Here is a 66625-nt window from a genome sequence, read left to right as displayed (position 1 = left end):
TTTCTCAAAAGGCATAGAGCATCCTATGTTAATTAAGGTTTTGAAGAGAACTAAATGATTTATTGAAATTAATTTAGTATTTTAATACATTAAATAAGCATTATTTTTAAACATCACAATTGGCGATTTTTGGATTTGGATCTGGATCACTAGTAGAGGACCCAAACCTATTGGGCGTCATCTCTAGAGGACAATTTTAGACTTGGTTGACCAGCTGGTCAAGGTTTGACCAACTGGGTGGCATATTTAAAAGTTTTTGCATGGCTCTTGAAAAGAAGGCCATGATTGGCCCTTGTTCTTTTCAAGAACTCATAATGAAGCATAGCGCTTTATCATGAGGGGCATTTTTCCCATAAAAGGAACATGGGGCTGGCGCCCCATGGTATTTTTGAAAGGTTTTTGAACTAATTCAAATGCTAGAAACCGATTGGCTAGCCTTAGGGGAAGCCCATGTAAATTCTACAAGTTTTAAAGCCTTTTTCAAATCCTTTTCAATGGCATATTTGTAAACCTTTTTAAAAGTTTCAAAAGCTCAACATGCATTGGGTGTGGGCTGACTATGGGGGGGCGTGGAGCACCCCAGCCCTCCATCTTGCCCTATTAAATCTTAGCCGTCCATTTTATTAAACCTACCTATTTAAAGATTTAAGAGAGAGAAAGAGGTCATTGCCTTGGGCGATTTTGGTGGAGCCTCTCTCTCCTCTTCCCTTCTCCTTCCAAAAATGTGAGTGAGTGTGAGAGAGTTACAGACTTGGTGTGGGTGAGTACCTAGCTGGAGCTTCTCAACCGTAGCTACCATTTCCTCCTTTTTCCAAAGCCTCGGAGGTGAGATTTCTAACCTCCTTATTGCACGATTTTCTTGTTTTGATTAAACGAAATATATATTCCTTCTTTCCATCGTAAAGCAATAAAACCAAACTCCATTTTGTGCATTTTATGAAATTCATGGAGATTTCAGTGGATTAGATGGTGGTTATGCATCTTTGAATTCGATAATGCCTATTTTTGCATAAATCGTGTTTGGATTGGGTTTTTCGCTGCATGCATCTTTCTCGTTGTTTTGGTTACATGCATTTCTATCTTTTTTTGATGCATGCATCTTTTCCTTTCTCAAAGGATGTGATATGGGGCATTCGACCCCTTTCATGAAATTGAACCATCTTGCATCCATGGCATGCAAGTGGTGTTTCGGTGGATTAGTCGTTTTTACTATTTGCATGGTGGTCTTTCTTCTTTCAACGCATCTTGCTCGTGTACTCGTGGGACTTCTTGTTTCCCTTGAGTCTTGTTGGGCTTTTCGCCCTTTTCCCTCCTTGGGTTCGTAGGTGGGGTGGTCTGCTCGTTTGCAGCCACCACTAGTGGTGGTGGATGGGCAGCAGGGCTGTCATCTCTCGTGGTGGTGCTAGGGAGCCGGTTCGGGCTCGCCCTAGCCGAACACACTGTTGTCCTCCTCCTCTCTCTTTCGGGTTTCAGCCTGAACCGAACTGGGTTCAGGCTGGGAGTCGGTTTCCCCAGGCCTGAGCACATGCTCAGACCAGTGGGGAAGGCTTCGGGTCGAGCCCTTGGCACGCAGAGTGCTGAAACAACACTCGGGTGACCTGGGTGCGCTGGCGCCTATGCGCCTAGCGCTGGCGCCATTAGGCGCTGGCCCCTTCTCGGCTGGTGCGGGCTGTGGCACCCTGCACCTCCCCTTGCTGGTGCTAACAGCACACCTGCTGGTCTGGACACTCTTGTCCAGACCATGCTATCGCTTCCAGCATTGGACTCGGGCCTGCAGCAGGCCCGAGTCATGCCGCATGCACCTGAACCGAATTTGGTTCAGGTGTTGTGCTTGATTGGCGTGGAGCAACTCTGGACCAGACTTGCTGTGGGGCCCTGGCTCTTTTTGGCATGGGTACAAGACTGTACCAGACCTGTGCACGACACTAGCTCCACCTGAACCAACCTGGTTCAGGTGGTGATTCGTGGACTCGAGATGGGGCAAGTCTGGACCAAATTTCCAGACTTGCTGCCAACGATTCCGGACCCCTTGGTCCAGCTGCCTAGGTCTGAACCGTTGTCCAGACCAACGTGCCTTTTTGGTCACCGCAGGGAAGCAACAACATATATGTATATGTTCGGAGTTTCGGCAACACCTTGGCTGCATTATCGAGTTGAGTGGGTGTCACGGTTTTTGGGCCAAGGCATGGCCTGGGTTGCAGCCTGTTTGCTGGGCTGCTGCGGCTCTTTGGGACAGCAAGTAGTCGTGACCTACCTGTGTCATTTCATGAGCTCTTAGCGTACTTTAGTCGCCTTAGATTGGCAGCACATTGCATTGCACGACATAGTTGCCAAATTTTTTCTTTCCACAAACAACTCTTTGTGTCGCCTCTATGGCAGTGAAATGTATATAGTTGAAATGTAATTATCATATGCGCAATGGCATACTAAGTGCACTGTAGTTAGCACTTTACGTAATTTGGTGGTTCGCAATTGTAAAGCAATTAGAGATATGCATATGTAGTTATGTATTCGCAATGTAATTGTAAGAACCATCAATTTGGGTAGTTTTGACTCACCTTCGTTGTGGGCATGGTCGCTCCGACATAAAACACAATATAGTCGCAAATGAATGCCTTGTTATTTGCCTTCAAGTAAAATATGGTTGTTACATATCTACGAGACACAAGGCATACGACATCAGATGAATGTAGTTACCTAGTCGTGCTTGTTATATTTGATTGCACGAGATCGATATATATAAATGCATGGGAATTAGCATTCTACGTGTCTTGAGGTTCGCAAGTATGTATGGTAACTTAACGCTTGTGTATGACACCTTATCGAATGTTTTTAAGTAAAATAAGGGTCTTTGCGGAATCAAGGAATTAGTGGCACTTGTAAGATGAAATAATACAATTGTAGTGTTTCCTTTGTCACGCGTTACGGGCACCCTGGTACTTCACAATTGATTTAAACATATCATAATGTGTTACGTAACATAGAGTATGAAAAAGTACGTGCATTGTCACTCACCCTAGCACATAAGTTGTTGCATAAATGAAAATACTCACATGCTCTTGTTTGTGATATTTGAGTGTATTTTCTCTAAGTACGTAGGGATTTCTCGAGACTCATGTTTGAGGTTACGATCTTTTGAGGCTTATGCAACTCCCTGACCTGTCAAAGATTTGTCCCATACTTTGTTCGGATGGGCGTCACCCCTTCTCGTTTCCAGTTTAGGCCTGCTGCAGCCTTGTGCAGTTGTTGGGCTACAGCTGGGATGCAGACAATAGGTCTGCATCCCTCTCCTTTTGTCGCGGGCCGAGCCCAGTCCAGACCTCTATATGCAGTTGAGCCGGTCCAGCATGGATCTAAACCGATTCGGTCCAGACCTGGACCTCTTCTTATTGTTGTGACCATCATTAGTGGGTTTTCCATGGGCCAAACCCACTTGGTCCAGGGGATTCGATCCCAGCAGTATGCGGTTAGCGGGGCAGTACAACTTGTTGTACATCCCCTTCTTCTTCTTCAGTTTGATCCTTGCAGCAAACGGGTTGTTGTCATCTTGTCGTGGGTGCTACCGCAGTTTGGCAGCACAACCCAAACCGGGTCTGCGTGTGTGCGCTTGGTGCCTTCTACACCATGTGGTTGGTAAGGTTGCCGACCCTTTTGTAGGGATTGTTCCAACACAGCTGTTGGATATTCCTCCCTTTCATCGCGCTTTCCACTTCGATAGAGAGCTCCAGACTACAGCCTATGGGAATGCATTAGTGCCTACAACACAGGTCCCAATGGTCCAGCAGCCTAGGTCTGTACCCTTGTCCAAACCAGCGGGCTACGTGGACTCGCATGGCAGCAACACCTTTCTGGTGTTTTGGAGGTTTCGTTCCCGAGTTGTGCGGCTAGAGCACTTTGGCTGCATTCTAGTTGGGTGACACTGCGGGTTTTGGGCCAAAGCTTGGCCTTAGTTGCAACCATATTAGGTTGATGCTGCTGCAGTTTGGGGCAACAAGCGTTCGAGCCCTCGCCTTTGTGGTTTCACAGTCTTTTGCACGAGATAGGTAGTTGACTAGCCGCACTTCCCAATTGCACGACACAGTTGCCACTTTACCTTTTTGCAAACAACTGTCTTTGTCGCCACCATGGTAGCGAAAATAAATAGCTAAATATGTTTTTGTCACGCGTGCAATGACATGCCGAATGCATTGGAGTTTAGCACTCTATGCACTTTGGGGATTCGCAAATATGTAAAGCGAAGTAAAGCTTGACATGATACGACTTAATGTAAACCAAGGAGAAACCGTGTGTTTATGGGTTCTTGTGCGAATTCAAGTTTATTTAAATGCTTTGGTTCGATGATTCGAACACTTTGTCTCCACCTAAGTGTTCACGACACTTGGTGCTTGGCACATCTTTCCGATGTTTTGCCCCTCGTTGTATAGTTATGGGATTCACGAAAATTCATGAGGTAGCACGTTACCATGACGGTGTAAGTCCTTGGCGAGTTATTTTCGGGCTGTAGACCCACTTTGCGAGATGAGCTCGCTTATGTAAAAGATACATGTTTTGTATGCTTGTGCACGCCACTTGATTTGTTCGAGAGCTGCCTTACCGTGGCCAAATGTTTCTAATTGTCTCATCGTGAGGCACGTTGCTCTGCAATGTTAAATTAGCTTGTTCGTGTACTTGTCGTATACTGCACATGCATGATTGCTCGCACTTGTGCTTTACTCGCTTAGTTCCTATTATTGCATTAAATTATGATGCATGCTTACACTTGAGTATTTAGTACGCACTCGTTACTGTTTCCCCTTGCATGTGAATATGCAAAGTGCCATTGTTAATGGTTTTGAGACAATTGCTTAAATAAATGGAAAAATTGATGAAATGTCATATGCATGAACTGCTTGCATACTTAAATGTCTCTCAGAAATAATATATGCAATGCCTCTAATGTTTATACTTGTGCAAAAGATAGAAACATGTGATACTCTTACACTTTGCACATGGCACATCCTAACACTGACAATGAGTAGTGCGTACCTTGAGGAGGTACATTGTTGAGGCATTGGTAAGCGCACTAGGTGCACTTACTTCGAGAATGAAAAGACTGAAAATATAACACCATAGGGTATAAATGTAAATGACTTGTTGTGGGCTCAGTTGAAGTCCTCGGGCAGTGGCCCTTATGTGGTGAATGGACTCTTGTATGACATACCCTAAAACAGAAATAAATAATATGGTGTTATGACTGCTTTCACGAGCAGTGTGCTCTGTTGGCCGCGTGAGGCTGAGCACGTGAATGGGCAGGCCAAGTCCTCGTTTTGCGTACCCCGCAGGGACCACGAGACAAATTCCTCGTTGTGAGGTATGAATGAACATGAGCCTAAGAAAGATAAACTTGCTTCGCCCCATTCACAAAATGGTTCACCTCGGGAGAGGGTGGATGGTACAACTCTGAGTGACTTGTCATACTACGACACGTGTTTTGACAGGAGTTGTAGCGTCCTTTGGCCTCCAGTCGCTCAAAGTCAGGGAGGTCGAGGTTACCTTTTTAGGACTTCACTACTGCAGTAGTATGGATTGCAATCCTTGCCTATGCGAGTGTTTTCTCCCAGCTCTGTGTTGCTCGCATGAGGTTGACTCGGTCTGTAGCTTACCCGGTTACCACACTAGAACTTGAATAACAGATGTTGGGTGCATGTCTCACAGAATACGAGGTTTCTTCGCCTACCCGAAGGAGTAATAAGAAGAACTTAAAGACTAACCAATCAGCTGACTTACTGTAGTTGCTACTTTACTTGTTCTGTAGTCTGTGCTTCAGTTACTGTACTTGTTTAGTTGTTACCTCAGTTGCCTTTGTCGTTCCGTTGTTACTTTGGCTACTTTGTTGTTTAGTACTTGTTACAGTCTGTTACTACTTTGAATGCCTGCTTTACAGTTACTTCAGTTGTTACTATAGTTGCTTGCTGCTTAGTACTTGTTACAGTTCAGTTAGTGTTTTAGTTACTTGCTTTATTGTTACTTTAGTTACTTGCCTGTTCTCAGCACTTGTTACAGCCTGTTACTGCTTTGAGTACTTACCTTTCAGTTACACATGTTATGAAATGTGTTTAATTATGTTCTGTGATGCATACCTCTATATAAATATAATGAATTGTGCATATTGACTGTTTGGTTGATTTCTCACCAGCTCGAACGAGTACTGACCCCATTTTATGAGGATACAGGTGTTGCTTAGGCGTGCGATGGAGCTCGATATGTTGCAGCAGACTCTGAACCCACACTTTTGGCACTTGTTGGATCTTGGCAATCGTTGATTCGTTTTAAGGGAAATGAATTGTACATCTTTGTAAATGTATTTGAATAAAAGTTGTTTCCTTACTGTTGTTTCTTGATGCACTCACCTGTGGTGGCCGCACAGACTTGCGACTTTGTGGTTTTACGTACACAGTGTTTTCCGTTGTTCTCTGGTTAAACCTTTTCAAAAAAAAAATTCACAGACAAAATATCTTTTGCCTGTGTAACAGGGGGTAAATGGTCCACATATATCCCTATGGACTATTTCCAATATCTCACTACTACGTTTAACACCCTCTTTATATATATTTGTTTGCTTAGCTTTTATGCAATCAACACACAGGTCATTGTCAGTAAAATCTAGGGATTTTAAAATCCCTTCATTTAGGAGTCTCTTTATTCTCTTTTTAGAGATATGACCCAACCTTCGATGCCAAATCATATAGAACTTATCGTTAATCATGTTATGTTTATTCTCAACCAACGTGTATTCAGAATTCAAAGACTCTTAAGTTTGGATCTTCACGTTTAATTTATACAAACCATCATAAACAAAAGCAGAACCAATTTCAATTAAATTTCTGTATATGAATAACTTGGAGTTTTCAATTTTAAAATAATTTCTAAATTTATTGAACTTTGAAATTGAAATCAAACTTCTACTATATGATAGAACATAAAAAGCATCATGAATCCAAATCTATGTCGGTATTTAAAGTGATCCTGCAGGTCCCAACACGCTTCACATGCGAACACATCTTATTCCCCGAATAGTTGCTGTTCTCATGCATTGTTGGTTCCCTTTTGTTCAGGAACGGCTACAAATAGTTGGCAATATGAACAATAGCACCAGAATCAATTCACCAGCTATTTTCAGAAATATATAATAAATTACATTCATGAGAAACAAATGACAAATTACCTTTTTTTTTAACCATTTCTTGTACTTTATGCAATCTACCTTCCTATGTCCCTTGTTCTTGCAAAAGAAACATTTCATGAGAGTAGAATCGGGTTGCTTGCTCTGAGATGACTTTTCTCCTGACATTTTTCTTAAATGCATTTTTCTTTGGTCCTACCTTAGATTCATGAGAAGCCATATGTGCACTTTGCACCTTCTCTCCTTTCAATATCTCTTATTCTTCAACACACTTAGACATAAGTTCATTAAACGTTCATTCATCATTATGTGTGTTGCAAGAGATCTTAAAATGACCATATTTCATAGGTAGGGATGCCAAAATTAAATGCACTAGGAATGAGTCAGAAATGGCCAGCTTCATGTCATTCAGCTAGGACGCTATGTTCCTTATTTCCAAAATATGCTGGCGAATATTACCCCCTCCAAAATACTTTATAGATATGAGTTTTGACATTAGGGTACTGACCCTGACCTTATTCAAACTGACAAATTATGCTTCAATGACACTCAAGAATTCCTTCACTGTCCTGCATTGCAGGATAGCACTACGAATATTCTTAACCACCTTAGATTGCAAAAAAAATAGGCTAAGTCAGTTCGAGTGCTCCCACTTCTCAAAATCACTCTTTTGTTCAACAGTGGTTTGATCTGTCAGGGCAGTAGGCTCATCCTTTCTTAAGGTCAAATCCAAATCCATATACCCTAATGTGAAAAGGATAATTTATTTTCAATCACTAAAATTAGATCCATCAAGAAAATGAATAGTATTTGAGCCATCTAAAATCACAGAACCAGAAACTGTATGGCAAAAGACATGTATCAAAGGAAGCATATACGAGACAAACCTGATGAAAAAAGCAATAAATAAAAGGCCTTTGATATGCTTATTTCTGGGTGAGTGTAGAGGGTCATCAGAGTCCTACTTTGATAAGAATTTTGACACGTGTAATCATTATGTTTACCTACCATATTTGGTAAAACTTAAGGCTCATGAGAAGCTAGACCATCAACACATAGCACCTTTGGGTACACATGCGCGATGTATCTCAACGCACTTGCCTTATTTTACCCGACATAAATTCTAAATATGATGAAACTCTCTTTGGGTCGCTTCATCATTTTATGAATTTAAGTATAACATCAATATTGAATAAAATTGTATGATATAGCGAAATTGACAACATACATGCATCTAGTTACTTTGGTAACATGATTTCACTAAGTTATCTAACTATCCTTGATTCTAATATCAGTCATGCATAATCACAAATAAAATGCATGAAAAATAACAAAAAACAGGCTCAAATGGGTAAAACCTGAGGTTCTCAAAATGGAACCGGTCTAAAAATACCTCGAACTGGTCTGAAACGATCCCTAACTGGTCATCAAATGGTCTGAACTGATGCCAAATATAAACAAAAGTTTATAAAACCCTATAACCGTATGCTAAAATCCATGTATCTTCATATATTTATGAAAACAGGGTCTTAGCTTCTCGAAACTGATGAAAAACTGGAAAGAACCAGTCAAAAATGACTCTAAACCGATCTCATAAAGGGCCGTATCGGTTCCTGATCCAGTTCAGGCCAAATAGTATCTGGATCTTGCAGAAGCATGGGTCCGACCCAGTTCAAACAGGATCTGGGTCTGACCCGATCTACATGGATTAGACTCAGACCCAGAATCATTATGAGTCCAGGTCTGATCCAATAGAAACAACAGACCCGATCCACCCAAAATGAGTTTGAATCGGGCCTGTCACCGGGTCAATATACCAGACCCAATCCAGTTTCATCGATAAATCGAAAACCTGAGGGTTTCTGTTTACTGAAACTGAGAAACTGAAACAGTTTCTCAGCCTTCATTGCCCCACGGTGACCCACGTCGTCGTACGACGACCGACGCTGGTGCTTAGCCAACGACGGTCACCTATCTTCAACGATGCAACTCCGGTGATAACCCCAGCACCGGCAAATCCCCTGGCTAAAAGAGCAGAGAAAAGGGGGTTTTTAAACCCTGGATGCCTTATGTCGCCGAACGAATGTCAGCAATCCGACAAATCCTCCCTTTCCTGGCGACGTCTCCAGCAATGCTCCAAGGGACGATTTCGGCGACACCCCGATGAAGGTAAACTCTTGTTTTTTTTTTATCTGATCTACCACCGGGGATGTTCGGCGCCTTATGATGACCATCGCCGCCTACCGATAAGTGTCGCCCCACGATATTATATGGTGCTGGATTCCAATAGTGCTTCTAACGAGCCCTTGTATCCTAATCCAACCAAGGTGCAACTTTTGCCTATATATATATATATATATATATATATATATATATATATATATATATATATATATATATATATAGAGAGAGAGAGAGAGAGAGAGTAGCAATATTATCATAATCGGTATCGGCCCTTAATCGTTGGGCTGCCTATTCAGTTGTATCAGCCCGATACCAATATTCAGCTGAATCATTCTGTATCAGCCCAAAAATAATAAAAAAATCATTATGTGACACCTGTTAAAACCATTAAATTAATATTTAAAAAATAATTTTTGGTATTTTTTTACATTTATTAAGAATTCACAGAATCGGCCCTGTATCAAAATTCTGTTGATACGATATACAGGCCGATACACACCGATACTGATAACATTGAGTAATAGTAAGTAGGAGTCTGGAGTTCCACAATCAGAGAAGATTGGCCTCGATCCAGGTTCACTAGCTTCTTGGGTCTTTCAACATAAAAAAAAAAAAACTGACCTAAAAAACAGCCTCCACCCAAAACAGTCACTTTCGTAGCTCTATGCATGATTATTCCGAATGCTAAGAAAAAACAGCTAAAAACGAAATAAATAATATTTTATTCAAGGTGAGTACAATATCCTTCTTAAAAAAGGCTTCTCTCCATTCAATGTGATCAGTACAAGAGTCTCTCTCTCTCATATTCAATTATCATTAAGCTTTTTTACAAAATTGTTGAATATCATGCAAGCTTCTTTTACAAAATGGCTTCACACCACGTGAAGCAAACAATATAGATGGCCCTCCTTGGCCACCGTGCAAGACAACAAACCAAAAGAGGTTAAAAGCACTCGCTATTTAATATAACACAAGGGAACTAATTAAAAGCCGTCCCTCCCCCCTGCCTATCCAATCCAAGCAAAAAATAAACTTGAAAAAGATGGCATCTTTAATAACATGGCCAACATCAACATCGTGCTGGAGTTCGTTGTTTAGAACTGATAAGGATAATCACAATAAGAGTTCAGATAATTAGGATAATCAGAGTTCACATTAAACCAAGAATTCGGATAACCAGAGTTCACATCAAATGGCCAGTTCGAATAATCAAAGTTTATGTCAAATGAAGAGTTCGGATAATCAAAGTTCACGTCAAATGAAGAGTTCCGATAATCAGAGTTCACCTCAAATGGATAATAAGAATCCAAGTCAAATGGAGGATCACAACGAGAGTCTGAGTCAAATGAAGGTTATCAAGTCTTGCAAAGAGTCCAATGAATGAAGGGTGATAAAGGTTCACCATAATATGGATATATCAAGAGGAGTCCATGATAATATGGAAAATAGAAAGAATTCAGATACGTTACTTTTTTATAAAAAATTATATAAAGGCTCTCAATGGAACTTACTCTATCATCACATTGAGCAGAGACTTTGCATCCCCAAAGGCTTATTCGGGGATTGGTGGTTTGAGCATGATTGTAGTAAATGATTCATAACCAACTCCAAGCCCATTCAATAAGCAGAACACCTCGGTGTCATTATCAATAGGTTGACCTATAACCGCAAGCTCATCACATATATTTTTGAAGCTTTTAATATAATCGACTATTGGTATTTTATTCTTTCGATAAAGTTATAATTTTTGAACGAGTAGGAATTCTCATTTTTTAGATACATGGGTGAAAGAGGTTATCAGGGCATTTCATATCTCTCGAAAAGTTTGTAGGCCAACAACATTTTCAAAAACTTCTTCAACAAGAGTACCAGTAATCCATCATTACAACAGACAATCTGATTTTCTCTATGCCATGTATTCATGATTCATACCAGTAATCCAGCAAGAATTGAGGAGGCATGGGGTATTCTCCGTCAAGAAAGTCTGTCAGGTCTTAGCTTTCAACATAACCCAGAAATTGAGTTTGCTATAATATAAAGTTGTTATGGTTAAGTTTGATTGTCACGAAATTAGGGACATTTAGGTTGAAAAGATATATGTATTTCACCAAGAAGGTCGACTCAATTGAAATGGTAACCATAATAAAGAGAAAAGAAAGAAAGAAGACAAAGAAAATCCTTCACCAAGCAACGAGATCTAATACCATGAAAACAAAAAGAACATATAGAACACGATTTAATTACGTGGCTCGGTGTTTATGAACACCTACATCCACGGTGCAAAGATGTTTCAAATCTCAATCTTCTCCATGGTTGGTTCACCGTTACTTTTCAAGTACGAACCTCAAATCATTCACTTCTTAAGATCTTTCGTAAACATTTTCATAGAAAATCACGTTCTTATAATTACCAAACCCACTACATTCCAGGACCACATCATGGTGTATCATTCCATCTCCCAACAAAAAGAGTAGATCATGAACTTAGCCTCATTTTAACATGCCCCAAACAAGTAATGGGTATATATATATATATATATATATATATATATATATATATATAGAGAGAGAGAGAGAGAGAGAGAGAGAGAGAGAGAGAGGTCAGTGCTAAATGGGTTTGTATGCTCTTCCAATATTTTTTTCGCAGTTTCGTCCCTATAAATGTGTTGGGCATCGTCAATTTATGAGGAACCCACACCTGTATGTGTATATACGAGAATTGAACATATTAGGCCCCATTTCTCATTCTGCCCTATAGGTTTTAAGTGTTTTCTGATAGATCTTAATCGTTAGATGTGTTTAGCATGCTCGATTTAGTGAGAATCGATTCTTGGATCATGTTTTTTCGACTAAAAAACATATTTTATGAGCCAAAAAAAATTGGTACCTTCATATCCATTGATTTTTCGTTAGGTCTCATTAAGCCCCTTCAAAAATCACAGCTTTAAGTAATTTTTCTCAAGTCTAACACCTTAAATATAATCTATAGGTTTTGTTTAGTGAAAACCGGCGAGAGAGAGAGAGAGAGAGAGAGAGAGAGAGAGAGAGAGAGAGGGTGGGGGGTGGGGTCAAGCATAATCACCCCCCACCACCAACTTGAAGATGAACATTCTTGATTTACTTCAAATGGTTCCATGGCCATCAACAACCATGCAGAAACTTTTTATAAATAGATCAAACTCATAGCCCATGCACACTTTGATTTTATAACATGTTCGTGACTTGGGGTTTCCAAGACAAACGAGACCAAGACGGACAACCTAACCATCTGTCGTCACTATAAAACTGGGGATTTTACTCTAAAAAAGTTAAATCAATATATAAAAATAAAAAAGCGCAAATATTAGAAAATATCATTTTTGAAGAATTATTATTCTCTTCCTTTTTTGAATGGGTTAATAATTAATTACCTTCATTAGTTGCTTAATTAATTTAGGGTTGGAGCACTAGGGACTTGGACTCCAAACCTTCCAGGCCTTGACCTCGCCGTCCAGGCTCCCACTATAGACCAAGACCGACTCAGAGGTAGGTCTGGTCACAGCCACCGCCAACGACTTGATGGGCCGCAGGTGACCCTCAAGCACAGCGATCGAGCTGTACCGGTTATCAGATCCCCTTTGCCAGATCCGGACTGTTTGATCTGCTGAGCCGCTTACCAAGAGCCCGGATGCGAATGCAAGGCACAGGACGGCCTGCTTGTGCCCGCGGAGCGCACCGCACACGGCCATGTGCCGAGAGCTCTCCTCCCTCTCCCAGACCAAGATGGACCGGTCACATGCACCCGAGTAGAGGACTGATCCGTCCAAGCTCAGTGCGAGTGCGTTGACCGCTGACTTGTGCCTTTCGAGGGTCGCGACCAAGGAGTGCTTCTTCTCGCCGTCCGTCCTCGCCCAGACCTTGATCCGGGTATCGGCCGATCCGGTATAGACCGTACCGTCGACCGAGACTGCGAGGGCATTGACCGCATCGTCGTGGGCTCGGACCGATTCTAGGCAGCGGAAGTCCGAGACACGCCAGATCTTGAGCGTCCGGTCCCACGAGACGGAGTAGAGGAGGCCGCCACGCACAGCGATGGCCGAGACGGTGTCGACGTGGTTGATCCAGAGGCTGGTGTGGTGGCGCCGGACCTGGACGTGGTTGCTTGGGAGGAGGAACCGGAGAGCCCGGTCAGAGACGGTCGGGAGAGAGGCGACTCGGCGGAGGCGGTCCGGTCCGGAGGGATCCCAGACCCGGATCTTCCCGTCCTGGTGGGCGGTGAAGATCCTTTTGGCGGAGAAGGCGATGGATTTCACAGTGCCACCGGCGGAGGGTGTGGCGAGGATTTCGGATTCCGTCAGATCTCCGGTGTTGGGAAAGCGGAGGAGGGCAGCAGAGGCCGTGCCGGCGAATAGGGAGGAGGCGGAGGCCGCGAGGGTGTGGAAGGCGCCGTAGGGGCTCTTCGTGGAGGAGGCTGCGCAGGTGATGACGCCGGAGAGGAGGTCTGGCGTGGGCTTGTGGAGGGAGGGAACGGAGGGGAGGCTGGATTGGGAGGAGAGGTGGCTTCCGGCGTCGAAGAGAGGTGTGGCTGTGGCCGAGTTGTCGTCGGAAGGGAGGAAACTCGTCTGAAAAAACAAGTTTTCCGGCATCGGGTTCGCCGGAGTTGTGGAGGAGCAACAGAGCCATCGAAGGACCGCCATCGAGTGAGGAGAATGCGGGAAAGGAGAAGGAGAAGGATAAGGTGGGGGGAGTGGAGAATTTAAATAGACGGACTTCATTTCGACACGTGGAAAGTGATCAATGGATCCTCAAATGAGGACGATTTTGGATTCAGTTGGTCCGAGGTTTACCAGAAGGTCCCGGCTCCGCTCGGCTCGAATCCAAGCCGGCTTCGGGGTTCAAGCGGTGAATTGCCTATTGCCGTACCGCATCATTCTCCTGAAGAGGTCCGAATCGGATGATGAATCGGTTTTTGGTTAGGCATTGAAGACGAAAATCAAATGGGCCCGGACCCGAGGGACTTAAACGGGTCGGATTCAGTTCAGGTGTAGGCTACTGGATCTTACAAAATCGGAAATGCCCTATCCGTATTTGCGAGTAGGATTTCAAATAATTGGGAAGAAAATGCTCACGGGCTACAGATTCTAGTGTGAATCCCAGATCTAAATCCGAGTGTTAGTTTCATCTGAAAGGTACAAACTTGGATCCAAAAAGGTCTTGGAGAGGTAAAACACACTAGAACTCGTGTTGGATCCACCTTCACAACTTGGATCCGGCAAGGTCTTGGAGAGGTGAGGCATGCTAGAAGTCGTGTTGGAAATTGAGAACAGGGCTTCGAGTTGGATGAGTGAATTGGAGTCAGATCTAATCTGGATCCATCAAACAAAATATCAAACTATTAAAAAAACATGTTCGTTTTTTCGCCCAGATGTTCCGACTTAATACAATTCATTTCTACCCACCGGATGGATCTGGGCCACACATGCTGATGCAATATGGTTACGTTTTGGATCTACAGAGCCTACATTATACTAGGTTCCAATGATTCCTGATCTGGATCCAACCCAGATCCGATGAACTTTTGGGCTCAGGCACGTAAATTTGAGGTGAAAAGGGATTTTAGGAGACATGGACGGGCGTGGTTTGTCTCTAGACTTGTGCCAAGTAGGGGTGGTCATCGGGCTGGACCGACCCATTTACAGCCTGACCAAGTAGGCCCGACCCAGAGATGGCCTGGCCCATTTAATAATGGACTGAGTTTGGGCCCTTTTCGTAACGGGCTCGGGTTTGAAGATAAGCCCATGATCCAGCCCATTGGCCTAATGGGCCAATGTTCAACGGATCCAATCTAGCCCAAACCCATTTGTAAGTTATTTTTTAATGAAATTCATAAATTAATTTTTATAATAACAAAAGTGATGAATTAAATAAAAAATTAATACACTCAGCTAATTATCTTTATATTTCTCATAAAATCAACACAATTAATTAGGTAAATAATAATAGTTAACAACTTATCTAACTTTGTTTGGTAATTAGGTTGTGTTTAGCTCTATATGAATTCATTGTGTGAACAAGTGCTACTCGGTTCTCATTTAATGCGTAAAAACAAATTAGTTACTAAGCAGGACATTTGATACAAGAGATTGGGAATTTATTTGTTCTCTCTCTCACTCTCATGTGATATATATATATATATATATATATATATATATATATATATATATATATATATATATATATATATATATATAGTAAGTTGTAAGTTCCCATCATTTATCTTCCAAACCATCTCAAATGAAAAATGAGATAGAGAATTCCTTTCTTAAACAAGAAAAAAGCAATTGAACACAAATTAACTTGCTTCTTAATACACAGTTGTGATTAAATCAGCATGTTAGACAAACGAGGTCATTGCTTTACTCAGGCAAGTCACTAGGAGACTCTGTGTCTTGGGACAGTACACTGATTACTTGTGAATAAAATTAGCGCAAAAACATTCTCATTATGTCCTGAGGATCCTCCAAGTTCTGGTTCACAAATTTCTAACTTATATCAGCCATCCCCAACCTAGTAATTCATTCATTACCTGAAAGTATAAGGGGTCAGACTATATCCTATACACAAAAGTCCATGAAATTATATAACATTAAAACATTCATTTGATTCATGATAATATATAACATTAATTCAAATTTACATATAGCATGATAAATGTTCAGAATTTTTGAAAGTAACACAACATGCTATTATTCTTTAAGCTCATGACACCAAACCCAAGAGAGAGAGAGAGAGAGAGAGAGAGAGAGAGAGAGAGAGCTCTGAAGTTTTAAAAATATAGATAGTTCATTTTTATTGGAAATAGTGACAACAAGAGGATTTCCCTAGGAGAAAGAAATGCTTGTCCTCACACATGCATGCTAACTAATTGTTGATTAAATTCGTATAAGAAAAAGTAATCTGTAATTCAACTAACCCTAAGATGGGAAGCCCACAGATTAGGGAGCAAATGGCAAAGCCTTAGAAAGAAATGATGAAAGCATTTCCTGTTCAATAGGCCCTATTTAGTTTGAAAAAAGGTAGTTTGGAGCGTATGGTAAGGACAAAAAATAAAATGGCAGGATTTTTTCAAGGATTCTTGTTTAAATAAATAAAGGCAGTTTGATAAGGCTCCACTGCCAAATATGGGCCATACAAAATGGAGTTTCCAGCCTAGACTCGTGCTGCATTTTGATGCTAACTATGGATACAATGACAAAACTCTCTGCTTTCCCATTTCACTTTGTGCATGTGTGTGGGTGTGTTGGGGAGGACAGAAACATTTATCAATGGTAATATACTTTTCCATTTGGGTTGGGCTTGGTCAAGACTCCTGTGGACTGAAACAATTTGGCATAAACTAGTGTATTTTATATCCTAGCTAGCTAATTTGGACATTTAGTAAACTTTGCATAGTTCTCATTAAGGCTGAGACGTAGCTCGGTTCATGTTCAGCTGGTAAAAAGCTTGTTTAAACCTATAAAATAGGCTCAGCAAGCTGAACATGAACAATAGGCATCAGCTTGGCTTGACCCGTATGAGGTCAGCAAGTAGCAAAAAATATATTTTAGATATATTTTACATCATATAGTGTATGTAGAACATATGATTGTACTATTTAGTTTGCACAAAAACAGGTTTAGAAGTAAAACCTTATTACTACTATCTCTGAAAGAATACATTTTCTTATAATCTTATTCCTTCCAATTCTAAAACAATGTACTTTTTCTGTAAGCAAACCAGCTCGAACTCACCTTGTATAACTCGGGCTCATTATGAGCTCGAACTCAGCTTGGTTCGCCACAAGAATGAGCCAAGCTTGAATGCTTCAAGTTCAGCTCATTTGGCTCGTACACAAGCCCTACTTCTCGTTCAGTGTGGGCCACACAAGCACCACAGTCCATGGTACCTACTCTGGTGGCTTGACTTTGTAAGTTCATGATGGGTCCCATGATAGAAATATGGATATAGATAGTTCTGGGATGATACTGACAGAGGAATATTGGAAAAAGCAGGACATTTGGGGTCTGTATATTTTGTTTCTTTCTATGGGGTCAGCATGTGGGTCATTGTGTGGTTCTACTTAAGGCCGGCTCTGTGGCATGTGTGTCCGGTCGGTTCAATGGTTCTCAAGCAAAGTGACACTGTGACTGCTTCAACTGCCTACATTTGCAGGAAACAGCATCCATCCAATGTGTACGAGTAGGAACCCTTGACTTGAATAATGGTGCTGATCTTGCTTAATTTCTTGCTACTTTTAACACTTGAAACAGCAAAGATGAGCGATATTTTCTTACCCTTTTCAATCCATTTTTCTTTATGGTTATTGCGAAGATGCATGTTGCTATGAGTTTTTTTACTGTTTTTATTTATTTTTAGATCTTAAATATATTTTTATTCTTTCTTTTATATTTTTACTTTTCTTTTATTATATATATTTTATATAAACATGATATTTTTTATTATTTTTGTTATTTTTTAAGCCTCAACATTTTTTCAAAAATTATCACAAGCCTATAATATCACGAGAATAGCCTTACCAAGATATAGCCAATACCGATATTTGTGACTATGATTTGTAGTCACAGATATTTTCTTCCCATAGGAAATCTCCAAAAGACCTTGGCATATATGATATTGTACAAAAAAATATATTAAAAATATAAGTCAAAACACAAATTTTATAAAAAGTGCAAATAACACGTTAATAGCATGGAAAAACAATGATATGTCAAAATATTGGAAATATAATGAAAATAACGTATTTCTTATATTTTATCGGCTTTCGAAAGTACTTTGACATTTTCAAAATTTTGCCAAGAATTTGTGACTGTTTTTAAATGATAATGTTTGATTAGGTTAGTAAGATAGAGAAGTATAACCTACTCCCTAAGTTCTTATCTAGAAAATAAGAAGTTAGTTTAGACTAGTTTCTATTTACAAAAAATGATCATACTGCCCGTAAGAATAATGCTATTCACTGCATGCAAGATATCACAATATTCTCCAAATGCCCACTTGCTCTATTTTCCCTTAATATGAGGGTATTTCTAATGATTTTACCCTTCTGCTGGAACATAAGAATAGTGGCTTTCACCCTCACTACACTTTCACGAAACTCCTTTCTTGTGAAAGTCAAAATAATAGTGTAACTGAGATTCGCCTAGGGATCTAAACCATGGAAGTCAGGATCTTCATGATTACATCCTTCTTCTAAAAATTCATACAACCGTTACTCAAATAAGTGATACTCTACTTTTATACATATAAGAGTTTTACCTTTAATTCTAATTTGTACATTTATACTCTGATCATATACAACGTCAATTGTTTGTGGAATCACTGCTTGCATGTCGAACATCTATATTTCGAATTAGTTCCCGCAACTGCATGCCTTCTGTGTGCTTGAACTCAATGTTTAGAACATCAATATTGTTTAATGTTTGAGATAATTAGATGTTTGCCAAATGACTAAGTTCGATCGATGGTGCCCGAAATATATGCACATTCTTCACTAAATTCTCATCATTTTATCCATTAACTACTTGTACATTACTTCTAATAGTTTGTTTAACTTTAAAAGCAACAACTGCATGTTCACCTTTGCGAGCAACCAAATAAATGTCATCACTAAATAACATTGATTCTATATTTTCATCATTCAAGACATGCATCCTAATTTTGATGATCAACTATACCGGAGGATCATTAATTCTTTCACATATTTGGTTTTACGAGACATCAATGTCTATAAACTCTTTATAACTATTGTTGTTAAAGACCACTATTGATCTTCAAATAAGGTAATTAGTATACTTTAACCCACTTATATCAACTACACAACATATTATTCATCTAATGAAAATAACATATGAGAAAATGTCATTCATATACATTTCATACATTCAATTAATATAACTACTTATAACAATCACTCTGAAAATCAATTACCGATAATAACCTCATGACCTATATTTAATGCTTGTGAACAGTCAACCATATCCCTATTACACCAATACAAAATATTAAATATTAACTAAAGGACAAACAAACAAACATAAATCATCTGCAACACAAATAAATAAATATATAAATATAAATATAAATATAAAATATATATATATATATATATATGAAAAAACCCTAAACAGTAAATTTGATAGCAGAGATTAAATAAAACACATGAAAACATAAAAAAAAACATCCACACCAACAAAACACAAATATGCATGTCACTATTAAATACTCATATATACATAAAAAAATTTAATATGCATATATATATATATACATATTATTTGTATGTAACTCACTTTTTGACCTAACTGGAGAAGTTGGTGAGAATGCTACCGCAACCTCATCGAAATGTAGCAAAAAAAAAAAATTTACGAGAATCACTGCAACGGGAGAAGGAAAATATTGAGGATTCTAGAAGGAAAAAGGTTAGGGGTTTTTCTATAAACAAAAAAAAAAACACAAATAAAAAAATGACTTTTTATGATTCAACAAGCATGAAAATATACAAAAAATCACATGCATACATTTTTTACAGATAGCCACATATTTGTGGATCTCCTTGAAGATTAGTTACCGAAAGGAGGTTCACACAATATCTCATGAATGTCATACTATATATGAAAGTTTAATAAGGTAAGATAAGTTACCGAAAGGAGGTTCACACAATATCTCATGAATGTCGTACTATATATGCAAGTTTAATAAGGTATTTGCGAAGTCATGCATGTTTCAGGAGGTTCACAAATTTAGTTATGCGAATTTTGCAACATGTTATATGCATAGATCGCCATATATTCACGGATCTCATTGAGGACCAATTACTGAAAGGAGGTATGCATGATATCTCATAAATGTCATACCATATATGCGAATTTAGTGGGGTATTTGTGAAGTTATGCATGTTTCAGTTACGTAAGGTTCACAAATTTGATTATGTGAACTTCGTGAGGTCCATAGAAAAAAAGTGACTCTACATTTTAGTGAGAATTTGTGATAGTTGGAGAGTATACCGATATATCATGCAAACCTCAGAAAGTTACGCTTGTGTGGAGGGTAAAAACATTCTAAAGAAGTCAAACATTTGTGAATTTGGACATGAGGCAGATTTAAAAAAAATTAGGGCTTTTTGAGAAACATATTATTTTTGCATATAGTACAATTATTTTTTCGTTTTGTCAAAGAACAAATTAGTCTATAGCCTAAAGCACCCATGAGGGGCACCTGTGAGGGCTTTGCTCATCTGGCTAGGGGAAACTTCACGACGTCCCAAGTTGAAAGGGGGTCACAAGTTCAAAATCCGGGGTGTGTGTCCCTTGCAGTAAGGCTGAAGTAGAGTGTACTCCTTGATGGGCAACGACAGAAAATCAACAGTTGTCTTCCCTGCTTTTTTTGCTTAAAATGCTTAATTTGAAGAAACTGAGAGACAGACGGTTTAGGATCCACATAGATCATTAGAACATAGATGAGAATAACCTACTTATTGAACCCATAAATACCTATCATAAAAAACACCATGGATGACTCATCTTATCCGGCTCTCGTATCACCTTGAATATGTATCTATTCTCACTTCCAAATGATTCCTTTTTTTTCTTTTCTTTTTTAGATTCCAACAACGAAGTTAAAAAGCGAAGAGAAGGCACACCTAAAATAGACATTTAAGAAGAAAATAATAGTAAGCATATAAGAAGACAAGAACATGTCAGATGAGTGGTCCACTGTAAGGCTGCCAAACAAATGAAGTCAGTTAGCATGACTGTTCGAAAGAAGAAAAATATTTCACCTATGCACACTCATTTTACCAGGAAAAAAAAGCTGAGTCTTTTAAGAATGAATCAAACTTCACGTTATTTCATTTGACAACTAGTCCCCCAGTGTCCATAAGTTGAAAGACAGACTTTGGACAGCAGATTATGTGCCTTAACTGTATGGCTCTTGTTCATTTATGAAATGATATGTATGGAAAATAAATTTCTATATGTTCAAGAATCCAACAGATCTAACATTACAGCATGAACAAACAAACAAAGGCGAGCAGTAGAAGCCCTTCCTAGCCCGTCAAGTGTAGTCTACTAAAAGAGACTACAGGTTTGACGGCAAAGCTAGGGCTTTGTTCTTGGACACGAAGACTATTCAGTTCTCAGCGGTCCTTAGAGATGGAACGTCGACTTATCTTATTGGAGTTCCATCTAAGACAGGGCTGATAGCTTGTAGTGAATAGCCCCCCACGAAAGAGGTACTTAATTAAGTAGTTAAGGCGAACAGCCCCACATTCAACTATGAGTTAGAGCATACCGTTGGATTGTTGCCAAACCAACCCTGTTCACCTTTTGAATCAACAAAGTAGGGCGAGCAGAGCCATTAGGCATATGAGTTGCTAAAATAATCGTCTGAATATCTTTATGGGTTCATGTCATCTAACAGGTGATGTTTCCCAATGCAGTAACAGTTGTGCACCATGAAGCTAAAAATGCAAATTTTAGTAGATTTGCTCATCTAGATAACATACAAGATTCCAAGGAATATTTCCTTTCAAGGATATAGAAAATATATTTGCAAGTGTTTGGCTTTGTAAGAAAGATCACAATGACATTTAGGCAAACCTGAACAAACCATTGCATTAGGCAGACTGGATAACTCACTCTGAACAATGGCTTCACATCTTTACATGGAAAATAAGTAACCAATAAATATGGAGACATATTTGCTGGAATGAAGTTAAAGATGATAATTAGCAAACTACAACAATACATCCTCCATGAGCCACCCTTTTTTGATGTGACAGTTTTATGAGACCTCTCTTTTTTGTTTAACGTTGCAAACTATGACAAGTAAATAAATGCCTAAAAACATTTCCCTGTACAACCATGCGCTTATACACCATTGTGCAAGCTCTTAGCCCGCACGTATTCTATCCAAGCGATCAACACTTTTCCTGGCCCTCTCCAGCTGTTCCATGCATTTTCTGGGCCGGTCATGTTGATCTACACTTCTACGTGATTTCTCAAATTGGCTGAAAGAGATCTTCAACTTCTCTAACTTTTCAACCTTGGATGGCTTCAGATCACTATTAAGTTTGGAAGGCTTGTCTGTGCTAGGCCTTGATTTCTCTCTTCGGTCAATGCTCTTTCTTGATGCCTGGTAGCAGTCAGTGCTCCGCCTGGATGGCTCAAACTGATCAGTGCTTCTCCGTGAACCAGTATGCAATTGTGATTTCTCGATGGTTGAAACAAACTTCCTGAGGTGTCTAAGGTATTCAGGATAAAGTTCAAGGTCACAGTGGTGCCCTCCTTCAAGCCATAATGGTTCGTACTTCTGTTGGCAGAGTTCCCAGAGCTGCTTACCATGAGACCAGTCAACTACTTCATCAGATGTTCCCTGTACAATGACATTATAGACACATGCATCAACTACTTTAAATAAATATGGGTGTGATAGTAAGTTATCAATGGAAGCTAAATCGACAACCATAACTGAACTGTTCATTAATTTTGCATGAATTTCAATAGGCCATGTTTTGCCTATTATGCAGCCTTATAATGCAGTCTTACAAATAAACCAGACGGTTTGATTAGTAATGAATCTAATGATCAATTCATCCAAGTGCACCGATGACTGTGCTAAGTCTTCATGAACAGGAAGCTCATAGAAAAATTTGATTTGTACAATCAGGAAGTTCATCAAACAAATTTAGTGCATGGGATTTTCATATATCTATCATGTTCATTTAGTTTGAAAGATATTCAGTGAATATTGTGGTTTATTCTGGCCAATTTTATTAATGTGAATAATTAATAAAATTGGCCAGAATAAACCACAATAAGTTGAACGCCAGAACAATCGTCTACAGTTTTATTTTTTTAACAGTCGCCAATATCGGCGATATTTTAAGAATATCGCCATATTATCAGCATTTCAAGGTAAGCTGAAATTATTGGCGAAATATCGCCAGAATACATAATATTGATATTATCACATGATATTTTAATGATACTTTTAAAAAAGGTTTGTTTTTTGTTTTTTTAAGCCCTTTTTTTCTATTTTCTTTATATTTTAAAAACTTTTCAAACTTGATTCTCTATATTTGTGCAAGTAATGCAAAATTTATTATTTTCTCATCTTTTTTATTATTCTTCATATTTTTTAATTTTTAAAACTTTCAAGATTTCCTGAGGAAAAACCACTTTTTGAAAAAAAAAACTCTAAAGAAAACCCTTGGCAAGAAATTGCCGTGAACAATGCTGGTGACTATGGTTTTTAATAATGTTATCACCAAGGAAGAAAGTGAAGCCATCTATGCAGTATAAAGTTCTTACTACGGATCAATAGGGTATCTTCACATTAACCAAGGATGAAATACAGCATGAAAATCAGAAAAATAAAACACAATACTCATCTATATTTAAATAATGTGATAGCATGACATGATGAGGTGACATCAGGTGTCAGTGGGGCTTCAACCCAACAGGTCTGGAATGTTACGAATGACTCTATGATGACAGCTGTAAAATCTGATGTAGTAGTTTGCTTTTCCATGTTTTTCACTTATGTTGATGTATTTTAGTAAACTTCCAGAATCCAAATTAACCGCAAGATGATTAAAGAGTTTGCTGATAAATGTACCAAGGTGTGTTCTTACTTTCCTAATTCCAAATTAGTAAACACTAAACACATTGAGGTCAAAGCAATATCCATAATCAATCCCATACATTATCAGCAGTATTGGCTCTAGGCAAATTTATAAATTATAATTGACTTGCTCTTTTCATTCTTCAAACAAAAACCTGCCAACCCTTGGCTATTTTCCTTAAAGAAAAAAATCAAACGTACAAGTTCTCTCCTTTTTCAATACAAATTTTGACATCATCTCTAATAGCTTTCCTTTTTGGTGATAATAATACCATCAATGAATGAGTGAAAATCAACGTTTTTCCCGAAGACAATCAACAAATGCAGATATTTCTTACAAGAGACAAATACATTCCACAAATCAGTTGTACCAAGGTGTCCATTTAGGTCACACGAGGCTTTTTCCACAGTTGGAACTGAATCAGAGGAAAATACTGAAGTGAAGAATGCCCATGTACACCTCAAGTAGATCACTCTGTTAGAAAATAACATATATATGTATATACTTGAATATATATATATATATATATATTTATATATATATACATACTTTTCGTAATACAAGAGTATGTATATGTGTATATATATATATATATATATGTATATAACTATATATTTAAAGTATATACTTATATTCTTGTAATACTTTTTTATTTATTTATTTTTGTAATTTTATTTCTTTCTTATTTTTTTGTCTTTTTGTCAAACAGTCATAATTGACTAGAGCTGTTGGGCTGTCAAAACAGCCAACAGCCTTTTTGTCAGGTTCTGTCAAACAGTCAAAATGTTGACTGTTTGAATAGAGCTGTTGGGCTACTCCCAACGGCTCTAATTAGAGCTGTTGGGAGTAGCCCAACAGCTATCCCAACAGCTATTTTAATAGCTCCTCTCATGTAACCTCTCTATAAATAAGGGCACATTGTAATTTTAATACAAAGGTAGAGGGTTTTACCTCTTACATATTCAGATTCAAGTGCATTTATGCACTATTCTTATATTTGTGCTGTGGAGCATTTTGTATGCTATTTTGGTTTACCATAGTGGGTGAATGTATGTTTTGTCAAGTTGTTTGTAGACTTGATTGTTTGTAAGACTCTTTACATGGTATCAGAGCTTGGTGTATGATCAACCGTGCATTGGTGAGTTGCCTCGTAAAGCGTGCCTTCTCTCTTTCGTGATTGGTGGTTCCTTTTTTCTTTGGATTCATCATGGGTGAATTTTTTCCGCACAATATAAGCAACTCCAACTTCATTCCGCCATTCAAACTTGAAGGAAGCAACTATAACATTTGGGCGGGACACTTGGAGACATTCATCAAGGGTCAAGGTTTGTGGGGATTTATAAGAGGTACTATTCTTGAACCCACTCCCAAAATTACATTAGGTGAAAATGACGTTGAGACTAGTCTTGAAGAAAAAAACAAAGTCATAGAAGAATACTACAAAAAATTAGATGAATGGGAAATGAAAAATGCCAAAATTCTTTCATGGATGCTTATTGGAGTTGAGACAAAAATTGTCTCAAACCTTTTGTGTTACAAAAAGGCAAATGAAGCATGGGAATATCTTAGAGGTATGTTTACCGAAAAGGATATGGCTCACAAGTATTATCTCCAAGAAAAAGTTAGAAACATTAAACAAGGAGATAAGAATATAAGAGATTATTTTATGGAGTTATCTTCCATTTGGACCCAACTTGCCCAATTTGAACCCAAATGGGAAAGAAAGTGTACAGAAATGCGGAGAGTTCAAGTTGAAGAAGAGAGACTTTTCGCTTTTCTCTATGGTTTGAGACCCGAGTTTGAACAAACAAGGGCCTCCTTGCTATCATCTTCATCACCTCCTCCTATTTATGAGATTCTCACTAAACTTAGTGGAGAAGAGACTAGGCTAAACATGAGTAAAAATGTTAGTGTGCTTGCTACTTCTAGCAATAGTCAAGAAGAGTATTGCGCACTTGCCGCATCAAAACCAGGACACTATATCAAGCCATATAAACCTCCTCATTTTAATAAGAATCGAGGAGAATCAAAAATCATTTGCCATAATTGTAATGAGCCTGGTCATATTAGGCCTCAATGTCCTAGATACAAATATAGGCCTCAAGAAAAGCGTGTTGCGGCTGCACCATCAAAACAAGATGAAGATACTTTGAATCTCAAAGACCTCACCAAAGCATTATCTCAACTGACGGAGGCATTGCAACCACTGCTTAAAGGATCTACCTCAGGAGCGGCCATTGCAACCTCTTCTACTCCTGGTATGTGCTCTTGGCTTCTTGATTCAGGAGCTTCTTTTCATATGACCCCACATAGATCTATACTATCTGAATGTCAACCTAATTCAAATGCATCATTTGTTTCCATTGCTGATGGTACTGCCTTGAAAATAGAGGGTGTTGGAATTTTTAAAAATGATTTGTCAAAACATAACAACTTTTATATTCCGAAAATAAGACTTATACCAAAACTTCATCTTAATCTACTTTCTGTTTCTCAAATCTCGGATCATGGATGTGATGTCATTTTCTCATCAAGTAAATGTTGGGTGCAGGATCGCCAGTCCAGGAAATTGATTGGGGAAGGTTCTAGGCAAGGAAATCTCTATTATATGGATTTTCTTTGTATTCCAAAGGAATCATTTTGCAACACTGCCCAAACAAAAGACATAAGGACTTGGCATCATAGACTTGGGCATCCAAATATAAGAAAATTAAATTTTGTACCTATTACCAAGAATCTTTGTAAAGATAATTTTGAATGCAAAGAATGTTTACTTGGTAAAATGACAGTCTTGCCTTATGGTCAAAGAACTTTTTACTCCTCAATGCCTTTTGAATTAGTTCATTCGGATGTATGGGGTCCTGCTCCTGTAGCCTATAAAGGCGGATTCTCCTACTATGTTGTGTTTATTGATGACTTCACTAGATATTGTTGGATTTACTTTCTTAAGTATAAATCAGATGTATTTGCAACCTTCAAAACATTCCATAACATGATTAAAAATCAATTTGAAAGTAAACTCAAAATTCTCAGAACTGACTCTGGAGGAGAATACTTGTCAAATGAGTTTAAACAATTTTTAGAAAATGAAGGAATTTTACATCAAAGATCATGTCCTAGAACCCCGCAACAAAATGGAATTTCAGAAAGGAAACACAGACATATTATAGAAACTACAAGAACTCTTCTTATTGCTAAAAATGTTCCAAAAAATCTTTGGGTTGAAGCTGCATTAACCTCAGTATATCTTATAAATAGGATGCCTTCCAAAACTTTATCTAATGAAATTCCTTTTGAAAAATTATTCAAATATCAACCTGACTATCAAAGATTGAGAATCTTTGGTTGCAAATGTTATGTTTTGAATGATAAAAGAGATAAACTATCTTCTAAAGCTATTTCCTGTGCGTTCATTGGTTATTCAGAAACACAAAAAGGATTTAAATGTTATGATACCAAAAATGATAAACTTCTCATTTCAAGGAATGTTAATTTTGTTGAAAATGAAAGTGGATTTGAAGAAAACATGTCGGAAGACATAAACTTTGATTATTCTTTCTTGTTCAAACTATTGTCTAATGATGAAAATATTTATGTAGAACCTCTTATTGAAAATAGAACAACAGTTGAACCAATAGTATACACTAGAAGAAATCGAAATGCATTCAATGAAGGTGTAAATCAAAGTAATCATGAAACATCAGAAATTCCTTCAGAACAAACCACTATTCGTAGATCAGAACGAACCTCAAGAATCCCAAATAAATTTGTGTCTTATGATTCATTCTCTCCTAAACATAGAGCATGTCTTATAGCTATCCACTCATATTTTGAACCCTCATGTTACAATGAAGCAAAAAATTTACCTGAATGGATAAAAGCTATGCACATAGAATTAGAAGCTCTTAAAGATGCTAATACTTGGGAAATTCTGGATTTACCTATAGGAAAGAAGACAATAGGTTGTAGATGGGTTTTTAAAGTAAAAACCAAAAGTGATGGATCCTTGGAAAGGCATAAAGCGAGGCTAGTTGCCAAAGGATATTCTCAAGAATACGGAGTAGATTACGAAGAAACTTTTGCTCATGTTGCCAGGATGACCACTGTTCGAATGCTTGTAGCTATTTCAGCTATTAAAAATTGGAATATATTTCAAATGGATGTTAAAAATGCAGTTTTAAATGAGAATCTCAATGAGGAAGTATATATGGATATTCCACCTGGATTAATAATTACTTCAGGTAAAGTGCTTAAATTAAAAAAAGGCATTATATCGCCTCAAACAAGCACCTAAAGCTTGGTTTGATACATTTAACAATGTTATTACAAGGTATGGTTTTAAACCATGCTATACTGATACAACTTTGTTTATCAAGAACTCTTATGCTGGTATTATAATTTTACTTTTATATGTTGATGATATGTTAATTACAGGTAGTGACAAGGAGGGAATCAAGAAAGTAAAACAGTTTTTGAAAAATTCTTTTGAAATGACAGATCTTGGGTTTCTAACATACTTTCTTGGTATAAAAGTTTCATACTCTAACCGAGGATACATATTGTCACAAACAAAGTTTGCTTCGGTAAGGACTTTCAGATGATAAAGTTGTTGATACTCCAGAGATTGTCGGAATGAAAATGCGAGCCGATGATGGAGTTCCTTTGGACAATCCAACTCCCTTCAGACAGCTAGTGGGATCTCTTATGTATTTAAGTATTACAAGACCAGACATAGCCCATGCTGTACATATAGCCAGTCAATTTCAACATGCTCCAACATCAGCTCATATGAGTGCAGTCATGAGAATTATTAAATACATCAGAGGCACTATAAATAAGGGAGTCTTTCTGTCCTCTTCTTCCTCCTTAGATCTTATTACATATTCTGATGCTGATTGGGGAGGAGATCCAACTAACAGGCGCTCAACAACTGGTTTTTGTATATTTCTAGGTGAATCTTTGATTTCATGGAGGTGCAAGAAACAACAAAAGGTGTCATTATCATCTACAGAAGCTGAATATAGAGCAATGACAACTACTACTATGGAAGTCGTGTGGCTCAAACAACTGATTTCAGATATGGGGATTCACCTTCAGAATCCTACAAGATTGTGTTGTGATAATAAGAGTTCGATATACATTGCATATAGAGATGGATTGCCATTTTGTTCGTGAAGAATATTTGAAGAAGACTATTGATCTTCCCTATGTAACATCAGAATATCAACTTGCTGACTTCTTCACCAAGGCACTTTGCTCACCAAGATTCAACTTTTTACTTGACAAACTTTTGGTGATTTCACCATAAGTTTGAGGGAGACTGTTAGAAAATAACATATATATGTATATACTTGAATATATATATATATACATACTTTTCGTAATACAAGAGTATGTATATGTATATATATATATATGTATATAACTATATATTTAAAGTATATACTTATATTCTTGTAATACTTTTTTATTTATTTATTTTTGTAATTTTATTTCTTTCTTATTTTTTTGTCTTTTTGTCAAACAGTCAAAATGTTGACTGTTTGAATAGAGTTGTTGGGCTACTCCCAACGGCTCTAATTAGAGCTGTTGGGAGTAGCCCAACAGCTATTTTAATAGTTCCTCTCATGTAACCTCTCTATAAATAAGGGCATGCTGCCCATTGTAATTTTAATACAAAGGTTGAGGGTTTTACCTCTTACATATTCAGATTCAAGTGCATTTATGCACTATTCTTATGTTTGTGCTGTGGAGCATTTTGTATGCTATTTTGGTTTACCATATTGGGTGAATGTATGTTTTGTCAAGTTGTTTGTAGACTTGAATGTGTGTAAGACTCTTTACACACTCTTCAGAAAAGCATTCTTCACGTCCAATAAAAGGAAACAATTCAAACCAATGCAAATTGCCATTAGACAAAAACTTAGAGGATTCAATATCATATTCTAGCACAAACCCCTTGGCAATCTAATCTCCACACCTCCATAAAAGACACGAAATTAGCATTGTTTATACATCCATGTACATATCACAGGCTTTTTTAAGGTAAAAGCTCTCTAAAGTGCAGAATGCTCTACACATACTCTCCCAGTTTTCGCTTACCTGTAGCCTATGCACAACTGAAAAACAACATAGCTGCCAATACAGGCCAAAAAAAGACTAGGCAAAGGAAAACTATATTAGTATGAAATTCTCACGGACTGAAATGTCACAAAGGAATACAATTATACGAGTCTTCAAAATGAACTTGTACAGTCTACTAGACCTAGACAATGGCTCAAACGACTCATGCTAAACAAAATAGCATGGCCTATGAAGCTTACATGCCTAGAGGACCCATGTAACTCATAAAATCAGCAACCTTTTTGGTTAATAGTATAACCAAAATAAAAGAAGTCAAAGCACAGCAAGCAGCTCCTAAAGAAAAAAATTCTTAGAAAAAGAGAAAAATTCAACATCATAAGAGTCAAATTCAAGAGAAGCACAAAGAACTTTTTCAACAATAGTGTTCCTTAAAATAGAAAGGATATTCAAATGATAAGATATACAGCCATAATGATTGCTTCATCATAAAACTCAGTAACAAGCATGTCATGAAGAAAGGATGCTTGTCTTTCTATTGTAATGGGTTTTTTCTCTTAACACCATTTTGTTGGTATATACAGGCAACAATCTCATGAAGAACAATGAGAACAAACGACGATAGAGTCACATTGACATAGTTTTTCCTCCCACCCACCCCAGCCCGTCATGTCAAAGATAGAAATGAAAACCAAATTTTGACCTAGAATATGGAAAAGGCCACAGAAGATGGGTCCAACAAATATGAGCAAACTGAGTAAGTGGACTTGATCAAGATTCAAAAGAAAATAGCAAAGCAAAAAATAAAGACAACAAAAAAAGACCACTCATTGAGATGTTTATGGTAAAGAGAGAAGGATAACCTAGAAAATGATGCCACAATAGAAATGGATAACATAAAATAACTGACACCAGCATGCAAAAAGTGAACTGCATCCATATAATCCACATAAATATAAGCACCAATTCTATAACTTATTTCTTGTCCCTAACATGTGATACCAGACACTAGAACCACCCCATGAAAATAACACCATAGCCAAGCGCCACTAATTTAGTATACAAAGAAAAACTAAATTGAATATTTTTGAAAAAATAGAAGCATCATATCTAACATGGGTGAATCTAAAGACAGCAATACCAATGTTCACATGGTGTGACATGGGTACAGTGCAGAACATGGCAAGGTCGCAGGTCAAGTAGTCAGGTGCAATCAAAGCACCCAACAGCATCATGCATACTTGGTAAATATTAACTAATATCACCCAAGGTGTTTGAGCCCTTAGGTCGTAACTCTCAAACAAGGCCCCCTTCACTGTCTATGGCTAAGTAACAGGGACTTGGCAAAGCAGGTGACGCACCCGCGTCAACGCGGGTGCGGTCAACACGATCCTGGGTGCGGTCAACGCACTTAGAGTCATTTTCGTCCACATTTCGGACGCTAAAAAAAACCGATGAAAAGGAGTGATTAGGGCAAAAATTTTTTTTGCTCAAATCACTCCTCTCCTCTCCTCTCCCGCACAGCTCAGCTCGAGCCCTCTCCTCCCGACGCCACCTCCTAAGCTCCTCCTCTCCCTCATCGTAGGTACGCCCCTCTCTGCTTGTGTCGGCAGGGGAGGGGCCAAGCCCCCCCTGCGCCCTCTCTTTCTCTTGTTGGGTCAGCAGGGGAGGGGCCGAGCCCCCCCCCCCCCCCTCTCGCTCTCTTGTTGGGTCTGTAGGGGAGGGGTTGAGCCCCCCCTGCTCCCTTTGTTTTCGGTAGGGAAGGGGCCGAGCCCCCCCCCCCCCCCCTCGCTCTCTTGTAGGGTCGGCAGGGGAGGGGCTGAGCCCCCCCTGCTCCCTCTGTTTTCGGCAGGGGAGGGGGTCGAGCCGCCATCCCTGCTCCCTGTTTTTGGCAGGGGAGGGGCAGATCCCCCCTCCTTGGTGATTTTATATCAAGATAATGTAAGTCTGTATAATTGATTTAAAATTTTGAATGTATTTTTTTGTATTTTCAGGATAAAAAATGACAGATAAAGGGAAAGGATTTGCGTCATCCTCATCCCAACATGTGAGTTATGCTGCTAGTTTTGCTGATAGTTGTAGTGGGATTGATGATGTAGGGCCACTATGGGTACATGTAGATAAACTTGCAAAAACGGGAGAAGGAGGTGGTGAAAACAAGAGATTTCGATGCAAGCTCTGCGAAAGAGATTTTGTTGGGTCTTACACAAGAGTGAAGGCTCATTTGTTGAAGATACCAGGACATGACATTTCAGCTTGCAGAAAAGTTGATAAGGCAATGCGAAGACAATACAAGAAAATACAAGAAAAATATGAGAAAAGAAAGGCAATGGCCGATTCTTGTGCAGTTAGTGTGTCATTTGCAAGCCACCAAGAAGATGCTGAAAAAAAGAAAAGAAAAGTTAATGTAGCAGGTAGAGGAATGATACAAGCATCATTAAATACATATGGAAGAGAAGAATTGGATAGAAAAGTTGGGAGGTATTATTGTTTTGGTTCACTCCCATTTAATGCGGTTAGAAATCCTTATTGAAAGGATTTAGTAACATCCATGGCAAATTGTAATTTGAGTGGTTATGTGCCTCCAAGTTCAGAAAAAATACGAACCACACTTTTTGCAGAAGAGAGGGCAAATGTGGAGAGGTTGCTGAAGATTAAAAAATATTCATGGGAGCAAAATGGAGTTTTTATTGTGTCAGATGGATGGACAAATATTCAAAGGCATCCATTGATCAATTTCATTGCTTGTTCGCTTAATGACCCAATATTCTTAAAAGCAGTTGATGCATCTGAGAAATATAAAATGCAGAGTATTTGAAGGGATTGTTTATAGAAGTCATAAAAGAAGTGGGTGATCAGAAAGTGGTACAAATCATTACTGACAACGCTCCAGTTTGTAAAAGTGCAGTGTTGAGTTTGAAGAGTGAGTACCCTCATATTTTTTGGACTCCCTATGTAGCACACAGCTTAAATCTAGCCCTAAAGAGCATCTGCAACCCCAAAGAAAAAGAAAATTCACAAGCATATGCTTTATGTTCATAGATTGAAAATTTAGAAAGAAATGTCAAAAGCATTAGGAATTTTGTTGTTAACCACCATCGTGCTAATGCTATATTTAATAGGCATTCTGACTTTAAATTGTTGAAGGTCGCTGAAACACGTTTTGCGTCCATCATTGTGATGGTGAAGAGGATTAAAAGAGTGAAGAATGCTTTGATTAACATGGCGACTGATGAAAATTGGACATTCCATCGTGCTGATGATGATATCAAGGCTCAAAAAATTAAAAAATTCATTCTTGATGATGAGTTTTGGGACAAAGTGATATACTTCCTTCAATTTACACAACATATTTGAGAAATGTTAAGAGAAGTTGATAAGGATGAGCTCATGCTTCACAGAGTTTATGAAATGTGGGATAATATGATTGAAAAAATACAAGCTACAATTTTCAAGCATGAAGAAAAAAAATCCTGCATTGGATGATTCAGATTTTTTTAATCATATTCATTCAATTTTAGTCAGAAGATGGGATAAGAGCAACACTCTTTTGCATTGCATGACACATTCTCTTAATCCAAAATATTATGCAAATAAGTGGCGGGCTAGTGGTATTGGTCGTGTCCCTCCAAATTTAGACCCAAAGCTATCAAGACATAGAAATATATGTATGACAAGACTTTTTCCAGAAGCATATCTTCTACATCAAGTCACACAAGAGTTTGGAAAATTTTCAACTTCGAGATTATATGAACCGACATTATTCGCGAGAGAAGAAGATAATATAGATCCTATCACATGGTGGTCAACATTTGGATCAGAAACACCTCTTCTCCAACGTCTTGCATTAAGATTGCTATCGCAGCCTGCTAGTTCATACATATTCCCAAATCCACAACATGAAGAGAAACAAACTCACCAGCAAGCGTGCAGAGGATTTAGTATATGTATATTCAAATCTTCGATTACTTTCGCGAACCAATGATGAATACATGTACTAATTTGCTCTCTTAGTTATTTGATTATTTCTTAGTTTTTCATTTAAATATACTTGTATTGTATTTAACATTTTCAAATTGGGTTTGTAATGCAGACACGGAACATCCAATTTTGGGATGTAAACTCAAAAGAGTGTAACTTCGAGAGAGAGCATGATTTCAACATAACGAACATGGATTTAGCTGAGCCCAGTATTCCTTCTAATGATGCATTTGATGATGAAGAAGAAAATTATTAACATCCATTACTTCATCAGGATATACTTTGGTATGTAATTTAGTTCTTTTATGCTTTACTTATTTGATTGATATTTAGGTTGATTTATGTAATTGCTTTACTTATTTGATTGATAATTTGATATTTAGGTTGATATACTGCATGCATGATGAATGATATTATGACAATATTAACTGTTAAATGTTAAACTGTTAAAACTTCAAAATTATATATATATATATAATATTTTTTTTTACATTTTTGCCCCTGCCGCACCCTCGCACCCAGGTTTCTCGGAAGTGCCGCATTCCCGCACCCGCACCCATGTGACATAGGTCTATGGTTTAGCAATTGATAGGTTACTTATATGTTGTTAGTTTATAACTTCTTATTTAGATTTAGTACGCCAGACAGCATAACTATAATACAACTGTATACACACACACACCAACACCTTCCACCCCTATGCAATGAGCATCAGATATAGCAACATGAACAAATTTCACAAACCAAGTTTTTGTCCGGACCAACAAGAAACATTAGCAGTTAAAATATAGAGTAGGGGATAGAGCAAAAGTTAGATGACATAAAACCTTCAAGAATCATGCAAACAAAAGCCTCCAATTACGTGGAAGAAAAAAAGCTTATTGATGTCAAAACATCAGAAAGACATGGCAATGGTACATGCACACAAGGTCAAGCCATGACTTAGTATCGTACTCCAAAACAACACAACGTCCTGAGCTCAAACTGCCTGAGTACTGATCCAGTGCTGATATCACAATCTCCTCAGATACCAACCAAGGGATAATTAATCCTGAGTATCGAATTTCTCCAAAGTACAACTACAAACCTCAATAATCATACAACTCACAAAGGATCCCACTGGAACCACACACCACCTAATACTCAAGCTCAGTTATCACAGCAAGCCCACACATAGAGACCTTCAAGTAGTCATGCATAGCTCCAAGTGGAAACTTTTCAACAGAAAATTGTATTATCTTAGATCACAAGAAGAAGATAGCACAAAAGAACAGCCACCTACATCTAACCTCATATCAATGAGCAGAAACAGTGACAACCCAAAAACAGAATACTTTAAGTTGACAAACTCATGGATAATGTATATACATGCATAAGATGGGATACACAGAGGGTACACGGAAAGTGCACAAAACAAGCCTTGTGTACAAGGAAATTCTATGAGATTCTAACCTAAGATAGAACCTAGAAACAAGTATAAATAGGCATGCATAGGTACACAAATACAGAATTAATAACCCCCAAAAATAAGAAAATGCACTCAGATAGAACAAGGTTAAATCACAAACTAAAGAGACACTACAACACAGTCAAAATGTTTATGCAGACTAAATTAAGCGTAAACAAACCCAAACAATACCTAGAAAAGAAAATCAATCAGATATTAAAAAGTCACTCATTAAACATGAACAAGAAGCCAAGATTTATGAACATATTGGAAAAAACTGGACCGACACCACAAAAGACTTTATAGAACATTAGATTGCATAAGAAAAAACTACCATTATAATGTTAAGATGGTTGTATATATATATATATAGTCAACTTAGGTTGACTAAGTCAACTGAAGTTGACTGTTTCAAGCTGTTGGAAAGGGTCCAATGGCTAGTTAGAAAGGTTACCCCCTTTCTCTCTCTCCTTTACCCTCTTCTCTATAAATAAGTGGGTGTGTGCATGAGTGAGGCTTGAGAGAGTGATGGGTAGTTTTAGGATTACGTGTGTGATTTGAGTGTACTATACTAAGGATTCTTTGTAATTTTTATTTCGTTTGTATAATTTGAATTTCATCCTTAATGAAATTGTTTATTTTTAGGTCTTGTGTTCTATGGGCATTTCCATTGTGAATATGTGTTTAACTCAGAGTTACCGGAAGCGTCTATACAGTAGGAGAAACGTACTTCCCCAATAAACGCGTGGGGAAGCATCCCTTTTTTGGGAAGCGTGCTTCCCATAAATGGGAAGTGTGTTTCCCTTTTATGGGAAGCACACTTCCCTCTTTTTTTCATTTTTTCTTCTTTTTTCGCTTCCCCCTCACTTCCGGTTCGCTTCCGAGATGGTTCGTGATTCGCTTCTAAGTCGTCCCACGCTTCCCACTTCCTAAATTTTTAAAAGTGCCTCGCTTCCCGCTCCCGCTCCCGCTTCCTCGACTGGCAACCATGGTTTAACTAGATTATTTTTGGTCCATGGGATACATTTCGGAGTGCATTGGGATCCATGTCATTTCGTGACATGGTATCAGAGTGAGGCATCAGGGTCTTGGAAAAGATTCGTTTTAATGAATAAAATGGATTCAAGGATTTCGCATTTTGGTATGTATCTTTGGTTTCTTGTTTTTTATATGTATGGTAAGTTTTAAAAGAAATTATGTTAAAAATAAATATTTTTTGAAGTATGTATAAATTGTTGTGTTTTGATATATATATATATATATATATATATATATTAGATTATGGATATGTGTAGTGAAAATCTATATTTTGCAAAGATATATATGTTTTTGCAAACTCACTTCATTTGAATAAAAATATTTGTTTATATTGTGCCGTATTGTGTATCCCCTTTGTGGGATTTGTGATTGTGTTCTTTTAGAACACCTCTTCTTGGTCCCCTTTGTGGGTAGTGTGAGTGTGTTCCTTAGAGAACACCTTTGCAGTTATTCACTCAAGTTGAATATGCAGCTTATTAAAATGTTGTGTTTTGCAAAGTACTATAAATTCACATTTTTTAATGTATGTATGAACTATCTTTGGAAAATTATGACGTGATCAAACATGAACTTTTATCGTGATTGATTTCTAATGAGGCCTTTTTAATATGTTATTTCATATATATTTGAGTAATATTTTTTCTATTAAGTAAGATTATTTTTAAATGACACGTGTTGGATTAAGATTTTTGTTTTGGCATATGCCTTAAGAAGTCTTTATTGAATGGCATAAGCATGACTTGTTATTGTATAATAAATGTGTTTATCTTTTGTGATTTTTCTCTTGCGTATTGATATTCTATATCATGCTTATTGAAGAATGTTGCATTATGAGAAAAAAATCTCTTGTTTGATGTGATCATATATATGTGTGGATTTTTATGGCGCTTTAGGAGTATTTTATGAAAAACATTTATATTATTTTTATGAAGATTGCATGTAGCCCTTAGTTGATTTTTTTGTATCTCGCCCACTAGTGGCTTTGTATTTGTGTGGTTATGCACTAGTGCACTTAAGTTTTTTTATAACCCTTTGGGAATTTTCATATGATTGTCTTCAATTGCCTCAGAGTAGACTTATGATTTAGTTTTAACCTCTTATCATATGTGTTCTTGTCTCTTTAATGAGACTTATTGACCTTTTGTATGTGATGGGCTTAGTGCACTTGTTTCTAGTTGGTGGATTTATGATCTTTTGAAGGATTCTCAAACATCATGTATTGCATATAATTGCATCAATTGACATATTGTTGTGCATATGATTGTACTAATTTTATGTCAAGGTTTTTACCTAACTTAATTGGATTGGATTTGAAACTTGTTTTTTTCAAATCGGATATTTGACATGAACTCACCTATTTGGAAATTGATGTCCATGAGTATGTATTGCCTTTTTATGGCATTTGGATTGTCCATCACTGAATTTTATATAATGCAACATTTGTTTGGCCTTATCGAGGTGAGTTGTATACACCTCGATGTTGTGGAGTCAGTGTTAGCCATTGAGGTGAGTTATGTGTGCACCTCATGTCATCTTATTACTTGCCTTGGGTTTTGATCATGCATAAATTATGCATTGTAGATTCACATCTTTATGAATGATCCGTCACAAAAAATGGAATAAAACCCCATTCTTAGAGTCTCCCTGCGTGTTTTGAAGTGTTTCAATTAGTTTAAAAGTTTTTAATTAGTATTCTAATTAGTTTAGGATTGGTTGTTTTTGAAAACACGTTTTTAGCATAGTAGTTTTTAGAATTTTTGAAAAACTAACCGGAGTTTTTAGAAAATCTCATTTTGACCTAGGTTTAGAGTATAAATAATATTTTTTTAGAAGAGGTTGGCGTCTTCGCTTGGAAAAAACGCCAGCCCCTCTCTCTCCTCTCTCTTCTCTTTCTCACCCCTCTCTCTCTACCATCGGTTCTCCCTTCTTTCTTCTCTTCTCCGTTCTCTATTTCATCTTTTCTTCTTTCCCGTCTATCGCCGGCATCCTTTCTCGTTCATCGGAGCAAGCGTGCTACTTCGGGAAACGACCACTTCTCTTCTCAACCCCTCCGTCGAAAGCAACTACCAGGTATGCTTCTTCACCCCATTTCACGTTAAATTAGTGTACATGATTGATTCTTTATTTCTGTCAGTTAGGTTAAATATGCTGAAATAAACTTAGTGATTAATTTTTATTCACGCATAGAATAATTTTCTTTTTTTGTAGTTTATGGAAAACAAAAAATAATTTGTTTACATCAGGCCATTGAACGTTGTTTATCTAGATCGGTCGATCTGATCGTCCGATCAGATCTGACCAGATCCGATCAGCAGTTTGAATCAGATCGGCAGGGATAGCCCAGCGCTGATCTTATCAGACCAGCTCACGCATTTCACGATTGGTGTCAATCTGATTTGCCTTGGCCATTGCTGCAACTAGCCGATTCAGATCTGGTTAGCTGTAGACTAAAGATTCCATTTCTGACGCTAATTCGGGGACCGTCGAACGGATCTGATCAGATTTACCATCAAATCTGATCGAAACCCAATTTTTTTCTGCTGAGGGTTACGCAGATCAGGCAAGCCGATTTGGATCGAAGCCGACTGGATCTGCCAAATCTGCGCCACTTCTTGAGTCTGGTCGCAATATCTATGTGGTCTGCAGACCTGATTCGCTCTCAAATCTGCTTGCGTTTTCGTGCAGAACTGGCTGTTAGTTTCATTCACACATCAGATTTTTTTAGCAGCTACTCGTGCTGAACCTCACTGGTCCAGCTCAGCTAAGGTCAATCCTGCTCAGCAGCATATCTAAGCGATTACCAGCCTGTTGATCAGTGTTAAAAGTGAGTCAGACCGGATCTGATCGGCATTGGTTTGTAGGTTAGGTTAACGCTTAGCCGATCCACGGTTTGGGATTGTCTCAAAACCAGAAGCCTGATTAATTTCTAATTGATTTCTGTTTTCCAAGTGTAACATGCTAGTTGAATTCTTTTCTTCATTCTTCTAGTATTTAGATTGCATCGTAGTTTAGATTTTATTTTTTTTGGTATCAAAGGTAATTAGTTTATTTCCTAAAATTTTTGTAAATCTGATATTTTTTCCTGCAAACTACATTTGTTATTTTAGAAATCTAGTTGGTGTGTGTGTTTTGTGTTTTTGTATTTTACAAGGTAGTTCTCTTGTGCGAAGGGCCCTCCAAAGATCCCCTGAGGGACGTGCCCCTTGAGAAAGGGACCCTTAATGCTGAAGATTCAACTGTAGCATCCAAGCGAATAAGAGATTGCAAGCGAAGAAGACCCTGTCGATTTTACTTTTCTTTATTTACCATTTTTTAGGGTCAGATGAACATTTATTTTAAGTTGGTTTGTAATAAGACCTTTTTTTTAGCCCCATGTAGAGGGTAGCACATTTTATTTGCTTTTCATTTTAGGCAATAAAGATTATTTGGTGTGGGGTACAAAAGTCTTTTTAAACACGTTCCCTGTGTTTGACTCGGACTTCACCACTAGTGTGAACTGAAATTTAAAATTTGATGCACGATTTACACCAGCGAATTTTATGGAAAAACATCTTTTAAAATACTTTCATGAAAAGTTGCATCAAGTTTGATTAATGGTTGATTGGACTCTGAACTCATTGTTGTTGAAAATTCAAGTTAGTCATTGGGGTGAGTTGTGTATGCACCTCATGATTGACTTCAGTTTCTATGGGTGTGTTTTAAAACTCATTTGTTTATATGGCCATTGAATACTTGATATCTTGTGATGGTAGTTATGTTTTTAAAATCATAAAGTTTTGAAAGATTGTTAAAATCATTATTGATGACATTAGTTTGTTTCTTATTACAAGCTCTCTTACCGCTTGTGTTCTCTCCTGTTATGCCTCATATCTAAGTGTCATTATATACAACAACAACTACTACACCTTCATCCCAAAACCTAAGTGTCATTATATATAGACAAGAAATGTTTATTCATACTTTTTGTGTGTGTGCTTCGCCCATAAGTGGTATTGAGATAATACTTTGAGTGTCATTATATGTAGACAAAAGATGTTTATTCACACTTTTTTTGTTTGTGCTTTGCTCATAACTGGCATTAAGATAATACTCTTGTTCTAGTAGCTGATACACTCATTTTTAGTGTCATTATATGTAGACAAAAAATGTTTATTCACACTTTTATGTGTGTGTTTAGTTCATAAGTGACATTGAGATAATACTCTTGTTCTAGTAGCTGATACAATCATTTTTAGTGTCATTATATGTAGACAAGAGATATTTATTCATACTTTTGTGCGTTTGTTTAGCCCATAAGTGGCATTGAGATTATACTCCACTCATTTTAAGTATTATTATATATACAAAAGAGATGTTTTTTTTTACACTTTTGTGTGTTTGTTTTGCCCATAAGTGGCATTGAGATTATACTCTTGTTCTAGTCATTGATATACTTGTTTTAAGTGTCATTATATGTAGATAAGAGATGTTTTTAGCCTTTTAGTAGCATTATCATAATGCTCTTGTTCTAGTCGCTGATATGTTTGATTTTTGAGGATTAGAAGTTTATTAAGGTGATTACTTGTGATGATCAAACTAGTGTTAAGATTTGCAAAATTCATTCATTATGTTAATGAGATTTTAAAAAAAAAATCTTCGTAATTCTTCTAAACTCATTTTCTCTTGGATGAGAAATGGTTATTGAAATAAATGCATTTTGCATTGTATATGCTTTAGTTGCATGATTTATTCCATGATTAGTTATTTTGCGTGATTTGCATTAATGTTTTTCTAAGTATATGTTTAATGAAATATTTCTCATTTTTTATTGTAACTCTCTATGAGAGTTGTTGATATGTATCTCCATTAGGGAGATTCTTTGATGTAAGCATTTCTTAACATTTGTGAGATTTTAAATCTCTTCATATTTCTTAAAAGGATTTTCATTATTATCTATTATTATTGGCCCATAAGTGATTTTTTCATTGGTTTTAAATTATTGCATGGTTCATTCATGTATGCATTAGTTATGTGTATAAATATTGCTTCTAATTGATCCATGCTTATTTATATCTTCCGTTGTGTAAAAATGATTTGTTATTTATACTCTTTTGTGAGTTATTCGTTCATGATATTGATGATGTTGAAAATCCATGCCTATTATGCATTAATGTGCTTTTTGTGATAGATATATTATGCATGATTTTCATGAAATGATTTTATCGTTACTATTGCTTGTATCGCTCTTAATATTATTCTATTATATTCTCTTGTGAATTAAGAAATTTTGATTTCTTAAAAATTATCTATTAAGGTGAGTCTCTCAATGACTATCAAGTTTGAAGTTAATGATTATTCAAAATTAATTCTTACTTTAAAGTTTAAATGATTTTGAAAATGTTAAATTAATTTATTAAATATTTTTTATATATTGCATGTTTAAAAAATATTAAATTACCTTATTAAATATGTTTTTTATATTTTTTTTGTGTTTGACCATCCTCTCTCCATTATATATATATATATATATAAAGTATAGCTATTTCTTGTTAGATTGCGCTTGTTTTGTTCTATTTATAGGTTTTCAAGAATTGATGATATTGAAGAACTTTTGTGCAATGGAGCATATGATTGAACACTCTTTAAAGAAGCACCAAATGGAAAAACTTGATAAAGTCTATGAAGACATTTTATGTAATGGGTTTCTTCTTTTGTAATTTCAAATTTATAGTGAGTCATTGTAAGTTTGAGCAGGGGTGTTAAGATAGATGTATTCTTGTATGTAATGTGTGTGTATATATATATATATATATATATATATATATATATATATACCACGGCCAACTTAGGTTGACTAAGTCAACTGAAGTTGACTGGTTCTAGCTGTTGGAAAGGGTCCAACGGCTAGATTTCTCCACTAGCTAGAAAGGGTAATCCTCTTTTCTCTTTCCTCTACCCTCTTCTCGATAAACAAGTGGGTGTGTGCATGAGTGAGGCTTGAGAGAGTGATGGGTAGTTTTAGGATTAAGTGTGTGATTTGAGTGTATTGTAGTGAGAATTCTTTGTAATTTTTATTTCTTTTATATTATTTGAATTTCATCCTTTAATGAAATTGTTTATTTTTAAGTCTTTTATGTTATGGGCATTTCTACTATGAATGTGTGTTTAACTACGTTGTATTCTTGGTCCACGGGAGGTATTCTGGAGTGCATTGGGATCTGTGTCATTTTGTGACATATAAAAGCAGAGATGGTTTCACAAAAATGAATCCTATGATTTCCTGAAAGAAATGGTTTAACTGCCTAATCATACTATTTAATTAGCAGGGGCATCTAATTCAAAACTACAAAGGGAGAGAGGCACTTGCCAGACCAAAAGAATCCTAATCTATGTCACAGGGACTCAGCCAACTAGGTGCCGCACCCGCGTCGGGTGCAGGTGCGGGAACGGCACTCGGTGCGGTCAACACACCTAGGGTCATTTATGTCCAACTTTTGGACTTTATATATATATATATATATATATATATATATATATATATATATATATATTATTTTTTTTTTGCCGCACCCCCCACCCCCGCACTCAAGTTTTTTGAAAGTGCTGCACCCCCGCACCCATGTGACATAGATCCTAATCAAGTCAGAAAGATGGAAAACCTAGAGAGAGAATGAAATGCTGTGATGCAGTTTTGGCTTTTATGGTAGAAGGTCTCGTTAGCAAAACACAAAGAGAGCCATGACCTCATGTTCCAAGTTTATATATGCAACAACTGCACTCTTGTTCTAAGTATTTATAAATGATGAGGCTCTAATAATCATCTCAAAACAAGTTTCTGAAATATTTTCCAATGTTTTAAAATTTAAACAATAAATTCCTTTATGCCAGGCGCCATAACATCAGACGTCCATCTCTATCCAGTAGTGGCAACCGGCTCAGGAATCCCCATTGCTATGACAATGCCACGTCTTTCTACCTCAAGATTCAATCTTGGATCAAGCTTTACTGAATTTTTCTAAATTGAACAATCATGACTCCTAAAAAGTGTCATTCTGGCAAATTAAGAGTGGAAATGAAGGTTATGAATCCTGAAAATGTGTGCCATTCTGGTAAATTAAGAGTGGAAATGAAGGTTCCACCTATGTTTACTTTCTCCCCCTTGAAGGAGTCTGATGTTTCCAACATAGGAGGCATCCAGTTAGCACTAAGTTGTACCCTATGTCACATGGGTACGTGGTGCAGGTTCTGGTACAGGTACGGGGTATGAGAGTCCGACACATCAATTTCTAAAACCGCGGGTATATATATATATATATATATATATATATATATATATATATATATATATATATATATATATATATATATATATAAATTCCGAAGAAAAAAAACGAGTTTGACACGTGTCGGACACGCGCCAGGCACGTGTCTCGGTCGACCGTTGATACTGGATTCGAGCCCAGCCCGGATCCGGCTTCTCGATCTTTCGAGAAGCCAATACACCCCCCTTTTTATAAGGGCACAAATGTCTCGAGCGAGGGCATTTGCCCTCGCCTGATTCTCTCTCTTCTCTCTCTGCCCTTTTTCGTCTCCGTCGCCTCCACCCTCCGGCCGACGGCCGTGCGAACGGCTCTCCGGCAACTGTCTTGGTGGCAGTCAACCCCCCCCCCCCCCTCCATGCTAGCGTCGGTGACCCATCGTCTTCACCTTCTTCTCCGGCGACTCGTCGCCGGTAACCGCAGGTAGCTACCCCCCTCCTCTCCCGGATGTTCGTACGTCGACAAGGGGTGCTTGGCCTCCTGTCGCCGTCGGGTTGCCGGCAGGGGGCTTACCCTCTGTCGTCGTCGGTCTGCCGGCGAGCCCCCTGTCGCCGTCTGCTTGCCGGCAGGGGGCTCCGCCCCCTGTCGTTGTTGTGTTGCCTGCAGGGGACTCCGCCCCCTGTCGCTGTCTGTTGTCGGTAGGGGGCAGAGCCCCCTGTTGCTGTTGTGTGTTGCCGGCAGGGGGCTCCGTCCCCTGTTGCTTCTATTTGCCGGCAGGGGGCTCCGCCCCCTGTCCCTGTCTGTCTTTACTGCCTGTCTCCTATTTTGTTGTTCGTCAGGGACTCTGTTTCCCCTATCTTTTCTTGGTGGTCAGGCCTTTGTTTCACCTTTTTCTTACATGCTAACCTTTTTACGCTTACAGGTTGCACGACGGAGCGTACACGTGTCTCGTGGCCCGAAACTCTTCGCACTTACGCCCGCAGGCGTCCAGGAACTCGCAACTCCCCAAGGTAGGGGAAAGTTGCACGAAAGGACTTTGAATGAACATTACTGAACTACAGAAAAGATAATCAAACAATATATGCGTATACATATAAGCTATATGTACACGTTCTTTAACTCAAGGACGCGGTTTCGCGATCCTTGTCCTGTTTACTTTTCAGCACTTTACTTTCTGTTGTCGCCGCGCTATATGTGCCTAGGCTTTACTTTCTATTCTTTAAGTCAAGGACGCGGTTTCGCGATCCTTGTCCTGTTTACTTTTCAGCACTTTACTTTCTGTTGCCGCCGCGTTATATGTGCCTAGGTTTTATTTTCTGTTCTTTAACTCAAGGACGCGGTTTCGCTATCCTTGTCCTGTTTACTTTTCAGTACTTTACTTTCTGTTGTCGTCGCGCTATATGTGCCTAAGCTTTACTTTCTGTTCTTTAATTCAAGGACGCGGTTTCGCGATCCTTGTCCTGTTTACGTTCCAGCACTTTACTTTTTGTTGCCCCACGCTTTATGCGCCTTGGCTTTGCGCTTGACCGGCTTGTCTATGCTTTTACTGATTCACTTCTTGCCTGCACCATGTAGATTGCGATCATGCTATTGTTTCTACTTTTCAGGTACCTTTGGAAATCGTTGTCAGCATATAAGCTTGTTTTGAGTGTTTTCTTGTGGCTTGTGGCTATAAGCCTAGCCGCATCTCTTGGCAATGCTATGCGATGCTTTGATGCGTAGCATAAAGTGAATAGGCCTCATGGTTTGCGAAAGAGCACAATTATGGACATCTCACTAAATGGTAATCATGCGCCTTCACAGGCAAGATGCTTGAGTGGGTCGAATAGACCATGGCATGTAGAGCAAGGCGATGATGAAGAAAAAACCCTTCATCGTACTTGTTCGGCTGGTTCATCAAGAAAGATGATGGATGGTACAAAACCTCCGATGGGCAGGTCATTCATGGCTATTATGGGCAAAAATTCGGCTTCCCCAATCATCGGAGGTAGGGGAATGGCGTTACCATAAGTATCCTAGGTAGCAGTCGCCCGACAGTTCTGCAGAAGTTTGATGCATCATTGGGCCTTGATTAGCCTTTGGGGACTTACTCTCTTGACCACTGGTCGTTCCCTTAGAAGCGGACTCAGTCAGTCCTTCGGGGTATAATAAAATACATGGTATAATGAACCCCCGAATGGATCTCGGTTGTTTCTACGTTTTATACATTGTGCGTACCCATAATGTTCAGATAATAATCAGATCATATTATGGCATGCTCACAGCTGTTTTTTGTTCTTGCTTTTGACTGTCTGCTTTACCTTGCTACCAGTTTGCTATTTGCGATAGTTAGAAGGTATGCATGATAAGTCTTGTTGAGACTGCTTACAGTTAGATTGTTATCACTGTAATACTAGCGGACTCAGTCAGTCCTTCGGGGTATAATAAAATACATGGTATAATGAACCCCCGAATGGATCTCGGTTGTTTCTACGTTTTATACATTGTGTGTACCCATAATGTTCAGATAATAATCAAATCATATTATGACATGCTCACAACTGTATTTTGTTCTTGCTTTTGTCTGTCTGCTTTACCTTGCTACCAGTTTGCTATTTGCGATAGTTAGAAGGTATGCATGATAAGTCTTGTTGAGACTGCTTAAAGTTAGATTGTTATCACTGTAATACTAGCAGACTCAGTCAGTCCTTCGGGGTATAATAAACCCCCGAATGGATCTCGGTTGTTTCTACGTTTTATACATTGTGTGTACCCATAATGTTCAGATAATAATCAGATCATATTATGGCATGCTCACAACTGTATTTTGTTCTTGCTTTTGACTGTCTGCTTTACCTTGCTACCAGTTTGCTATTTGCGATAGTTAGAAGGTATGCATGATAAGTCTTGTTGAGACTGCTTACAGTTAGATTGTTATCACTGTAATACTAGCCTGTTTGAGCTCATGATGATATCCTGGTTAGCTTTGCTATGCACCTGCTCATTACCTGTTGCATCAGTTTCTCTTTGCTTAGATTTGAGCATGCTTTAGATTAGTTGTTGTTCATCTTATTCTTTTTGCGCACCTACCAGTTTTCAGGACTGACCCCATTTTTATGGGTGTAGGTGACAGGTAGCTCTCCTTATCGGTAGCGGTGCAAATGCTACATGAACAAAGCCTCACTTCTCTTGTCGACACACTGGCTATTTTCACCTTGGGTTTTGTACTTTTGTTGTTTTGGGTGAATACTCTTCTGCTTTGTACAGACTAACCTTTTAATGGATAAACTCTTTTTATCTTTTGCTTACTGTTTCACTTAGTTAGAATATGGGTTTGTACTGGGTCTTTTTGGCTAACGTGTTTAGAAGAATCGACTTGTGTTTTTATAAAAAGAAAACCTTTGTTGCAACTCTTTTTTTTTTTCAAAGGTAAATTTCTTTTTCTTCTTGTCTGAAGTCGAACTTCTGGGGCGTTACAATAGATGTGTGTGTATGTTGGATTGAATAAGGATCCAAACCCAATGTGACATAGGTTGTACCCAGTGACAATTTATCATAGTTTTAAAACCAAGTGACTTGTCACCCGACTCATCCTTGATTGACTCGTGACTCGGCCAGGTCAACCCAGAGACTCGGCTGGGTCATGTTAACTCTATGTCACATGGGTGCAGGTGCGGGTGTGGGTGAGGGTGCGGGAGTGGGAGCGAGGGTGCGGCAAAAATATAAAAAATTATATATATATAGTCCAAAAGTTGGACATAAATGACCCTGGGTGCATTGACCGCACCCAGGGTCAGGTTGACTACACCGGGTGCCGCACCCGCGTCACATTGCGTCGACGTGGGTGCGGCACCTAGTTGGCCGAGTCTCTGTGACATAGTGTTAACTTTATATTTTATATAAAAGATGTAAATATATGTATATACTGTATGTATTTTAGGTATGTTACCAATATATTGTATATAATATGCATTATATGATATTTTTATAATATGTTTAATGTATAATTTATTAATATATTTGTAACCACATTTTTATATATAATATACATAATATTTATATTATATTTCATATAATATATCTGATTATATATAAAATATAATATATATGTATGACTCGGTGGGCTGACTTGACGAGTCATGCTAAAACTCGGCTTGACTCGACCGATTCAGCCCATGAGTCAGTTGAGTTTTGTTCATTTCTGGGTCATTCACTGGGTTGACCCAGTAAATGACCGAGTCAAACTGAGTCAACCGAGTCACTGGGTTGACTCGGCGGGTTTTTAAACGATGCATTATATGCAGCACCTCTGTTCAGCACATGGACCACGGACGATGAAGACCTAGAGTTCCTTTTGGAAAGTACAATGAAACTGTAAATCCTCAATTACACAGGTTAATTTGACAACCTTGAAATAGATTTTGGAACCCTTTTCCACTATTCCAAAAAATACTGCAGCATTCAGAAATTGGTTAATCGGTAAAGATTACCTTGTGTTTTATATAAATAGAGATGCCGGTAACATACCCTATATTTTCCCACTACAATTCCATTTTTATTATACTTCAATATTGAATTTGGTGTAACCAACCAAAAAGTTCAAAGATGGTTTCGATAAGAAACCCTTTTATGCAGTTAAAACATAAAAGTTGTCCTTTTCCTCTCGAATGCAAGTCTTCTTTGTTAAAAGTTCACATTGATATAAACAACACCATCTTATGATGGAAGTTAAGGAGGAACATGGTTATATGAAGAGGGAAGTGATAAAGACCATGTGGCCACATCTAACACATCTAATCATCTTCCTCTCTCGCTTTTATCATCTTCTAATGTGGGCATCCTCAATCTAACTTGGAAGTAGTTAATCCATTTCTAGAACCATGAAAGGAGTCAAGCTATTTTCATATTCCAGGTCACAACAAAAGAAATGGCAGTATTATCTTCAACCGCAAGAAAAAAACTATTATTTTGTTATTATGGATATAGCTTATTTTATATATTCAAAAGCCTTTATTCTTTTCAGGAAATAATGATCCAACCATTACTTATAAGAGATGTAATTAATCATGGTTGGTAAATGCAATTATTATGGAATACTGGTTTTCTACACAGTAATATTGAAGTAACATGTTAAACTTTCTTAAGAGAATCGTCATGCACATCTGGCAAAAGAATGAGAAAGAAAACCATAAAAAGAAAAACTGTAATTAAGTAAAAGAAAAAGCTACTTACATGAATGACAAGGACAGGACAGGTTACAAGTGGGATCTTGACAATGTTCTGCACCACAAACAGATAGAAGTTCATCAGCATCACACCAATCATGTGCATGATCCCAAAGTAAAGCTATGCATGTATCGGATAAGAATGTCACCTTATAAATGTCAAACCAATATGTCCGCTTCACAGGATACATGACCCGCAAGCCTGAAAGTATAGGACTATGCAGAACAATAGCTATCAATTGAGACAAGCGAGTTGCCAGATCTAGTGTTGGCCCACTTCCAACAGATTGACCATAAAGAATTATATTTTCCTCCTTTACCCCATAGTTCTCCACAAGACAGTTATATGCAGCTTCTATATCTGCATAAGTGTTGTTCTCACTTGGCTAACACAAAAAAAAAAAAACACAATCATGATACAGTTTCAAACATAATGAAGGGAAATAAATGGCTCTCATAGTATGCAACTAACCTTTCCAGAGGACTGGCCATACCCCGAATAGTCATACCTGTATGGAAAGAAAATTTTGATTAATACATTGGAAGATAGCACAACAAAAAAAGCTATAAATTACAGCTAAAATTTATATCTATTAGCTGCCTATGCATAAATAATCAATAATAGATATTTGCAATCACACTTTATTCTTATCACCATAGGAAGTGGAATTTTTTTATTTCTAAATTCACAAAATGAACCAATGTTCTAATTCAATAGGAAGCCTATAAATTACAGCTAAAGTTTGTCTATTTTCCGCCTATGCATTGGTAATTGATAATACATATTCACAATTGCACTTCATTGTTAGCCCCATAGGGAGATGGAAGCCTTTTATTTCTAATTCACTGAATACCAATGTTCTAATTCAACCGGTACTAAAACTGGTGCAGTAAGAGATTGAATATAACAGTTCATATGGAATATCATATCTATGTGAATTAAGTAAATCAACTGACAAAATTCAGAGCTTACTACATGTTTTATATAATATCATCCCATTTTTATTCCTTATTGGAGTGACTTAGAATGTCAGAGAAAATATCGTACAAGAACTACAATATGATCTCAACTGGTTAACTTTATTTCTTCAATTGGTTAAGATGTATGGACTAAACATTTTTCAAGCAGACAATGAATAGTGAAATGCCATAATGTAACTTCATTTAATGGTTCATTTTTGTTAGAAACAGCACAAAAAAAGAAAAATTCCTTAGATATAGTTGAAACTTAAAATTGTTAACAATTACACATCCAAACCCTAGAATGCATGGAGAAAGAAAAAGCCAATGATTGAAAGGACTCTACACAAAGAAAAATATGAAAAATCAGAAATGGCACAAGATTGCCTTTTTGCCCAAATATGAAACTTGTGTCTCCAGAATCCTTTGTAGAAAATCATAAAATTCAGACTACAATCTCGACACATGGCATTTATAAAAATTATGTGGCTGTTTTGTCCCAAATAAATTTGAGGACTGATGATACTAATTTCTCATAAAAGATTTGAAATGGCATAAAAAAGAGCACTTTTATTGCTATAACCATGTCAGCAATCATCTCTTTGACTGATATCAAGTGATGTTCACGCAGGGAGAATGACCAAGGATTATTTAATCAAATGACAATCAAGACTTCACAACAGCCATATATCACAACAAAGATCTTCTGTCACTTTGACCTTCAACTCAATATGAAAAATAAATTCAGAGGGGAAACCAAGATGGCCTTCCAGGCCTCTATCCATCACACTTAACAATTCTGTAAAGTTTATTGCCTGCACCAACCTCTTCAGTATTAGAACTTAAATTTCTCAAATTTAAATACATGTTAATATAATTGATTTAGGAGTGCTAAGTGCTAACTGCTAACAATTATCTTCCAAAATTCAGGCAGGTATTTACCGTAAAGTAAGTGAATCTTATACCAGTTCATTTCATGGCCAATGTAAATGAAAATAGTAAATGCTCATGGACGTGAAGGATACTTTTCTTCTAATTGGGGCAACTCAGCATGGCTAATCGTCTGAGCAAACTATAATGAAAATCTGATAATATAACTTGGTACATTCTAAAATTGATCATGTTTATTCCAAACAAAAGATCAAGCTAAATCCCATTCCAAAATCTTTCGACCAGAAGAGTTCATTCATCAAAAGTTTCTGGATGCCTATCAGTATCCAGAAAAGGAAAAAAATATGACCATTAGTGTATTTCTCTTATCTGCTTCTATATGGCAAACATTCAAGAACGAACAGTTTTTAGCCATTCAGTTGATTCTCATTAGCCACCCAAAATTTTCCAGGCCTCTAACCAGAACAATAAAAACAGGAGAGAAGTCTTCAGAAACATGCAGAATATATGCACAATAATACATAGTTTAGATTGCATTGACAGGTACCAAGTGTACGAAGGAATTAAAAGATTGAAGAATGTCAAAGATGATAAAAACATTAAATTTCCATATATAAAAACTTAATACTGAGGAGTTTTTTTATATTTATCAGCAAACAGTCATTTTACCCAAGGTTGCCAGATTAGAAAGCGAAAGCGGGAAACGATACAGGAAGCGAAAGCGAGAAGCGATGTATTTTAAAATGTATAGGAAGCGGGAAGCGAGGAATATTAATATATATATATATATATATATATATATATATATATATAAGAATTGAATGAGAATCAAAATGAAACACAAATAAAAACTAAAATAAAGTGACTAATATTAAATTTCATGATTTTTTTAGTGTAAGAATTAAAATTTTAACAAAATCTAAAAATGATGACTACCAATTTAGAGAAAACACATGAAAGTGAGTGAGAAGAGAGAGAAAACACAAAAAAAACATGAAAAGTTGAGTAGGAGAACATATAAGAAGAATAGATGAAGCATGTGGAAAGCATAGGAGAAGCGTGGGGGAATCGAGGTTCTCATCAAGTTTCGGAAGCGTGGAGTATCGTGCTTCTGAGGCGAGTTTCCGGGAAGCGAGCTTCCCACCTATCTAAGGAGCTTACGGTAACTCTGATTTTACCAAATTTTGGTACATTGTACAAAAGAGAGATATATCCATTTTTCAAAGTTTGGGTTTTCCACGGTTCAACATGCAATTTGATTTCATGTGCATTAAAAGGTAAGACCTGCTACAGTTATGAAAATTATGAACCCATCATGGGATTCAATTTCCTTGATAAGAATTACAATCACCATACTTGCCTCCTTATTCCACATCACAATATTAAGTTTAAGCCTGTCTAAATTCACTCCAACCTACAACTCTCAAGTAGTATGATCAAGACAACAGAACTAAGAACTCAACCAACAGTCAAAGAAGGCCACCGAAGCAAGCAAATTAATGAAAATTTTCTGCTTTAATACTTTAGTAGTTGAAAAAAAAAAACAGGTTAAAGATCCACTATAACTAGCGCCCTCAACAAGCACAAGGCAACAGATTTCAGCAACTTGGATGTCACCCACTTCTGACACAAACTCGACAAAAAATTAGAAGGTTCTCTCTCAGCTGCATAACTTGGATAAGATGAAAAGGCGAACGGCTTGAAGTTTGATTGCATAAGAGGCAAGGAGGACTAATGAATGAAGAGTGCCCCCAGGTCAATTACAAGGGTGAAATTCATACTTGTGAACTACCTGCATATGGCGGATTTATCAAACTACCACACATATGCACGAATGAAAGTTAGCCTCGGTACAACCACTCAAGAAAAGACACAAATTAAATAAGTACTTCTACAAATACAAAAAGAAAAATTAACAAAAGTTTCTGGAAGATTCTCCACAAACCCAAATCAATGCCCTCCATGCCAATACGAGTAAAGTTGGTACAACCACAAAAATTTCTTCTAGAATCAAATGGATTGGTGCATCTTTCACAAAATTCACCGTTGTTTTCTATTCTGGTCATCAACAGTAGAAAACAAGATCAGTAATAAGCTAGTGAAAAACCAAAAACCTTAAAACAAAAATTAAGATGGTAGATGTCCTAAAAGCCAGAAACCACAAGCAAAAACCCAAGATATCATTTGGGATCCAGGTAGAGAAATCATCACTTTGAAAAATTAGGACTGTTGTATATTCTCCTAGTCACGGCTGGCTTGTCATAAAGCCACCAAGTGAACTCTATCATAGTCGAATTTAAAAAGAACACCAATTGGACAAAACATGGAGAAGCAACCCTTAATTGCTTCCAAACAGATCTTTTTTTAGACATGGATGTTCGTGTTGTTTATTCTGCTTGCAGCAAATACTCCTGAATCACCAAGAAATTTACCGAATTTGGTGCCCTCGGGTGTTCATGGATCAAAGCAATAACAAGATGAGACAAACTTGTTTGCTAGAAAACACACTAAACTGGAAGATCATGGTCAGATATAGCCTCCTATAAGCAAAATTTCATGAATAAGGGCACAAAATCCAAGTTGGTGCTGCACAAAATTGTTAAAATTGACAAAAAAAAAGCTGAAATTTTAAACTGGTTACTGCAAAAAATTGCTCAAACAAACAAATCTAGCAAGAGAGACTGAAATGATATCTATTTGAGATTAAACAATTCCATGCCATAAAAATAAATGACGCGGCTTGTTAATAAACAAAGACAGGGATTGAAATAGAAGGTACGCACCCCATCAGATTAACTCTGAGATGGATACTCAATTCCACGAAGAGCTCATACATTTGGCCCAAATCGGCGGCGTTGCCGTGGGAGTAGAGAAGGGTGAACTTAGCCATGGGGTTGCGCACGTACATGGCGATGATATGGTTTCCCTTCTTGGTCTTCACTCTGAGAACGTCGACGTTCTCCCTGTGGGGCACGTTGGTCATGGAAAAACCACCCCCAACTTTATCCTCAACGATCTTGTAGGAAGGAGGGTTTGGTGGGAAGAAGGCGAATTTGGCAGCCACAGAAGACGTTACACCACCCATCTTAAGAAAACTCCAGTAGAAGAAGAAGAAAATCAGAGTTTTGCAGAGATAACGGCCATAGCTATTGAGAGATTCCTGGTGGTTAAGAGAAAAAGAGAGGGCCTGGCCGAAGTGACACTCCAAGAGAGAGAGAGAGAGAGAGAGGTTTGGTTTAGAGAGAGAATGAGAGTTTGCTCAGCTAATGAAAGAAGCATAAATCACTGTATTGGGCTTTCGACTTCGTAAAACTATAAGATACCACTTAATTAAGATTGAGTTATGGGGAAACCACCCTCGAGATCAGAGACTAGTCGCGTTGGCTAAACCTTTCGTAATTGGGATCGTTTTCAACGGTGTAAAAAACGTGGCTCACCCTTGGCCCAAGAGAATCGCCGGGTTTCGGCTGAGGAAGGGCTTATCCTTGCCCTCATTAATGCAAAGAGTTTGACATTCATGAGAATGAAACCCTAACGACAACTTGGAGTTGTTGCTGACCATAAAATGATCAATTTATACCTACCAATTAACATATCCATCTTGATTTGGTTACTGAAGTCGTGATATAAACATGATAGTGTTACTTACGAATGGGTACAGAACATATTTAATTATAAGAAAAAAAAACTAGGATTAAGCCACCAATTGCCTTAAGCCATGTTTACAAATCTAAAGGCACTTTGGGGATTGAGGAAAGAAAAACATAGGGCAGGATCAGATGCCACACCTCATCACCCTTCATCTTCTATTATTCAGCCTGTCAGAGTGTTGCCCAACAATAAATTGAGGGTGATCAGGTGTAGCCGGGCATAGCATTTGTATGATGTGATTGCACCTAATCCCTTAACAAAAAGCACAGCTCTACTTTGAACGTAAGTTTATGCAATAAGCCAAGCTTTGATATACACAGGGAGAAACCGCTCTATGAACAGAGATCTAACAGCATTGGCTTTGCCTGTCATACTTATAATCACTGTCCTGACAACTTAAAACTCCATGAGCTTACCCTTTGCCCCCAAAGAATCACCACGACCCTTATATATATTTAAAATGATAAATTTAGACAATGGATAAAAAAAAGATGATACAACAACAAAACAACAACTACGCCTTCATCCCAAAACAATTAGGGTCAGCGATATGAACCAAAAAAGAAATTCATTTTGGGTCTTCTACATGAATCCTTTTCCTCCAATCATTTTTATCCAATGTCAGGTCCTCGGTGAGGTTCAAAGCATTCATATCCTTTCCTATCATCTCCATCCAAGTCTTCCTAGGCCTACCCCGACCTCTTTTAACTAATATATTTTCTCATTTCTCCAACCTTCTAATTGGAGCATCATTAGGCCTTCGCCGAATATGTCCAAACCACCGTAAACGATTCTCTCACATCTTATTTTCAATGGATGCAACACCTACCTTCTTACGTATCTTCTCGTTCTGAATCTTATCTTTTATTGTATTTCCATAAATCCATCTAAGCATCCGCATCTCAGCTACACTCATTTTTTGAATATGATGTCTCTTGACAGCCCAACATTCCGTACCATATAGTAAAGCGGGTCTAATAGTCGTCCTATAAAACTTTCTCTTCAACCGCAATGACATTCTACGATCGCACAACACTCCAGTTGCACTTTTCCATTTCATCCACCCAACCTTTATCCTATGATTTACATCTCCATCAATTTTTCCGTACTTTTGAATGATGGATCCCAAATATTTGAAATAATCATTCACCGGTATTTCTTGCTCACCAAGCTTCACTACACTCCCATCACTACTTTGTTGCTTACTAAAAAAAAGATGATGAATTTTAAATTCAAATTTAATTGTTCTTCTGAAAATTGGGGTTTTCAAAAAAATGAACACATTATATGCAGGTCACTGCATGGTGGGCACTTGACATCTCACCGTTTCTCAAGATGGGTGTATAGTCCATCTCAAGAGATATTGACATGGTTTCTCTTTTCTTACCACATTTCAACAAATAGTCAGTTTTGGGCAATGATATTTTGCAATGCTTTCTTTTCTTCCAAATTTCTGCATGCAACCATTGATTTCTTATTATATCAAGGATTGATTTCTTATTATATCAAGGAAGGATGTCTACTTGGTTTCCTGTATCAAGAAACAATCTCTCTGTTTCTTCCTCGTTTGATTATGAGTAGTTATTTTTTTCTCTCTCAAATTCAGCATTCTCCCTTATTTTTGTTGGGTTTTCCATGATCTCAATTTGTTTAATGCCCACATCTCTCTCTCTCTTGTCTACACACAAACCAAACCGTAACTGTCGACAGTAATCCGTTAGAGGTGCCTATAACCTGATTCAGTCTCATATTTTCTTTAAGTGCAATCGAAAGTCATGCAACCATTTCTCTTAAATACTACGTTGGGCTTAAAATTTACACTATCCAGTATAGGCTTTGTCTAGCCTCTGCCACCTCTGGCCAAACACTGCACCTAGTTTTTTTTTTCTTTGATAATTCAAGAGACCCCATACACACACACCCCACACTCCCACTAACCGCAGGTCGGCTGGCCTCCGGTTGGTAAAACCCTTGAGGTCCTTCTACCCATCAGGGAGCACATGCAACTTTAACCTTACGGCAAGGGATGTCACCTATGAATTTCGAACTTGTGACATCCAAATGAGCAGAGTGTTAGGAAAACCACGAGCAAGAAACAACCAAAAGGAAACAAAGAACAAGAACAATCTAACGAAACACAAGAGGAACACAGATTTACGTGGAAAAACCTCTCCTTAAATCCGAGAGAGAGTAAAAAACCACGGCCGCCCAGAGAGAAATCTTATTACTCTTATCAGACAGTTACAAGCTAGGGAAAGAAAAGCGAGAATATAAACAAGGCAAGGGCGATAACCCTAACCCTAACCAAATCGGGTCGGAGCCGCGCCGGGGGAGCCCCCGGACCCCCTTCGTGCAAGGGCAAAAACAGTGAATCAAGCTCCACAACTATCACATAGCCCTTGTGGGCACCCTGCCTAGCCTGAATGGCCAAAAGAGCTGCCTGTAAGATCCTAGTAACTTTTGCAGAGGAGATGAGTTTGGTCATAGCCACCACAACCCTAACCTTACCTTATTTTAGGCATAGATGTTCGGCCGTACGTTTAATATAATGCTAAAAACTAAATAATTTCCAAAGTAGGGAGTTTATCATACATACTTGAAAACAAAGGCAGATAAATGTAAATTGCCCCTAAAAACTTTATGATGCAACATGGACCCAGCTCAATGTTAATCATGTCCTACCCTAATTAATTAATTAAACGAACAAGGTTAAATTGGTCAATTAAAAATAAAGAATGCCATTTAGGTCTTTTTTTGCCAATTGAAGAAGATTGTGTGCCAAAATTATTTCAGAAACATAATAATTTTAGAGAGGAAGAAATGAAGATTCAGAAACATAATAATTTTAGAGAGGAAGAAATGAAGAAGGGCCAACCTGGGCTTCTTGTCGTTATTGAGAATGTGTTGGATCAGGGTGGTTGGCATCTTGGGATTCGAACCGGAGACGTCGTTCACACGCTTGGGTCAACATCCTTGGCCCCCAAAGGCAGCAACCCTCTCAAAAGGTGGGTCGAGCCCACGTGCATGGGAGTGGCCCGGACCCACACCCTCATTCTTTGATTGCCGGGTTTGGTGGGACTTCATGTCAACAGTGAACCACACTGGGTCCCTTGGCCTTTGACCATTCTTGACCTGATTGGGTAGACTAGTTGAGAAAGGGGTCTGGATCAATATTGAATAGTGCCGGGCAGGGCTTCATTGGACTTGCATCAAGTTCATGAAGATGCAACATCGGTTCCGAGGGATCGTCAGCTTAGCTGGCCATGCACACGACCGGACGAGGTTTGAGTCCAGCCAATTTGGGAACATCTCGGAGTGGTGCAGTTTGGCTCATGCGAACAACCCGGACCCCCCCTTGCGTGTAGGTCATGTCTAAGTGGGTCCAGGTTTGAATCCCAATCTAGTTCCAACCCTACAAAATGAAAGTGAAACATCAGTTCATTTCAACCACATATTGGTCTAGACTGACTCGACATGACAAATCCAAATTAATCCAAGTCAGGATGATACGATAGCAGAAAAGCAAACATGGATCCAGGTTTGGATATTCAAGATTAGACAAGATACTTAAATTAAAGTAATGCCACTATGATTATGAATAATATATAATTTAATTGTACAGTAAAAATAATAGTTTTACACGTTATTTCCAGCTCAATAGTTTTATACCTTCATTAGTACCAACTACCAAATGCTTTATCCATAATTAGCATATTCTCTATGTATCTTTCCATACCCATTTCACAACCATTATATTTTCCTAGAAGCCCATGAAATAGAGGTCTCATCATTTCTTTTCCTTTTTAATACCTTTTTCTTATTTATTTTTTATAACTAGAGCAAGATCATGCTGCTCAATGTTAATGCAAATGGCTTGGCCATGCACATGCATAATGGGTTAGCTGGTACATAATGGGCCCTACGTAGACAGACATGCACATCTGGCTCAATGCTTGACATGTGCAACTCATGGCTTTGATTTTGATTTCATTATTGAGTCATGGAAATGGATTGCCACCAAGATATATAGCTAGCCCTATATGTGAATTATGTGCATCTTATGTTCCTTCACATCTTCTTGTGGAACATGTAAACAAATTTGGTCATTCAACCATCAACAAAATGCTTTTCACACAGATCAATCCAGGCCACATGTCGGGACCAAACAAATGGTTTCAGGACAAAACGAGATATGTTTATGAACAGCCCTATCTGATATCATCAATGAAGAAATTTGGATCCCAATGCCTTGTGGTCAAGGCAGTAGGCGTAAAGATATGAAGCTCCACTTTATTGGTTTAAGGGCACGGCGTGGTGCACTTTAGTGTTGACTATTGAGGATGACATTGTGAGGTAACCCCTCAATGAGGTTACAAAGATCAAGCTAGCTACTTCTACTTAGCTATTCTATGCTACCATGAAAAACTAAGAAAATAAAATTACAATTAAATCATGGAGATAGCAATTCTTTCATGCAACCATGCTTATAAGATCCCTATAAAGCGTATTTATAAGAGAAACCAAGAAACCTTAACCTGAAACATATATTGGATAGATTCAAAGTTCAACAAGGACACCAAAACCAATAAATAAATAAAAAACTAATATATATATATATATATATTGGATCTAAATAGATCCCCCATCATCAATGATATTCCAATTTGTTCTTGTCCTTCTTTTTAGCGGAACGCCCTAGATCTAGATCGTGAGTGCATCATCCTCTCCATGTTGAAAATGATTTGTATCTAGCGAATCATGTATAATAGCATCGGCTTCACCAAACATGAGTCCACACGAGAGCATCAACACTTCTAAAATTTTAAGAAGCGGGAAGTGCACAACGACTTAGAAGCAAACCGAAAAATGTCTTGAAAGCGACTTATGAATCAAACTGGAAGTGACCTAGGAATCGAATCGGAAGAGAACTAGGATTTGAAGGGGAAACAAAGAGAGAAGAGACCTAGGATTTGAGTGAAAAGTGAATAGGAATCGAAAGAAAAGCAAAAATATAATTATATTTTTTCTAATTTACCAAAATATAAGATTTATGTTATCATTGGTAAAATAAAATATGAGTAGATAACATTAAAGTTGATTTATTAATCTCAAAACTAAATCATATATGCAAGTGCAACCATTTAACAAATGCATCTTGTTGCAAGCATTTAATAAATACATCAAGAAAAATTCATAATTTTTATTTTTATTTCAATTATTTAACAAATGCATCCTGTTGCAAGCATTTAATAAATAATACATCAAGAAAAAATCATAATTCATATTTTTGTTGCAACCAATTAAAAAAAATCTCTATGCTATAGCTTGAAATTTTGATGTGAAGATTATTCCTAACATTGCTATTATAATTTTGTAAATGATTTGATTTCAGCGATAACTGATAAGGGTTTTCACATAGCCAACACTATGCTTGGTGAGTCAATAAATGTTGTCATGGTTACCTATGCTACAACCAAAATTAGAATGATCTAAATATGAGATAAAATAAGACAATAATATGCATCTACACACACCAACCAAGAGAGACTGAGACACAGAGAGAGTGAGGGATGAAGAGAGAGGGAGAAGGAGAGAGTGAGAGACAAAGATACAGGGTGAGAGGGAGAATCAGAGTGAGAGACATAGAGAGAGCGAAGAAAGGGAGTGTCAAAGCGTGCAAAAGAGAGGAATAGGGAGATTTAGAGAGAGAGAGGGCGTACGTAATTGAGGACACCCATCATCATTGCCGAAGGTCGAAGGAGGTTGTTGGAGGACCAAAAGTTGATGGAGATCGTTGAGAGAGAGAGAGAGAGAGAGAGTTTTGATTTGCAAATGAAACACAAACCCTATGCTCTTTGGGTTTTTTCACAAATTTTTTGAAAATAACCATTTTGCTTTCTTAAGAAAAACGGTTTCTTTTTTGTAAAAAAAGTTTAATAAGGGGGTAAAAATGTTTAAATTCTTAAAAAAAAAGAAAGCTCACTTCCTAATTTTGGAAAGCAAGCTTCCCCATTAAAGAAAATGAGCTTTCCTTTATTGGGAATGTTTTCCTTTAGCAGGGAAAAACATTTTTCAATTAAAATGGGTGCTTTTGAAGTGCATTTTTTGGGAAGTGCGCTTCCCCACTCCTATGGGTGCTTCCAATAATTGTAATGCCCCTAAAATTTTACCCTTAATTACTTTCCAATATTGAAATTTTGAGACCACTTTTTTTTATAAGTAAATCAAATCTTATAAAAAGTTATTTGCGCAAATGTTTGGCATACACATTTTTAGTTATTCACATATTTGATGAATCATATATAAAGTTATTTTTATGCATTTTGTTTACTTTTTTTAGTTCTTTCTAGAAAGAATCCTAACACTTTTTTCTGCAGAACTCTCAGCATTTTTCTCTCCCCTTGCGGTGATTTTTGTGATTTTTTTTGCTGCATTACGATGAGGTTGCAGTATCCTTCTCACCGAGTTTCCCAGTTAGGTCGAAAGGGGAGTTTCATAAAAAAAACTATATGTGAATAATTTTTTATTTTATTTCAAACAATTTTTTTGTATATATGATCATTTAATAGTCTCATGCATATTTGTGTTTGGTTGTTGTTGTGGATGTTTTTGTATGTTTCAATGTGTTTTATTAATATTTCTAACCAGATTTACCATTTAGGATTTACTATCTTTATATATATATATGTTTGTGTCATAGATGATTTATTTGTTTACTTGCCCTTTAATTAATATTTGATGTTTTGTGTTGGTGCAATGGGGCTAGGGTTTATTGTACACAAGCATTGAATATGGGTCAAGGGGTTATTATGGATAGTTTGTTTTCAGAGTATGTAGGTAGTTATGTTAATTAAATGTATGAAGTGTATATGGATGACCTTTTTTTACATGTTATTTTCATTAGATGAATGCTATGTTGTGTGGTTGGTATATGCAATTAATGATGACCTCTAAAAGGATTAAAATATACTACCATAACATTGATCGCCCTACTTGAAGATATATAGTAGTCTTTAAAAACTTTAACTATAAAAAATTTATGGCCTTTATGTCTCATAAAACTAGATATGCGAATGAGTCAATGATCTTATGGTATAATTGTTCTTGGAACACAGATAGCCAACATATATGGATAGATGTGTTGGACAATGATGATATATAATTAATGTTATTTAGTGGTGACATTTACTTAGTTGCTCGCAAAGCTAAAAAAGAAGTTGTTGCTTGTAAAATTAAACAAGAAACAATTGATGAATGAAATTATGAGAATTTTGTAGAGAATATGCATCTATCTCAGGCACCATTTATTGATTTCAGTCATTTGACGAACATCCAACTATCCCAAACAATGAACAATATTCATGTCCCAAACATTAAGCTAAGGCATGCAGTTGCCCAAACCGATTACGGATATAATTGTTCAATGTACAGGCAATGAAGAACTTTCATGAATAATTGATATTATATATGATTAGAGGATCACTACAGAGGATGTGAAACTACATAGGCAAACTAGTGCCAGTAATCTGTATTGCAGTAATGTGGATGACATCTAGCCTTCCAAGAAAGATGACAAAGCTTGACACAAGTTGTTGGACTTTGTAACTTATGCTTGAGATATAGGTGTGAAGATGAATGTGATATTTTATAGTTAATTTTGAAAGTTGAAAATACAATAATGTTGCATGTATGAAAGCAAAGAAAGTGATAGATACAATGAGTTTTTATTTAGTTTATGCTACAAAATAGTTAATTAGTAATAACAGCAATAACGTAGACAATGAAGAATCATATGATATCAATGATGATTACAATACCATGTCAACTGAGTCAGGCTAAAAAATAATAGGAAAGGACCAAAACATCAATGACATTAAACAAATAATGATGGGTGAAAACGATACACAAATGAAAATTAAGGAATTGCACCCTTGGTATATTGTATAAGCTATATGGGCATTTGTTGGACAATAGAACTATTTTATGTTTTTACACTAAACTAATGAGATGTGGTTGAATAAGTTTTTTGTTCAATGGATCCTCATATAGTAAAGAGCAATTGAAAATCATTAAAACAAAGACATCTCAGTTGTATGAGAAGCTATGTAACAAAAAAACTAAATGATTTTGAACATTTTAAATAGCTAATAACAGACTCAAATTATCAAAAAATTACTTTTGACAAAAGGTTTAATGATCTTCAACATTGTCGCAACTTTTTAAATGATCAAGTAATCATGAATAACTATAAAGAAAATTTTGTGAAGAGATGCAATAACATAGTCACTGTTATATGCATGAAAAAGAACTCACATACTATAATTGATTACCCCTATAAGATTCATTATACAAAGGCATGTGGAGCAACATTCTTTCAAGTAAAGTATGAAATCAAGCATACATGTGGTGGATCATTAGATAACCTTATAGTTAGATAAGTGTCTTCAAAGTATATTTCAAGTATTATTCACAAACGAATACACGATAACCCAAAGATGACTAAAAAAAAATCATGAATGACATCAGTCGCAAGGAAGGTATGTATTTGCTTACTAACAAACATTATGTGGATAAGAACAGATGCAAGAGACACTATATGGTTAATTTAAAGAGTCCTTCAGATGCCTCTCATCTATTTGGATTATTTGATAAAGGCTAACCGAGGATCACTAGGATACATTGAGACTAGTAGAAGACATTGATTTAAGAATTTGTTCTTATCTTTCTGCCCATGCATCAATGGGTTTTTTAAAAGGATACTCTCCAATTCTTATGGTAAATAACACGCATTCTTAAATGGAAGATACATAGGTATATTGTTGTTGGCTCATAATATTGATCCTTATGGTAAAATATTCTTGGTAGCATTTGTAGTTATAGATGAGAGTCAAAGAATTTATGGTCATGGTTTCTGAAGTATGTGAATGAAGAGTTCACTGTCTTCGATGAATATAAAGAGAGATTACAATTTACATTTATCTCAAATAGGCATGAAGGCCTAAAGTATGTTGTCCCCCATACATGGCCTACATGTCATGTCAGATCTTGCATGAAGCACTTGACAGAGAACTTTTTTAAGAAATTTGGTTCACCACTTAGTGCACTTTGGTAGAGCGCAACCCAAATAACCACGAGACGACAACGCATTTTTTTTTCTTGAAAAGTACAAGAGCAAGATGAAGTAGCATACCATTATATTGCTATTGATGTGAATTCGAAACATTAGGTTAATAGTTACTTTCTAGAAATAAGATATGAGTGTTTAACGTCTAATATAATAAAGAGCTTCAATGTGTGAATTCTTGTCATGAGTGATAAGCCCTAAATTTCTCTTATGCCGATAAAACTTTTTGAGAAAAAAAATTGAAGAGAAAATGACAAGAATTGTAGTGCCTAAGGTAAAAAAAAAAGATAGAGAAACTGAAGATAAAGACACAACAAGTACATGCACAAGTAGCGCATTGCCATTGATGTCAGTATGACTCCCATGACCGATCTCATGATTATAATGTTGATCTTGCTTGTAAATAGTAGCAAAGATTACATGCAAAGATGTGATTACTTGCATTTTGTTTGAGGGCAAGCTACCAAATGATTACTGCGACAAGTTCTTCACAATTGAATCGTATTGATATGCATATAATGCATATCCATTACTTCTGATGGTGGATAATGTCTTACATAATATGACATCCACTCTTATTCATGTATATCTACCAAAAGTGAGTAATAGAGTATGATGACCTACGGTGAAGAAACAAAGAACAAAACACAAGAATATTGTGTCATACAATGTAATGTATGTCACGAGGATGGCCACAACAGACAGAAACACGAATAAGAATATGTTTTAGTACATATGATTTCTTCCTATATATATATATTTGTTAGGAGTTGTTTAATGAATTGCTTTTTTATATTTATCTAGTGTTTCTAATGAGTTAATCCAATATATTATGTATTTTTTGTATATCTTAAGTATTTTGTGATGTCGTCTGCTATACATAATGAAAAACATGATAGCAGAAAGGTTGACAAACCCCCACCCCACCCTCATGCAAGGACCTAGTTGCAGTGCTTGTGGTATAATGAATGTCATTAGTTATGTGTGTATACAATTTCATTTGGTGTTTATATTCAATTTCAATTGGTGATAAGAACATGTTAATGAGACAAAAGAAGAAAGACTCAAACCAAAAGTGTCAAAGGAGTATGAATTTTATAAAAAGACTTTGTTGGCAAGTGAAGTGTTAGCTTTGCATGTTTATTTATTTGTTCCTTTATTACATTTATATGTATACTCATTTGAATCTAACATGAATGTATCACATATATTTTGAATATATAGTATGTAGTAAGATTTATAGAAAGACTCCAAAAGTCCTACAACCAGGACATGGTAGCAGGAGCTGAACAAACAAGGACCATTTACCTTACCTTGTATTTCTATGTGAGTCTTAAAAGCGATGTTTCTGATGTTTTTCAATTGACTAATAAAAACTAACTGATAAACATTAATTGTTCACAACACATGTCAAAACTAAAGGGATGCAAGATGGGGTTCGTGGATGCTTGGAGATCGGTGAATTATCGTATCCTTTCTTTAGATCTGACAAGGTATTTGTTGGACAATGACCTTAAACTCGACATGCATACTTACAAAACATAGACTTTCCTATAATAACAATGACCTTAAACTTGATTTAAGTTGTAGATCTTAATTTTTGTCAATTGAAGGCAATCGACACTAGGTTCAGTGAAAAATGAATATGAAAGCTAAGGTATAACAACTCCAACTCATCCTTGTTAAAAAGTGATTTTTTTAAACAATTATGGAAACAAACCCAAATACCCTGAAATCTTATAGTCATAACACAATCACGCCACAAGGGATCTTACACCACCATTATTCAAACCAAAATAACTTTATTCATCAATCAATAAAGTTTCAACAACAACAACTACGCTTTCATCCCAAAACAATTGGGGTCGGCGATATGAACCAAAAAAAAATCATTCTAGGTCTTCCACATGAATCCTTCTCCTCCAATCATTTCTATCCAATGTCATGTCTTCGGTGAGGTTCAAAGCATTTATATCCTTTCCTATCACCTCCATCCATGTCTTCCTAGGCCTACCCCGACCTCTTTTAACTAATATATTTTTCCATTTCTCCATCCTTCTAACTGGAGCATCATTAGGCCTTTGCCGAATAAATGAATATCAGATAAAACAACATATAGATTCACTCTGTCCCAAAGTAGATCATCAAATAGTCATGCGATCCTCGTAGCTCTCTATAGCAGTCTGCCTCATCATTAGGCTTCAGAAGCTGTGAAAAATATAAAATATACGGTGTCAGAATCATAGATTCTGCATAGGAATTCCTCTAATGAATCAAATAATCAAGAAGAACATAAATCAAATTTATACAACATTTTAGAGAAATATAACTAAAACAAATTTCAGTATTCAAATAACCATTCATGCATTAGTAAACATTTATCATGCACCCAAAATATATCACAATTATAAGAACAGATAAAGATGCATGATCTAATAGAGAACAAGAATATGCATGATATCAATGCACATGCATAAGTAACTTATTATCTTTTATCCGAGTTTTCTTTTGTATGCATGTCTTTATTAAATGCACATAATTTTAGTTTTATTTTTCATCAAAACTCGTAGATACTAAAAAATGGGCACAACGATTCTCAAGTTCAAATTAGGTCCCCAATTGTAGCTTAACACATAATTGTATTTTATAATTAGGTTCCACACTTGACCCTTGACCGATATCAGAAATCAACACCATCCATCATAATATTAGAATTTAATATCTAATACCAGAACACTAGAAAAATCAGCATCCACTAATGCCACTTTCTTGGTATATCAATAACAACAACTGTGTTTATACACCACCCCAAGCAAAGTGGTAGAATCTCTCTAAAACCGTGGGTGAGAGGTGAACCATCCAGTTGGGTTCAAAGGCACAATCGTATATGGAGTTATACTATCCTCGCGGTTCTCCAAAACTTAAATCCAGGATTCCCACACTGTGGAAGGGATATATGAAAAAAACATTAATTACATTATTTTACTTTCTTTTATCTTTTTA

At 37.2% G+C, this 66625-nt stretch overlaps 2 protein-coding genes across 2 annotated transcripts; both read right to left on the bottom strand.

Moving 5' to 3' along the window:
* Positions 1–12688: 12688 nt before the first annotated feature.
* LOC149829813 (protein JINGUBANG-like) lies at positions 12689–14021 on the bottom strand. Its single transcript, XM_090015303.1, has one exon. The coding sequence runs from the start codon at positions 14019–14021 to the stop codon at positions 12792–12794; it is 1230 nt and encodes a 409-aa protein (XP_089871429.1). The 3' UTR covers positions 12689–12791.
* A 7955-nt stretch (positions 14022–21976) lies between these two features.
* LOC149829812 (uncharacterized) lies at positions 21977–54071 on the bottom strand. The gene is made up of 5 exons (XM_090015639.1): positions 53631–54071; positions 49469–49505; positions 49146–49382; positions 49004–49051; positions 21977–22755 (listed from the first exon to the last, which is right to left on the bottom strand). Exons 1-5 carry the CDS (start codon positions 53930–53932, stop codon positions 22273–22275), a joined length of 1107 nt encoding a protein of 368 aa, XP_089871765.1. The 5' UTR covers positions 53933–54071; the 3' UTR covers positions 21977–22272.
* Positions 54072–66625: the final 12554 nt, after the last annotated feature.

The sequence above is a fragment of the Nuphar pumila genome, chromosome 8 (genome assembly GCF_984573655.1).
Source record: "Nuphar pumila chromosome 8, dmNupPumi1.hap1.1, whole genome shotgun sequence".
In the NCBI taxonomy this organism is placed as follows: domain Eukaryota; kingdom Viridiplantae; phylum Streptophyta; class Magnoliopsida; order Nymphaeales; family Nymphaeaceae; genus Nuphar; species Nuphar pumila.
The sequence above is the reverse complement of the archived record's forward strand: the minus strand, read 5'-3'. Positions and strand labels throughout refer to the sequence as shown.

What these genes read in the sequence shown, in the direction of transcription:
- LOC149829813 (XM_090015303.1), bottom strand. Translation starts at nt 14,021, where the DNA reads ATGGCGGTCCTTCGATGGCTCTGTTGCTCCTCCACAACTCCGGCGAAC.
- LOC149829812 (XM_090015639.1), bottom strand. Translation starts at nt 53,932, where the DNA reads ATGGGTGGTGTAACGTCTTCTGTGGCTGCCAAATTCGCCTTCTTCCCA. An exon ending in ATGGCCAGTCCTCTGGAAAG is followed by an intron (nt 49,383 to 49,468) that starts GTTAGTTGCATA and finishes TTTTTGTGTTAG; the next exon opens with CCAAGTGAGAACAACACTTA. An exon ending in ATTGGTTTGACATTTATAAG is followed by an intron (nt 49,052 to 49,145) that starts GTGACATTCTTA and finishes TTTGTGGTGCAG; the next exon opens with AACATTGTCAAGATCCCACT.